Source organism: Rhinolophus sinicus, chromosome 2 (genome assembly GCF_057876585.1).
Source record: "Rhinolophus sinicus isolate RSI-liver-muscle chromosome 2, RSI-T2T, whole genome shotgun sequence".
Lineage (NCBI taxonomy): Eukaryota > Metazoa > Chordata > Mammalia > Chiroptera > Rhinolophidae > Rhinolophus > Rhinolophus sinicus.
Window position 1 is genome coordinate 87,385,480 of NC_142502.1, and position 55,932 is coordinate 87,441,411.

At 40.1% G+C, this 55,932-nt stretch overlaps 1 protein-coding gene across 1 annotated transcript; it reads left to right on the forward strand.

Annotated features, from left to right (window-relative positions):
• The first annotated feature begins 28,657 nt into the window (after positions 1 to 28,657).
• Positions 28,658 to 48,995, forward strand: GCM1 (GCM transcription factor 1). The gene is made up of 6 exons (XM_019734610.3): positions 28,658 to 28,731; positions 31,083 to 31,296; positions 42,679 to 42,931; positions 44,008 to 44,120; positions 45,124 to 45,252; positions 47,045 to 48,995. Exons 2-6 carry the CDS (start codon positions 31,222 to 31,224, stop codon positions 47,777 to 47,779), a joined length of 1,305 nt encoding a protein of 434 aa, XP_019590169.2. The 5' UTR covers positions 28,658 to 28,731; positions 31,083 to 31,221; the 3' UTR covers positions 47,780 to 48,995.
• The last annotated feature ends 6,937 nt before the right edge of the window (positions 48,996 to 55,932 follow it).

The window sequence follows — 55,932 nt, forward strand, 5'->3', positions numbered from 1 at the left end:
AAATAATTCCTACTAGAGATACCCGATATAGCTGTGCTCAGCAAACTTAGGGAATGGTGCCACTGACATTCTCCCATCTGCCTTTTCAATCTCTTTTCCTCTTGTTACAACCTCCTTACAGCACTACCTTCCCCTCCTCCCATTTTCCAATACTCACCTGTTCCAGGACACCTCTGTCCTGGGCAGTCACCTTCTAATTTAGGAATCTCCTTCTCACCATACCAGACACACCTGCCATGTCTTATATCCCAGGGACTCTAGTACCAGAGTCTCTTCCCAGTAAACACTTGGGTGAGAATAGGATCGTAGATATTTGTGAGTGGAAGGTTTATAGCCTTTTCTTTTCTTTGTCTCTTTTCCAAATTTTCTCTGAATTGGTCACATTATCTTTATAGTTTAAAATTAACTTTTAAATGTTTAGCTAAGTTATTACTAGGTCAGGGATGGCATAATTCTATGCTCAGTCGTTTGCACACAGCCTCCCAATGTTTGCCATCGAGTACCAACACTAATGATTTAATTAATAGATTTATTAAATTTATTCACTTTTTTTAAAAGTTGAATAAGTACCTTAAAAGAAAATTTCATGTGCCAGCATAATATGGAAATTGCATTTGCCACAAATATAAAGTAACTATAAAAATAAGTACAACTGAAATAAAACAATATTCTTAAATCTAATTTGATACCGTTGTCTGATGAAAGCTGGGATCCTTTGTTAAAAGGATGGTTAGTAAGTGTTAGGGATCTTCTCCTAGACTTAGTCAGAATGATTGTAGGAGCACTGAGTCATTGTTAATGAGTACATGGGTCTCATCTCTTGTTTAGGGTTCAGTTGCACTTTAAGTAATCTTGGCGACGACACCTTAGCTGAAAGGAAAGCTTTCTCTCAAAGTTGTCTTTCAGACGTAGGCTCGTAGGGGTGGAAGAGGGATGTGTGGGCACACATTAGGGTTAGGATGGGGTGAGCAGATAGCCTTTTCGTGCAGGTACTACACCCTAAGGCTCCCTAAATTGTCTGGCCTTGCACGCAGGCCCCACACGCAGGGACTGAGGTACAGAGGTGATCGATTGCTCATTCCCAGGCTAAGTCCCTGGGGTCATCTACCAGGACTTGACTACAGCACCGCAGCTACTGAGGCAGATAGTCCAGGAGGGGAAAGCACGCTGTTCTCTTCTTTCTATTGGAAACATCTATCACAGACAGGCAGAATTAAAAAATACAGCCAAACTGAGAGCAAACCAAGTGCTGCAGAAGGAGACTGACTTCCTGCAAAACTGGCTTTGCAGCTTTTTTCCCCTTTGCGTTTAGTCTTTGCTTCTTGCTACCATTATGTGGCACTAACTACAGCTGAAGATCTAAAGAGCAGATACATTTACTAACATTGTGATGTACTAGAAAGAGCTCTCGAGTTGGAAGCGGGAAACCTGACATCTGACCCTCTTTTGACACTTAGCTGTTTGATGATAATGAATGATTCATCCCATTGCCTAGCATTTCTCATCTTCCACTAAATCTTCAATTCTCTCCACCCTATGTGAATGGATTAGCGTGGGAGGGCCATAGTTAGCGCTTCTGTAAGATGAGAAGAACAATATCTTATCCCTTTGCAGAAATCTGGGTATTGGAGGAGGTAATCTCTTGTACCGCCCAATTTGGGGATCATAGCATCCTATGAATTAGAGAAAACCAGCTGTCCACTGGTGTCTCATTCCTGAGCATGAAGCAACGATGAGATATACCAATGCTGGAGCAAGTGGCAGCCTACGAGACAAACCGTTATTTATAGACAGCCACAATAAGGATGATGGAGATAAAGAATTTGTATTGAGTAGTTACTCCTCACAACATCCCCATGAGTTAGTTACTATCCCCACATTAAAAGTCTAGTAGAAACCGAGGCATGGAGAACCCAAGTCGTTTGTCCAAGGCTCACGATCAATAATAAGCCATAGAGATGATTTTGAGCAGAGGCAGCCCGACCCAGGAGCTGTGCTTTCAGCGCCCACACCATACCACTTTGGGAAATAAGGATAAGAAGATACATACACCCCGGCCTCACCCTCAAAACCTTGCACCCTAACGGGGGCAGACACAAACACAAACAACAAGCCGGGTAGAATGCAGTCAGTCAAATAAAGGTGTTAGGAGAAAGTTTCCTCTGGATGGTGGCATGCGGGTGAGAACCAAGAGCAGAGGGCCCCGGCGTGCTCCTCTGTACCCGTGATTCCCTGGGAGGGTAAGGCACATAGCGAAGTAGGACTTTCAAAACATATAAAAACAGAATGAAACGAAAAGCTAAGGAAAAGAGGGGGGGACGGAGGGAGGAAAAGAGAGAGAGAAGGAGGAGGGGAAGATGCTCTGCAGAGCAGGCTTGGAGCCTGGAGACCAACAAAATCTTGCAAACAACGATCAGTTCAAGGTCATAAGTCATCTTGAGAACCACTGCCTCCCTCGGTGTGTTTCCACAGCCTCAGGGAGAAAAGCAAAAACTAAATCCTGCTTCTCTTTTTCTTGTTCTCTCTGCTGTGCTTAGTGCAGCGGCAGTTTCCTCTGCTGTCACTCCTTCTCTTCACCTTTTTCACGCTCTTTTACAAAGACTGTCTCATCTTTTCTTGTAGACTCAGTGCTGGCTGCTGAAAGCAGGGGCCGAAACATCTGATACCACCTCACTTTAATTCGAACAGCCTGTTCTGGGGACAGAAGAAGCAATGACCCAGAAGTTTTTATTAAAGTATCTGACTGTATTCATACAAGGAAATGAAAGAATAAATAAGTATTTTAGGGCCGGCCCAGTGGCTCAGGTGGTTAGAGCTCCGTGCTCCTAACTCCAAAGGCTGCCGGTTCGATTCCCACATGGGCCAGTGGGCTCTCAACCACAAGGTTGCCGGTTCGACTCCCGCAAGGGATGGTGGGCTGTGCCCCCTGCAACTAGCAACAGCAACTGGACCTGGAGCTGAGCTGCGCCCTCCACAACTAAGACTGAAAGGACAAAAACTTGATTTGGAAAAAAGTCCTGGAAGTACACACTGTTCCCCAATAAAGTCCTGTTCCCCTTCCCCAATAAAATCTTAAAAAAAAAAAAAAAAAAAAGAATAAATAAGTATTTTTACTGCCAGTAGTCTGGCTAAGAACTGATGGGAAAACATTCAGGAAGAGTTAAATAGAAAATAATGGTGTTTACTTGCCAGCATCTTTCCCAGCTGATAATGCATTCTTTTCAGTTTTCCATTTTGGCAAATGTGTCCCATATCTCATATCTTCTCCTTTGGCCCTCTCAGGATACCTTTCAGACAAAGGAAGTTGCCTAATCAGAACCTCTTTATGTCATCCTAAGTCCTTTGCTGAGCTGTGGCTTTCATAAGATCAAAGTACATTTGTTAAAGACTTCAAGTTGATTGATTAGCAAAACAATAAACTGTCTTCTCTTCCCCTGTACATCTTCAATTTCCATAGCTAGTTGCTCATTTGTTGATGAAGTATTTCCTCTTATAACAAGAATTTCGGTGACTACCAAGAAATCAAACTATTAGTATTTTATGACTATTTTCATTTCATATCTTAAAATTTTATTTTTATTTTAAAGTTCATTTTTCAGATGTTTGAAGGGGTAATCCCACGTAGGAAAAAATTATAGTGAGGTTTCCTTCACACAGTTATCCCCATAGCCCAGCACCCCCTCCCTAAAACAAGGTGTTTTTATCTCCCCAGGGATTTTAATGCATTTATATATGGATATTACCTACCCTACCTTTTAAATGTGAACTTTCTATTAAAGTATATATGCCTGGAGAAAAAAGTGCACAAATCATAAGTGATCAGCTCAATATTTTTTTCTCAAAGCGAACATACTCATGTAATCCTAGATCAAGAAAGAAAACTTTACCAGAATCTCAAAGCCTATATCCCATCATTAACCAGCCCACTGTCTCTCTCCCCTTGGCCTCCCATCCTAGTTTCTAACACCAGAGATTAGTTTCACCTGCTTTTGAACTTTATATACTACAGTATGTATGATTTGACAATTAAGTTCGCGAACTCGTTGCACCGGTGTTGCTAAACTTTTTTGATGTCAGAGGGATTATTCATTATGAATTTGTACCAACTGGACAAACAGGTAACCAAGTTTACTATTTGGAAGTGCTGAAAAGACTGCGTGAAAAAGTTAGACAAAAACGACCTGAACTTTTCACCAACAATTCACGGCTCTTGCATCACAGCAATGCTCACACGGCACTGTCTGTGAGGGAGTTTTTAGCCAGGAAACAAATAACTGTATTGGAACACCCTCCCTACTCACTGATCTGGCCCCCAATGACTTCTTTCTTTACCTGAAGATAAAGGAAATATGGAAAGGAAGACATTTTGATGACATTCAGGACATCAAGGGTCATACGACAACAACTCTGATGACCATTCCAGAAAAATAGTTCCAACATTGTTTTGAAGAGTGGACTAAGCATTGGCATCAGTGCATAACTTCCCAACGGGAGTACTTCAAAGGTGACCATAGTGATCTTCAGCAATGAGGTATGTAGCACTTTTTCTAGGATAAGTTTGTAACTTAATTGCCAGACCATGTATTCCAATGTGCCTAGATCTTTCCCTTAGCGTTATGTTTGTGAGATTCACCCAGGTTATACGTAATAGTAGTTGGTATATTCTTGTTGCGAAATAGTATTCCATTGTGTAAATAATATACCACACTGTTTGCCTGACTTGATGTCTAGTATTAAGGCAGCTAAGCAACTATAGTATTTCGCTTTATAACCCATTAGAACTCACTCTGCCCTACAAGCTCCATGCCGTAATTTTTTAGATTAATTGCTCAAAACTAAAGCCAAGCTTTCCAGTGGTTATGACTTAATTTATTAAATATAAGTATGGTTCTTAGGAAAAGTTATATTTTACATCTAACTCTCTTCCTAACTTGAGTTAGGTTAGCAAACTTCGAATAGGTTTTAAGCAAAAATACTCTATGGATCCACTATGGATTAATGTAAGGACATTTGCTAAGATCTGATTCAATTAATATCTTCTACATCAGGTATAAAGTAGGCCAGAAACTAGTTCTTAGATTACTACCAGTTTCTTTTACTAAATGAACACTTAATTATTTTACTTAACTGTGTTTACTAGGTGGAGCAGAAGGAGACGTGGCTCTAGTCCTTAGTGACTTATATTTTTTAAAAAAACAAACAACCAGATGGGTTCTTGGTGCTTCAGTGGAGCTTCCCATTGGTCGAAGGAGTTGCACAGGCATTTCTTCCACAGATGGTTCCTGAAAAAGGACTAGCTTTGGGTGAGACATTATCAATAATAAATAGTCCCAGGCTCATTCCCCTCAGTAGGGAAACCAACCTGGGACTCAGAGTGGAAAGCACTTAAATTCTTTTTCAAAATTTCTTTACTTAACAATTCCAAGGAGCCCTTTAAATGCAATTATCTTGGGCAGGAGCGGCAGTTTAAGCTAAATGGCCCTGACTCCACACCCTCCTATTCCATTGGGTTACGTGGCTGCTTCTTGTTCTTTCTGCCTAAAACAACTAAGCTTGGGAGGAATGAGGAAGAAAGATAGGGGCTCTCCAAGCCCAGTGAAGTGTCCTTTCTATCTTTTTTTCACATTGCGTTATTAATGCAATGACGATGCTTGCTTAGTTAACTGAAGCATATGATTTTTAAAACTGCATAATAATAGTATTGTGAGATTGATACTTCTTTTATTTAATTATTAACTTATAGAGATTCCGCAGTTTTCCTACGGATTTTTACATGAGAATTAATGGTGACTTCCCTCTCCCTACAAATCTTAGGGATAACGACAGTCATACCCATAATTGGAGGCATGAGTGTACCTTGGGCAAGCTCAGTTTTTAATTTATCAGGTTCCCCAGGTGTCCCTCCCCCAAAGCTTTTGATGCAAATTTGAAGGCTTCCCAGTTGCGGAAGTGGGAGGAGCTTGAGTTTTGAGTTGAAAAGCTCAGGAATGAGAGCATAGTAACTTTTCTTCTGGTTCTGTCCTGGTTTTCTCTTCTGGGTAAAGATAATCTTGATCGGGACACTAGTACTTGGGTCTCCTGAAGGCAAAAGACAGCATGTGCTAAACAGTCTTTAGATTTTTTTTTAAAACAGAAAGATTCTCTGAGATTATCAGTCCCTATGGTCTAAGGAATATCAATCTGTCCAAATTATCTAGGTAACATTTTTCCTGTATTCTTTTTTTTTTTCCTTTTTATACATCTTCCTTCACTCTTTCCAAATTCTCCATCACTTTCCCATACCCAAAACCTCCCATCAGGCCTCACCACGCTCATCTCGATTCTCTTCAACCACAACTTCACCAAGGAAAACTTTAAACCTGATAAAAGTAAGTGATGTGTTATATGTTTACTTCTAAATGTAGTTTTAAAAGATTTCTACTGACTGAAATAATTTTAAATTGCTGTTGTTTAAATGTGTGAATTATTGAAGAACAAATGGAAACTCCTAACTTTTCCTCTGCCGTTATTTTGGGAAGTTCTGATTTGACTTACGGAGATTTGCTTTACTCATGGACACCAAGGGTGCATCTCTGGCGCCAGTGGGCTTGTCATTCCTCGGGTTCCCACGAACAGGAAATATGGAGGCAGCCATGTACAAAGCTAGAAACACTATTTGTGGTGTTAGAAAAGGACCGAGGTCCTCCATTTCAATTTTCAACGTAATAACTTGTGATTTGTGCAAGTTTCTTAGACTTTTTAAGGGTTTGTGGCCTTACAGGTTGTTAAAAGATGAACTGAGATGTATTAAAAATTTGAAGTTTATTTGCACGAACCAATTCAAATCAGGCAGCACCAACCATGACGTAGTCAGGATCTCTGCTGACAGGAATCAGGTGAAAGACATTTACAGAAGGTGCGAAGCATAGAAAGTGAATTATTTGGCTACAGTTTAAAGCCTAGTTGGGTGTTTGTGATTGGTTATCTTTAGGTTTCGATTTCTTAACCTTGAAGCATTACAAGCTTTGGTTTTGGTTTGCTCACTTGGCCACCAAAACGTTAGAGCCACTTCAGTCCAATGACCTCCTCATTCAATTAACTTAACAAAGTAAAATGTAGATAACCCATAACTCCCAAGGTTATTGAAAAACTACATTAAAAAAATGAAGGTGAATTCATATAGCAAGTAGACATTCAATTGGTTCATTCAACAAATATTTATTGCGCACTCTTTAGTTTCCAGCACTTGGAAGTTGATAATTGAAGTGAACAAAACAGACAAAACTATATTGCCTTGTGGAGTTCACATTCTAGTAAACTGCATAGCAGGTAAGTTCGCAGTACTCGTATAACAGAGGTTACTAGAACATTGTTGTACAGTTGAGCAGGGCTGAGGAATCAGGAGGTCAGGGCCGATCACAGTAAAAGGTGACATCTCAGATTTGAAGGTGACAGAGGTCAGCCAGGCAGCTATCTAGGGAAAAGCCTTCCAGGTAGAGGGAACAGCTAGTGCAAAGGCCCCAAGTGGGAACAGGCCTGTCTTGTCCCAGAAGCAACGGGCAGGTCAGTGTGAATTAGGGGGAAATGACAGGAGATGGGTCGGAGATGTAGGTGAGGGGTGGGGAGGCAGCAAGCCAGATCAGAGAGCTTTGTAGGCCAGTAATGGACTTTGGCTTTTGCTCTGACTTCTATTTAAAAGGATTTTTTCTGGCTGCTGGGTGGAGAAAAGAGTATCACACAAGGGTGGAAGCAGGGAGAACTGTTAGGAGGGTATTGCAGTAGTCTAGGTGAGAGATGACGGGGTGAGGTAAAGTCAGGTGAGAAATAGTCAGTTGCTGGATAAATTGTGCATGTAGAGCCAGCAAGTTTGCCTAACAAGTTCTAGGTGGAGTGTAGGAGAAAGAGAGTGGTCAAGAATGATTGCAAGGATTCAGGCCTGAAAGGAAGGATATGGTTGCCAGGAATGGAGGGCGGAAGACAAGTTAGGGATGGAGAGTAACTTGGATTTCAGCTTTGGACTGATGTTTGGACTGGGAGGTTGATTTTGTGAAGTCTGTTAGATGCTCATGTGACGATGCCAGGTAGGCAGCTGGACCTCAGGCGAGAGCTCTGGACTGGAATATATATTTGGGAGTCATGAGCATGAGAGATGGGCTTTCAAGCTGTGAGACTGAAGGAGAGTGCAGGAATAAAAGAGAGGAGGTCCTGGGGCCCTCCAGTGGTAAGAGGAGAAAAAGAGGAACAAGGAGAAGATACTATGAGGAAGCATTGAGTAGGTAGGAAAATCAAGGGGGTGTGGTGTCTCAGAAGCCAAGTGCAAAGATCTTTGAGACAGAGAGTGATCCTCTGTGTGTCACGTGCTGCCCACCCATCAGGTAAGGGGAGAATTGGCCCCTGGGTTTAGCTTCACAGGTGCCATTGGACGCTGATGCAAGCAATTTCTGTGGCGTGATGGGGGACGGTTAAGAGAAATTCGGGGAAGAATTGTGGCCCTCAAGTACTGATTATTCTTTGGGGATTTTTGTTACAAATGAGAGCAGTAACTGGTAGAGACAGGGGAGACGACAAAGAAGAAGTGTTTGTTTTTTAAGATTGAAAAAAATAACAGCTTTTTGGTACACTAATAGGAGTGATTTAGTAGACAGGGAAAAGCTGATGGTGCAGGATTGCGTAGAATGAGCAGGGAGGTATTCTCGAGTAAGAGTAGGAATGATTAAGTGGCTTTGGACTGGGACACAGATAGACAGGGGCCAGCCAACGTTTTCTGTAAAGGACAGACAACAAGTATTTTAGTATTTATGGGTCATGATGGTTTCTGTCACAATCATTCTTCCACTGAGGCTCTAAAGCTGCCATCGGTAATATAATACATAAATGAAATGGCTATGTTCCAATAAAAGTTCATTTAGGTTCACTGAAATTTTTCTTTTGTATAATTTTCACACATTGCAAATATATATATATATACATATATATATATGTATATATATATATTTGCATATATATTTGCAACGTGTGAAAATTATAAATGTATATATAGTATATATATTTGCAACATCTGAAAATTATAAATATATATATATTTGCAACATCTGAAAATTATATGAAAGAAAAACTTCAGTGAAAAAAAAAATATATATATATATCCTCTCTAACCATTTAAAAAATAAAAACCATCCTTAGCTGGCAGGCTGTACAGAAACAGTGGTCTGAATTGGGCCCATGGGCCCCAGTTTGCTGACCCCCAATCTGTGTAACAACAAGAAGCTAACATAGATGGGTAAATAAATTGGATATAAATGGTGAGAGGAATCCAGAGTGCTTTGATTTTCTCAGTGATGTAGGACCATGAGAATGAGGATGAAAGAGAAGGTACAGAAGATTTAAGGAGAGAAGCAAAGACATAAAATACAGAGCATGCATTGACTAGGAACCTATAAGTAGAACAATTCTCTATGTAGCATTAAGGTCCCTGTTGAGGTTTGTGGTCATGAATTTAAGTGAGATCTGCTCAGTGAGGTTGTGTTTGTCTCCAGCCACAATCAGCTTGTACGGATAAGGATACAGAGTTGTCAGAAAGTTGGGCTTTAACCCGCTGTGGTTTTGCCAAGAGTTTCAAGTAGGAGGCCAAAGAAGTTGAGAGTTTATATAAGAGAATGATTATAAATGCGTGCAGGGCTGTGAGATCTAGCAAATAAAAATACAGGATGCCCAGTTTAATTTGAACTTCAAATAAACAACATGAGTTTTTAGAATAAGCATGTCCCACTCTTATTAGGGACGAGGAAGGAGAGAATATAAATTAGTCGAGGGAGCGTTTCAAATTTGAGCATCCATGGGTGTGTTGGCGAGGGCTACTGGAAAGGGTGAGATAGAATCGAGTCCTTGACATTGAGGTTATGAGCAGTTAACAGCTACTGGTCATGACCAGGTTGAGGGTTCAACCGTTGTGATGAGTGAGTGGCACTGAGTGGCCTTTCCAAGACCAGTGGAGGTAAGGAATTCAAGGCACTGACTGTTCAGAGGCATCAAATATATTAATAGTATATTGATAATGCCATAAGATGACTGAAATAATTGCGTGATTGCACTGTGTCCCGCACTGTGTAGCGACATGAAATAAAAGTTAATCAGCGGCCAGCCTGGTGGCTCAGGCGGTTAGAGCTCCATGCTGCTAACTCCCAAGGCTGCTGGTTCGATTCCCACATGGGCCAGTGGGCTCTCAACCACAAGGTTGCCGGTTCAACTCCTCGAGTCCCACAAGGGATGGTGGGCAGCGCCCCCTGCAACTAGCAATGGCAACTGGATCTGGAGCTGAGCTGAGCCCTCCACAACTAAGATTGAAAGGACAACAACTTGACTTGGAAAAAAGTCCTGGAAGTGCACACTGTTCTCTAAAAAGAAAAAAAAAAAAAAAAATCCTGTTCCCCTTCCCCAATCAAATCTTTAAAAAAAAAAAAAAAAGTAAGTTAATCAGATTGTTCCAGTGTAGAGTGACATCAGGGAGGCCCTTGGATGTTATGTTAAGAAATTTAGCACCACTAGTTTAATATCCCTCCCCTTCTCTTTGAAGTAAAAGTAGCAAAATCAATTAAATCAGTACACCTCGTCCCATTTGACCTACCTGAACATGAAAGTGTTTTAAATACTTGAAATGCATTATGTTATATCATATAAACTGGAGTTGGGTAAATTGCAAGGTTTTGTTTCTTTTTTCTTTTAAGCTTTCATAGTCTTCTGGTTACTTTTTAAATAAAAGTGGTTTAGAAAATACTTGATGGTTGCCTGGAACAAGTGAATAAAATCAGACTGAAGAAAAGGAGGAAGGTAGAGCCCTAAAATAAGCACTGGAAGCCTGTGGTTGGCTTTGGGAGGTGGCTGGCGTTAGGGAGGAGCCAGCAAGAGCGGTGACTTGTGTGGAGGTAAAGTTCAGATCTTTCAGAGGAGGGAGGGAGCAAGCAAATGTTTGCTCATGAGACAAATGCTGTTTGTCTCTGTACCACTTCAGTATTAACACACTACTGCCCTTCCCATCATATACACAGGTTGCAATTGCGATTTATGTATACAAATTGGAAGGCAAAAGAGACATAAGGGGGCTTTAGAGTTGTCAGGTTTTCAAATTACAGTCCACTCTGCAAGATGCTGGCTACGACATGTGGCTACTTCTTAAGAAAAAGTAAGCTCCATCTTGTTATCCAATCAGAAATGGAAAATGACTAGGTCATTTGCATAACTATGGTATAATACGTTCAGGGAAATACTGCAGAATTGGTAGAGAAGCAGCAAACCTACAGCATCTACAGAGATCCTTACTGGGGCCTGGAGGGGAAAGCAAAGCTTTAGTGAAAGGGAGTAGGTGATGGTTACACACCCTCTAACCTAACTCTATAGACTAAGTTCACAGAGAGCAGAGAAGGAGTTTATGCAAGGTGTCACCCCCAATTTCTAGCAGAACTCCTGGCACAGACAGGGCATCAATACACATTTGATGAATGAATAAATGAGTACAGAACAATGAAAGAAAACCTTTGGAATTGCCACTTAACTAGATGTGTGGCTTGGGGCAAGATGATTAGCATTTCTGAGCCTCAGTTTACTCATTTGAATAAGACTAATTTTGAGCAACACCTCCACACCTTTTGCAAAGATAAAACGAGATAACACACACTAACATTAAAAAGCAGTGGTTGTTACTGATAGGAAAAGAGATGGAGAGTACTCATTGAGTGGTAGGGGCATATTTTTAGAAACAGCTTGAGAATTTTTTAAAAGTCAGGGACACTTTTAAAAATTTTGGAAATCCTAGAACCTTGGAAAAACTTTTCCAAGAAAAGTTAAAAAAAAAATTATTTACTTTCTGTCATATGTCAACTCACATGGAAGACAGTTTTATATACGCCATCTGGAAAAATCCTTGGAGATAGGCAATATTCTGAAAAAATATAACAAATATGCAAAAGGCTAAAGAGCAGCAGGTAAACAGTGGAATAGGACTTCAAACCCAGGCTGTCTGATATCAAAATCCATATTATTTCTACAGCATCAACATTTAGAACGTATCATAGAACGTTAAAGGTAACTAGAAGTTTGGTCCTACGTCCCACATACAGAGTCTAAATCTTCTCAGCAATAGTGATTTCTAGATTTGGGGGAATAGTTGGAACTCTAAAGACAGTCCAATTCATTTCGAATGGTGCTGATTATTCATAGGTTCTTCTTTCCAAAAAAATTGAAATTAGTCTTTGACACTTCCTCCCCTTTGGCACTGGCTCTAGCCTTGAGCTGCCCAGGGGAAATGCAGGCCTGCCTGAAGGACAAAAAGGCATGTCCTTATGTTCATTATGGTGCCGTTCCCCACAGCTGTGTGGGCACTCAGAACACGCTGGCTGCGTTGAACATAACTTGCCTTTTCTTCAATGATTGCTAACAGACGAAATAGCTCCCATTTCAATCCCTTCAAGATCGCTCCTGCTGTTACACTGGGCGAGATGCTGGCTCCAAGCCCTCACCTGAAAACCCTTTATGTTCTCGTTAGATTTATGTTCTCACGAATTCATCTAGTCAAGAAGCATTTATTGATTGAGTACCTACCTTGTACCAGGCAGTGTGGTAAGTGCTGGGAACACATCACTGACCAGAACAGGCATCTGCCCTTATGGAGCGTCTCTTCTCCTGTGAGAAGACAGTGAATGCATACAAAATGAATATATGATCTTTTAGAAGGTGATAAGTACTGAAGGGAAAAAAACTGAAGCCGGTAAGAGGAATTGGGAGTGTCAGAATGGGAAGTGCGGTGGTTTCAATTTAAGTGGGATGGCCATGTATGCGAAGATGAGATGAAAAAGCTGTCTATGAGGTTATCGGTGGGGAAAGAGCAGGGAGCCGAGGGAACAGGCAGTGCAAAGGTCCTGAGGTGCAAGCCCGCCCAGTTGGCTGGAGCAGGGAAGAGGTGGAAGAGAGCAGGAGGCCAGTCAGAGAGATTCTCAAGTTGCACTCAAGTCCAGCCCAGTAGCCTCAAGCAGTGCTTGGCTATCAAGCTCTTGACGTGGCTAGTCCAAATTAAAATGTGCTATATGACTAAATGACACATATATTGAAGACTTTGAATGAAAGCAAGAATGTAAAATGTCTCAATTTTTATATGGATTCCCCATTGGAATGATAGTATTTTAGCTACTGTGTTAAATAAAATATACTGTTAAAATTCATTTCGCCTTTTTCTTTTCCCTTTTTTATGATGACTACCAGGAAACTTAAAATGCCATACATGGCTCCTATTATATTTCTGTTGGACAGTGCAGGTCTAGAGTCTTGTACACTTTTCTAAGGACTTTGGCTTTTATTCTGATTGAAATGGGGAGTGCTTGGAGAGTTTAGAGCTGAGGAATAACCCGATCTGGCGTTTCAAAAAAGGATCACTCTGGCTACTGTATTGAGAGTAAATTGTGGGAGCTCACGTGTACGAGCAGGGAGACTGGAAAGGAGGTAATTGCAATAATTCAAGGTAGAGATGATGGTGGCTTAACCCCGGGGGTTATACTGGTAGATGTGCTGACATGGGGTTGAAATCCGAATATGTTTGAAGGTAGAGTCTACAGGATTTCCTGCACGATTAGACATGAGATGTGAGAGAAAAGAAGGACTCACAAATGACTGCAATGATTTTTGCTGAAGAAACGACCAGTAGAAGAATAAGGCTGCCCCTGACTGAGGTAGGAAGATTGTATGCAGAGCAGTGGAATATCAGGATATCATTTTGGGTGTCAATTAAGCGGTCATGGGCAGATGTTGAGAAGGCATGTTAGAGTATGGTATTCAGGGGAGAAGTCTGAGCTAGAGGTATATATTTGGGAATTATAATATCTACGCGAAACTTAAAGTTAGGAGACTAGAGGAGCTCACCCAGGGAGTAAGATTATGTTCAGAAAAGAAATCCAAGGACTGAGTTTAAGAATAAGAGACCGGGGAGAGAAGGGGGAATTAGCAAAGAACTAAGAAGGGAGGAGAAGCCAGGTTATGGTGACTTGGGAGCCAATGAATGTGTTTCCAGGCGAAGCAATAATCAAATGTGCCAAGAGCTTTGGATGGATAAAGTTAAGATGAGGACAAAGAGTTGACCCTTGGCTTTGGGGTTTCTTTGGAATGGTCTGAACAAACCTGATAGCAGTGGATTTAACCGAGAATGACTTTGCAGACAGCGAGTATTGGCAAGCATGGAAAACTCCGGAATTTTACTGGAAAATGAAGGAGACAGATGAGGCCACAGCTGATAGGTAATTGGGGCCAAGGAGGGGTTATCAGAATGATAGAATAGATCATAGCAGGTTTATGTGCAAATGAGAATAACACAGTAGAGAGGGGAAAATTAATGATGTGGGAGGGAAAAAAGGTAGAAAATTAATTGCTGGAGTCATGTTGCCATGGAGATGAGAGGAAAGGCACAGGCAGGGTTGCCCTTAGGAGCCAGGACAGTTCACCTACAGTTACCAAGCAGGAAAGACAACCATGAGGGTATGTGGGGCTGTTGGGAGGGCATCAAGAAAGTTCTCTTCTAGCTGCTTCATTTTCTCAGTGAAGTGGGGGAAGCAAGCCCATTAGCACGTGAGTCGTTGGAGCTGTGCAGAGTGAGTTAAAAGTGTAAAATCGTTGTCGAGGAGAGAGGGTGAGAGCGAAAGCAGTAGGGAAATACAGGATGATTAAGGCCCGTGCGATATTCGTGGACATGGTTTTAAAGTGAGAGCAGTCAGCATGATGGTGTGTTTTCTCCCTTTTCGCAGAGTGGCTGTGGTACCTGCAGAGGTGTTGAGGGTGTAGTCAAGGAAGTGATCTTAACGACTGGTCATAGAGTTGACTTGTTCAAACATTTGCTGAATGCTCAGTCTAATCACAGCAGCAACATAAAAAAACTGCTTTTGCAGCTCAGAGTTGCCAAACCTCTCAGGTGAAACTGCTTGATCTTGTACTGCATGCCCCACCTCCCCCCTTAGCCCTGGAAGGAATCAGGCACCAGGTAAGACAGGGCTGCCACCTCCCGGCCAGTTGCTGCTACTGAAAATACTCCAGGCCCACATCATCTGCAACTAGTTTCTCGCTGTCCTCTGGGTTGGTAAAAACAATGAATGACCTGGCCAAAAGCTAGTCTGCTGGGGCCACCACTTACTGCATTTCCCCAGCCCTCAATTTTCCATCCTCATTCTCGGTAGCAAGTAAAGTAATCCTTACTAAGAAACACTCCTTTCCTGGGAAGGTTTCCTTCTTAGCAGATAACTTTACATATCAAAAAGCCAAGGAAGTGAAATAATCATTGTATTTCAAGCATCTGTGTTAAACTAATGCAGGAAATATTTTAGATGCAAGGGTCTGCGCTGTGTCCCTGTTTGCCTCACCCCCCATAGTACTCCATAGATGGGACACTATCCTCAGAGCAATCCTGAGCACGTGTTTTGTGCTTTTTCTCACAATTCATGTGAAATGTTTACCAAGACGCCATGATGCCAAATAATGTACTCATCACCCGGTGAGTTGTTTTAAGAAAACTTGAATATTCCCCACTCTTCACACATATTTCCTGTCTTGATTAAATTGTTTACAAGTAGTCCCTTCAGCATAATAGTATTGAAACCCTTTAAAAATTAAATAAATTATCTGATAGGTTTAGACAACACATCAGGCTTTATTTTATTAATACATCAGGTTAGTTATCTGACAGTGAGGCCCAGATGCGATAGAGATAAAAGTGGGCAAATATTTTTCAGTTAATTTTAATTTTTTTAATTAAATTTATTGGGGTGACAATTGTTAGTAAAATTACATAGATTTCAGGTGTACAATTCTGTATTACATCATCTATAAATCCCATTGTGTGTTCATCACCCAGAGTCAGTTCTCCTTCCATCACCATATATTTGCTCCCCCTTACCTTCATCTCCCACCCCCCACCCCCCAGTTAATTTTAATATTGATCAAAGTAATACCTGAATGTAAATTCAAATAGTAAAAAAAGTTCATAATGAAAAACTGCAAACAGTGGATATGTCTTTTTCTACCTCCACCCCTGTACCCATGGAAAATTACCCTTATATTTTTTGGCAATTTCTCTCAGCATTTATCTCAATGTTTCTGAATAATATGTTTATATTGTATTTTTCATTTATTGATGTTAGATATTACTGATTCATTTCCCTCTCTTCTGATAATTATATAAAAATTTGGGGCTCGTCAATGGTAAGCATTGGCATTACTTTGACAAACAAATTCCATTCATTGCTGAGGTACAACCCTTTTTCCTGGAGTTAATAATTGCTGCATTTTTTCATTGGTCTGGTTTTCCATGTACCCATCATTAATTTGTTACTGAATCTTTACCACACACTGATCAATAGTACTTTCTATACTCACAAAAGTATTGCTTCCTATTTTTTCCTGTAGACCTCTGTATTAGTCTTCGCCAGAGAAACAACTAATAAGATGTATACATATATACATAGAGATTTAGTTGTAAGAAATTGGCTCACATGATTGTGGAGACTGACAAATCCAAAATCTGCAAGATAGACTGGCAGACTGGAGACCCAGGAGATGATATTGCCGCTCAAGTATGAAGGCGGTCTGAATACAGAACTCCCCCTTCCTCAGGGCATATCAGTCTTTTATCTTTAAAGCCTCCAACTGATTAGATGAGGTCCATTATATTATGGAGGGTAATCTGCTTTACTCAAGTCCACTGATTTAAATATTAACCTCACATAAAAAATACCTTCACAGCAACATCTGGACTGGTATTTGAACAAATATCTGGATCTTGGCCTAGCCAAGGTGACACATAAATTTAACCATCACACAGACACAAAAATTTAGCTATCATGATCTCTCTCCGAGAATCTGCTGTTCATGAATATGGCCTTAGACATAGCTGCCCTGCAGGAATTTCCACGTACCATCACCCTGAGCTTTTCGTCATTGCTTTCCTGGAACCCTTTCTCTTCATTCAATTACCCTATTATGGTGGAGCATATCTTTCAGTAGCTTCCAGTGTACAGAACGTCAACGTAAAAGACCTTGGATGTTTTAAACTATTTTTATTCTTACGTTACATGTAACTAATGAGGCTCAGCTAGAATTCTGGTCTGGAGATGAGTTTCTCTTGAAATTTTGGAGACATTACTCCATCTTCTGTTTTTTCAGGAGTTGGTGCTTTTGAACAATTCAGTAAAATTCTGATTTACCATCTTTTGTATGTAACCAGCTGTTTCTCTCTAGAAGTTTAAGAATTATTTCTTTTGACTCCCAGTGTCCTGAACTTTTATTGATGTGTCAGGGCAGGTCTCTTTTCATTTACCATGTTGAGCATTCAGTAGAACTTTCAGTCTAGAGTCGAATGTCCTTCAATTCTGGGAAAATTTCATGTATCATTTTGTTATTTTCCTCTTTTCCACTTTCAATGATTTCTTTTTGTGGCAGCATTTAATTTTACTTGGGTGGACTTTCTAGTCTGATCCTGGAAGTTTATTTCCTATTTTTGTCCTCTTTGAATTCTGGTTTAACTTTCTGGTTAGTAGGTTTTCCTGATTTCAATTTCCTACTTTTTATGAATTTTTCATTTTAACTGTTATCTTTATGATTTCCCAGAGAGCTTTTTTGATTTTTGATTTTTTCTTTTCTTCTTTCTGTAGCATCTTGGTTGTTCCATTGTCAGAAACTTTAATGGTACAGTTGGAGCATCTGCCTACATTCTTCTTCTCCAAGGCTTGGTTAGTTACATAGTTGTTTGGTTTTAAAATCACTCTCTTTCATGTTGGGGGCTTTCCCAAATGTGTAGTCATCCTTGACTATTTGTTCATATTTAAGAGTGAGAACACTTTTTAAAAAGCTGATTTGGAGCTCCACATGTGTAGGTTATACTTGTTGGCAGGTGGGTTCTGTTTTAGGGGATTGGTTGTTGCGCTGTCCTTTTTATCATGGAATTCTAAACTATTTGTACTTCTTTTTTCTAAGGCTGTTCAATTTCTTCAGAAAAGAATGGTCATCCACTTCTGATAGCCAGAGCAGTGTTCAAGCATAGGTCTCGTTGCTGATCTTTTGAGGACAGGGTGGGGAAAGGGTTGAGGTCCCCACAGTTAATTTGTAGACTTTCGTTTAATCGTGCCCATTTCAGCCTCTCGCACGTCCCACCTTTCCCTGGTTCTTTATGTCCCCAGATTCCAAACTTCTCCAAATACAAACTTTGGTTATTTGGTTTCCCAAGAGAACAAATGTCATCTGTCCTGTCCATTGGGAGGGATTGTTGTCTAATGAGTGGATGGGGGAAAGTGACCCAATGGCTCGTTGGTTAAATGTACTAAGACATTTAACCAATGTTTTTGCCTCACTTAAGTCTGGCCTTTTCTGGTCTGTGGGGTCTCCAGGCACTAAACCTGTGAGCTAGTTGGCTTTTTTCCCCCCTTTAATGTGCACCTCCACTTAGGTTGGAACATTCTGCCTTTCATAAGTTGGTTCCCCTGATGTCTATTATGTCTTCTAAAAGTTCATTGAAACCTCTCTTCTCTGTCCTCTGTGCCTTCCCCCCCACCTTAACACCATTTTAATCTCCTTTACAGTTAATCTGGTGGGTTTGAGTAAAAAGAGGAAATAGATGTCTGTGGGCAATTTGCCATTTTTAACCAGAAGTTTTTGTTTGTTTGTTTTAACATTTTTTATTAGTTTCAGGCCCACAAAGCAATGTAATAGTTAGACATTTATCATTTATAACCCTCACACAGTGATAACCCCCCTCCCCCATCCACTAACCCTCTGACATCACACATAGCCATTACATTTCCACTGTCTCTATTCCTAATGCTGTACTCCGCTTCTTGTAAATATATGTATATATGTATATATATGTATATGTATATATATATATATATAAAATTGTAGTTGACATTCATTATTGTTCAGCTTCAGCTTCAGGTGTACAATGCAGTGATCAGGCATCTACATCATCCCTGAGGTGGTCTCCCTAATGAGACAAGTGTCCATCGGATATCTTACAAAATCTTTACAACATTATTGATTACATTCCCCAAATTGACTTTCGTATCCCTGTGGCAATCTGAAGTTTTAAATGGACAAGTTTTGATGAGGAGATAGGAAAAAGTGCAGAGAATGGGGCATCATCTGGAAAGGGCACTCAGATAGTGCAGGGTAGGGTTGGGCATACAGGGCAACTTGAATGTACTGGGCCCCTGGGCTGAGTGAGCTGAGAAAGTTACAGTCCAAGGGCACGGAGACAGGATACCCAAGGAGGCCAGAGAACTCACGGGACAGTTAATTTGACCATTTCATAACTTTGCTGCTTGAGCCAACCATCATCCATTTACTCAACTTTATTCCTACTTTTTCTAAACTAAGCATGAGAATCAAAGAGCAAAGCTCTTGGTACCCAACCTGTACAACCCTACTTTCCCCGTCACTTGCTGATTTCCTCTCACTCTTTCAGGGTCTCTAACTAAACTTGGAATTTCACTATTATATAAATGTATGCTAGCAGGCCTGATCTCATATAGACACACCTTCATATTTAGAAATAATAATTCACTGTCATGGAAAACTGTCACATAATATCATAAGACTAGAAGGACCTTGATATTGTCTGGCTTATACTTTTGTGCTTCACAGTGAAATTGTACTTTGGAAGTGACTTCAATTGCTCATTCACAACTACTGACAGATGGTGTGGACAGAGGAACAATGCTGAAGTTGGAGTTATAAGACCTCTGGTGGGGTCCCCAATTGTATATGTCCTGGTAATGAGCTAATGGCTGAGATTCTCAGCTTCTTCATCTATAAAACTGCACAAACATTTGCTCTGTCCATTTCGTAAGACTGTTGTAAAATCAAATGCTGTAAAGATATATGCACCCCTATGTTCATTGCAGCCTTATTTACAGTAGCCAAGATATGGAAGCATTCTAGGTATCCATCAATAGATGAATGGATAAAGAAGATGTGCTACCTGTATACAATGGAATATTACTCAGCCATAAAAAAGAATGAAATCTTACCATCTGAGAAAACATGGATGGATCTAGAGGTTATTATGCTAAGTGAAGTAAGTCAGACAGAGAAAGATAAATACTGTGCAATTTCACTTATATGTGGAATCTGATAAAAATAAAACAAGCAAACAAAACAAAAACAGTCTCACAGACACAGACCAAAGGAATGTGTTGCCAAAAGGGAAGGGCTGGGGAATGGGTGAAAAAGGGAAGGGGAATATAGTCAATAATATTGTGACAAGTTTACACGGTGACAGAAGATTATTAGGATTAGTGGGGCCTGAAACTAATATAACCAATATAAGATTGTATACCAACTATACTTAAATAAAAATTCAGATAAAAATATTTCATTAATTGTACACTATGCTGGTGTATTCAAAGATAAGTTAATGGAATTTTCCAAGAATTTTGCTTACTTGTTATGTGGAATGTGAAGTTAAATGCACTACATTCCCTGACCTTATGAAACTTATAATTTAGAAATATCTGGCTTTTTTTAAACACTGGAATTTTCTTCTCAAATTTGAAGTAATTTACATACTTCTCTGATCTATGTTTACTGCCATTAGCTCTATTTCACTTTTTTCTTTGCCTATGTAGAGTTTCTCTAACCTTTAAATAAAGGCTTAAAAAGCTTAAGTGCAGTGGAAACAACCCAAATGTCCATCAGAAGATGAATGGATAAATAAAATGTGGAATATACATACAGTGGAATATTATTCAGCCTTAATAAGAAAGGAAATTCTGACACAGGCTATAACATGGATGAACCTTGAGGATATTATGCTAAGTGGAATAAGCCAATCACAAAAAAACAAAACAAAAAACAAATACTGCATGATTCCACTTATACGAGGCACTTAGAGTAGTCAAATTCATAGAGACAGAAAGTAGAATAGTGGTTGTCGGGGCCTAGAGGGAAAAGGAGTTACTGTTTAATGGGATAGAGTTTCAGTTTTGCAAGATCAAAAGAGTTTTGGAGATGGATGGTGGTGATGGTTGCACAACACTGTGAATGTACTTCATGCCACGGAACTGTATGCTTAAAGATGGTTAAAATGGTAAATTTTATGTTATGTATATTGTACCACGATTTTTTTAATGGGGGAAATAAAGCAGTTTAAGTGCCTTATACATGTGTAAATCCAGTAGCATGCTCAGAAATAAATATTAAGTGCATGCTTCTCTAGAGTCTTTCATGTCTGCCACACAACAGTAGGCATTTTATACATTTGTGAGGCTCGTTGAATTGCGTTGGATTTCTACATACCCTGTTTCCCCAAAAGTAAGACCTAGCCAGACAATCAGCTCTAATGCGTCTTTTGGAGCAAAAATCAATACAAGACCTGGTATTATATATTATATTATATTATATTATATTATATTATATTATATTATATTATATTATATTATATTATATCAGGTCTTATATTATAGTAAAATAAGACCTGGTCTTATATTGATTTTTGCTCTAAAAGATGCATTAGAACTGATTGTCTGGTCAGGTCTTATTTTAGGGGGAAACACGCTATCAAGTTTTCAAGTGATTTCAATGAATTGTTCTCAAAGCTAAGTTTTCTGGGAAAAAGGTGAAGGAGTATAAGAAAGACGACTGAAATAGCTGTCAATAAATACTAAGTTCCAAATATTACGTTAGAGAAAGAGAAGGATTATGGGGGCTATAGTTTCAAAAGGAAAGTCCATTTCAGCTGAATTGTAGTCCTAGCCTTCTAAATGACTAGGATTTCTGGTAAATGACCTTCCACTAGCAGGAACCTTGGGCAATCATCTGGTCCAACCCATACCTTCAGGCAGGTGAGATATCATCCCATTTTTGAGGCATTCCTGGTGCCCAGAGAGGTAAAGAAAATTGTCTCAAGTTACACAATAACTAGAAGAGTGGCGTCTGGAACTTGGGGCTCCTGCCTCCCAATACCTGTGCTTATTTCTGCTATGCCATGCTCTGTTTTATGTAACTTCTCTGGGTCTCCATTTTTCTATGAAATTCTAGAGTTAAAATATTAGCCATTGGAATTGTGTAAAAATTCTTTGAGTTTCCCAGGCTGTTGCTTATCTAGGAAAAGGTAGGTGGTTCAAAAGCTTTTACAGACTTGATGTGGTGGTTATCTGGAATTGAGTTCTGGATTCAGAAGCTAAAGGCAGGAATCTGAGCATGTGATCTTCGGCGAATTGGTTAACCTCTCTGCGTCTCAGATTCCTCATCTGTTTAAAAACATGCCCAATTCAAGTGTTTTTGTGAGAGAGTCAAATGAGATTTATTTGTAAATGTATTTTGTATAATGTAAAGAAAATGGTTTTCAAAGTGTGGTCCAGGGAGTTTTGTGGGTCCCCCAGACCCTTTCAGGAGGTTTACGAGATCAAAACTATTTTCATGATAATACGAAGACATTATTTGCCTTTCTACATTGCAAATCTCTCACAGTGTATGGTGGACTCACATGACATATAATATTGTAACAGATTGAATGCAGAAGCAGGTATGAGATGTTCAGCTATCTTCTATTAGGTTAGATATTAAAGAGATTTACAAAACTTTTAAACAATTTGTCTCATTAATTTTTGTTTTGAAGATACAGTTATTTTTCTTTAAAATATTATTTATGTCAAAATGCAATGGGTTATTACTATATTTTAGCTTAATTAATAATTTATTTTTTTCAATTTTAATATTTAATATGGTAAATATTGACAAACCACATAAACAAAAGCTCTTTGAGATTCTCATTATTTCTAAGAGTGTAAAAACTCATCCTGAGACCAAAAGTTTGAGAACTGCTACTATAAAGTACTGTACAAATAGTAGATATTTTTACTTTGTATCATTGACCTTTTTTAAAAAAATGAAATATGACATGATAAAAAAGGATGCATGCTTCTTATGGAAAATTTAGAAAATTATAGATAACATAAAAAAGAAAATAAACGTTATCAATGATCCCATAATACAAAGAACAACTGTTACCATTTTTGTTGCAATATTTTTCTTAATAGTCTTTAATTGTCAATATCTGTGATTTCCCCTGGCTTCAGAGTTTAAACTGGAGTGACATGCGGAGTTTTAGGCTGTCATTTGCTGGCCCTTGGACCCACCAGGACCTCAGCCTGCCCCTAATTATCTCTGGTTGTGTCTTCTTCAGGAGGTATCTCGTGTGTGCTCATCACTGAGTCTTGTCTGTTATCACAGATGTCACCCTTTCTTCCTCTCCTGCTCTGTCCTCTTTCGTGACGGATAGCTGCTAAGGTGTCCACAGCCTGCTGCAGAGGATACCTCAGTTGTCCCAGTCCACACCTCTGAAAGGGCTCTGCTGGGTGCCTCTAGCTTTGCTGGGTGGCCTCCACTAGTGCTGAGCTGGAGCTCTCCAGCTGCTGCCGTTGTGGGTGCTGGATCAGCAGGAATCAGTCCTGGTGCCAAAAAGCCTTGCTGAGGGCAGGGCCTCCCTCCTCAAATGGTCTTTTGTCCTGTAGACATTGATGATGGGCAGTTTTACTTGAAGTAGCTTTTTCCTAATCATCTTACCCCCCCTTCAATTCCTGCCAGCTTTCTAGTCCTGACATAGGAGCCCTGAAGCTCTGGAGATGGGGCAGCTAATCCTCTGAGCGCTAGATATGACCAGACACGGCCCTCGCCCTGGTGACCAAGGTTCAGTGCTTTAGACTTAGGGCTTATACCAGCACTTCTCAAACTCTTGGGTCTTAGGACCAGTTTCCACTCTCAAAATTAGTGACAACCTCAAACAGCTTTTATTTATGTGGTGATATCTATCAGTATTTGCCATAATAGAAATTAGAACTGAAAAAATTTTGAAATATTTATTAATTCATCTAAAATAATAGTAACAACTCATTATATTTTAACATTTTAATGAAAAATAGCCATAAAACCATATTTTTAATTAAAATAATCATAACAATTTTATTTTTTTGTGAAAAAAAATATGGGTACCTTACTCCATGGAAATAGTAGGATCGTATTCCTGCTTTACTTGATCTGTAGTTCTTAAATTTTAAAAAGTAGGTGTTGATTTCCTAACTTGCAAAATTACTTCAGACACAATAGTTTTCTCAATTCTGACTTCACCCGCATTGTTTCAACCTGCAGAACATCTCTCGCCTTCCCTTTTAGCACAAAAAGACAGCAAAACATTTATAGGAAATTAGAAACAATCCACCGCTATGAATATGAGTGTTTGTTTGTTGTTTTTTCCTTTTTTAGGGGGTTGACACTTGGGTTCATGGTTGTGATTCTGATATTATATATACATATGTTAGCCATAATTTCTATTGGTAAAACAGAATTCAAGTCTCATATGTAATGTAAATATTTTTAAATTTCACCATGTTTTCCCACCAATTAGGAACCTCAACAGCTAAACGTGTTTGTCTTGTCTGCCCAGAGATTTAGAAAGAGAACAGTGCTAAGTCAGCGTCTTTAGTTCTCAGAGCAGATGCAACTCAGAGTTCAACTGAAGATGATACAGGTTGGTCTTTAGGACTGAAGTACATTATACAGGACTTGGAGACTCTCCTCTTGAGAGCCACAAATGGCTTAAATTTGGAGAAACCCTAAAGGAAAAAAACTAAAGTTCAGTTTTATACAACACAGAAAGGTGACCTCTTGAAAGCAGTCTCTTGATTCCCTGCCTTAAGATCTGTGTGTGCCAGGTACGTGTCTAATTGGGCGGATGGTTGCTATTCTGTGTCCTGCACATTGACTTGGCTAAAACATTACGAAGCATTTTCTGATTTTAAGGGGTGTCAGACGAATCCCTTTTGGATGCCCATCTTTCGAAGCATAAGTAAAAAGGAGTGGTTTATTTCGAAGCCTAGGCTAAATTCAGGCTTACCTAGATGGTCGATGTGTTAGGAGATCTCTAATGGTGCAGGCTGAAGACACTCAATTCAACTTAGTGAAAGTGTGAATTATTTATGGATGACATTATTGGAAAGGAGAAGATTGGAGCCAGCCTCAGGCTTGTCTGTACCTAGGTCTCTCTCCTTCCTCTCCCTGTGTCCATCTCTTTCCTCTGAATTTTGCTCCTTGGCTGGGTTCATCTCTCAATTTCTGTCATGTAGCAGCAGAGGCCATAGCAACTCGGAGGTCAGGCTTAAAATTTGACATCTAAATGAAAGAACAATTTCTCCGCCTCTGTTTGGAAAATTCCAGGGGAGGACTGTGTCGATCAGACTGGGCCCCATATCAGAATGGACAGAAAATTCTGATGGACAGCCTTGTGTGTGGAGGGGGAAAAGGGGAGTGGACACAATTGCTTAAAAAATGGTGAGGAAAGGAGGCAGGGAAATGTTGTTACCAGAAGGGGCCCATGTATCAGACAGACTTACTCTATCGTGAAAGGAATGCCTTACATCATTCTTTAGTTGATATTTCTCCTTTGAACAAGGTCAATTTGCTGATGTCAAGAGACTGATTACTTCATGATCTTGTAAAGATCAAGTTACTTAACTTCTCTGCCTCACTTTCCTCATAATAATATAGCTGACTAGTACTGTATTTCATGACGCACTTGTGAGGAATAAATGTTTGGAACGATGCCTGACACACAGTAAGTGTTAAATAAATGGCTTAGTTCATAATAGAAGGACCAGGAAAATGGATGGAGTATCCATCTAGAATATCCACTGGGATAAAGTAGACACTGGAAGGATAGACAGGGTTGTAGATGCTGAAAAAGTCCATCCATCTGGCGGAGCAAGGTGAATGCTGGCTATAAATTGGAAACCACAGGTGGAAGTCTAGGCAAACCCCTCAGCACTCAGGGTCTGGCATCGCTGTCCTGAACCAGACACATGACAATGCCCGTCTCTCTCTGGCCCTCTCTGAACATTTGGAAATATGGGAGTAGAAGGTTATGGTTGACATTATATTTTGGATATGTTGTTGGCATTTAGTGTCTGGGGATGCAGTGCTTGGAACAGTCCTCCACAAAGAAGAATTATTCTTCTTAAAATGCCTAAAGCACCACCACAGATGAAAGAAACCAGAATGATCTCAATAGGCAGGTCCCAGAGTGACAGGGAATGTAAGAGCAGAGACATTGAGCAATCCATGCCTCAGTGGTTGAGGTCAGGCACCAAGCAATAAGGCCTCTAGCTACCTGGCTTTTAGGGTAGGATTCCTGTCTTCAGGGAGGAAGCAGAGAATAGAAAAAGCAATGCAGAGCTCCAAGTACACAGGAGCAGAGACAAAAGCTGCAGACATTGAGTAGTATCGGGCAGTTTATGCAGGACCATGGCCAACAGGCTAATCTCTGAATTTTACCCCAGCTATGCCACCTAAATGCTGGAAGATAGTATTTCCCTGAGGCTTGATTTCCTCTTCTGGAAAGGGAGTATAAGAAGAATAGCATCTACCTCGTAAGGATGCTATAAGGATCAGGGGTTTATCATGGCACGTGGCACATTGTACATGTCAGTCTAGAAAAGCTTCTGTGATTATTGTTGTTGTTATTGATGACAATACCAGAGATCTAATTCAAAGAAAATGCATAAGAAGTTAGGACCGTAGCCTTAAGAAAGCAGAAGCACTGTTATCAGTCTGGGACATCTGCTCTGTCTGGTCACAGCTGAATCAGAATATGGAGACAGAGGTCCTCAATCCCCTGCTATGTCAGAGTAGGGTTGCTTCTTGGGACAAGGACAGATCTGATGCTGCCACAGGGATTCCAACATGTCCTTCTGTGGGGAGCCAGGACTGACATTTATGAACAGTTAAAAGCAATAGCATGTACAGTAGTATTACAGTTATGTAAAGTGTATAATACCTATGTTTGGTGATGTATGGAGGGAAAAACAAAAGTCTTGAAAGGACATGACCAAAATGTTAACAGGAATTTCTGGGGAGACTATGACGTTTTAAAAAAGACCATAGGGGGTAGCTGGTTAGCTCAGTTGGTTAGAGTGTGGTGCTAATAACACCAAGGTTGCCAGTTCAATCCCCGCATGGGCCACGGTGAGCTGTGCCCTCCTTAAGAAATAAATAAATAAATAAATAAATAAATAAATAAATAAATAACCATAAATCTATTTTATAATTAGAAAAAAAGTTTGTTCTAACTGATATAAGACAGCATGTCAATCAGAGTTAAGAGTTCTGGAAAAACAGAGAAGTGAGAAATCAGTGTGGGAAGTTCTAAGGAGGTGGCATTTTGGGAGTTCCTGAAGGATGAATAGGATTCAGACATATGGATGGGAGAAGACCTCAGCCAGTAGGTAATCATGACAAATGTGCCCGTTATCCATTTATTGCCTCTCAGCTCTAAAATCCACTCTTTGCCCAGCTTTGTGATTCTGGAGCTGGACACTGTAGATATTCCCGTCTACAATGCCAGTTCGCACGACGTTAGGCTTTGTTGTGCCACAGCGTGTTTGGGGGATGGAGAAAGAACCTCCTGACCAAGGGAGGGACTGCAAAGAGCACACCAAGATCAGTCAGATAAAGCACAAGAAAATCATGTGCAGACTTAAACTCTAGGCGGAAGAGGAGTTCATTTATGTACTGGAAGCCTCGTGAGAAATCTCCTCCACATTCCCGAAGGTCTCTCAGGGCCTGCCCAACACAGCCAGCGAGGCCTCCCAAGCATTTTGCCTTCTGGCCTGCTCATTCCTTCCTGCGCAGCCTGTCTCTGATGGTCTGCACCTTCCTGACAGGTACCGACCGACTCCTCGTAACGCAGAGGACACCACATCATACTTTTCATACCACTTTACCTTTGCCCACGATATTGCCAGTACCTGGAACACCCTCTTCTATTCCTTGATGGCTTGGTGAATATCTCTTTGTCCTTCAAAAATCTGATCGGGCATCATTTTTTGTGAAAGAAGTTTCCTGATTCTCTTCCCTCCAGATTAATAACCCCCTTCTACATTTCTTCTTGGCTGCCTCTAGTCCATGCATCAAGTTATCCTGGGCTTATTTAGAGTCTTTTTTCATCTTTTCTCCTGGACTAAACTTCTTAATGGCTTTAATTCTTTCTTGTATCTTCAGAGCCTAGCAGACTGCCTGGAACATAACAGGTGAACTAAACTGACTGGGGCTGTGCCCAGAATGCTAAGGGCATCTCTAGAAGGGACAATTGTGTTTGGGGGGTGAGGAGGGAGTTGGAACACACAGAATTAGTGGGGCATGATTGTTAGGGGTAGGATAACATTTTGGTGTTTCTGGTTTAGGAGCTGTTGGCTATCCAATATCTATTCCAGTAAATTCCATCAATGCAATGTCTGTCAGTCCTCTCTCTGTTGCACACAGTCAGGGGTAAATGGTGGAAGAATTAGAATCTACAGTTAATGTCTGCATTGGGCCCAACCTATGAAATTATGAGAAGGAAAGTATCTGTACTAACTCAAGAGATTCTCCATGTTCATTTCAGTTAAAATGCCCTCTTAACATAAAGGAGGGGAAAGTTCAGAGGCACACCGTGGAATATTCATCACATTGCTGGCATTCTGCGGAGAATTGGGCTGGTTAAGTGGCTCCCTGGCTTGCTCGCTCTTACCTATCCTGAGCTGGGAGCATCTAGATTTTGATTGGACTATTGCCAGAGCTCATTAGCATAATGTACCTTGACCTGGATTAGGGAACAGTAGCTTCTGCGTAGAAAATGACCAGAGCCTGCTAGGACCTGAACCAGAGATACATCACAATATTGCCTGCATCTCCATAAGAAGTCAGAAGGTAAGGAAGCCAGAATTCCTGAGAAGAGGCAAATAGAAGGGATGCGGTAATGGCCTCCCCATTCTTCCAGGGTTCCATTTGTTCTAGTTGGTTTTCTGTAGAAACGATGAAAATTGAATACACTTTGGCCTGAGTTGCTTTTGGAAAAAAAAGGAAGTCTTGACAAATTTAGATTTTTTTAATCCTGGAGGGAAGCTGAGTTTGTTTATGTCCTAAGAGCTGCAAACGGTCTTTTCTTCTTTTCTATGTTTTGCTCTTAACCTGCAGGGAAATATTAATGTTCACTTATTTGGCAAAAAATGTCAGAAAAAATTAAAAAGCAATTGTAATTCTTCTGCACCAAGATATTTGATTCCCCTCTCCTTAATTTAAAAACAAAAGAATTACGTCTATGTTAACTAGGCTTAAAACAATGTTTTTCATTTTGGGAAATGTCAATCTTGTTATTCAATTTTTTTTTTAAAGATCAATCTATTCCAATTAGCTATAACAAATTTTAGGCCAATTGAGTCACTGTTGTTAATAATCAAAGGAGTAAGTACATAAGACTGTTGATATCACATTTTCACTTGATATTTGTGTCTGATATACTTGTCACTTACATCTTCTAAATTAAGGTCTGTGGCATTGTTTCTTCAGTAACTCAATGGTTTTTTTCCAAACATAGAATTTGATATAAAACTCATGTGGATTTAATGTCAGTGTTTGAAATGGGAGCAGGGACTTCATGTGTGAACACTAGGTGACAGGTGAGTGTGGGTAGGTGGGAGAGGGAGGGAAGAGACTCCGTTTAGCTTGTTATTTAATGGCCAGGAACTTCATTTATACGTTCAGGTCAATAGTCGTCTATATCCATACACTTTCCCTCAGTATATTTCAGTGATTGGCAAGTATATTAGGGTTACATAAAATCAAAAAGGAAGTCATGGGACTTCCTAAGGTTTAGATTATTAATCTAACTTGTAGTTTGAGTTTAGTATTGAACAGACCTATGTGACATCATTATGTCCCTTGCTTTTACAAGAGCACAAGTAAATGGTAATAATATAGTATTTTCGATCCACAGCTGGGAACACGTGTATGCAGAGGGCTGACTTGAGTTATACTCAGATTTTCAACTGTGAAGAGGGGTGTTGGCTCCCCTAACCCCCCTTCTCCCCCCGCCCCTGCATTGTTCAAGGGTCAATTGTACATGTAAACATGTTTCACTTCATATTCTACTAACAGGCACATTTCAACTGCAAAATGACTAGTTTCTATTCTCTGTAGAACACTTCAAACAAGTTTTTCTTTCTTTCTTTCTTCTTTCTTTCTTTCTTTCTTTCTTTCTTTCTTTCTTTCTTTCTTTCTTTCTTTCTTTTCTTTCTTGATTCATAAATCTCCTTTAACTAACTATACTTAGAAACTACAGCAGTATTTCTCATGGGGGAAGAAATGCAATTTGCACAAAATTTTTTGAATTTTTATTGTTTACATACTACAATTTAATCAAAGTAAAGTGAGACAGAATTTTCTTTTGGGGTGCAGGAAAGAGTAAGATCGCTAAAGATAAAGTCAGAAAGTGTTGAAGAGTGCTTGGAGTTAAACGATAAGAAACACTACTTTAGAGCAGTAGTTCTCCTGCAATTTTTCCCCCAGGGGACATTTAACATTGTCTGGAAACATTTTTGGTTGTCATAACAAAGAAGGGTGGTTTACTACTAGCATCTAATGGACAGAGACCAAAGATACTGCTAAACATCCTACAATTTACATGATAATCCCTCACAATAAAGAACTATCACGTCCAAAATGTCAATAATGCCAAGATTTTAGAGGAATCTCATATGAGCATATCATTTGGTAATATTTGAAGATATAAAGTACACACTGGATTTATTGAGCAGATCAAAATTAATTTCTATGGCAATTTAGATTAAAAAAAATACTTCTAGACACATCTGGTTGTGATGTTCCCCTCTTATAACTTCCACCATGATAGCTAATTTATGAAGGCATTTCCGTGGAAACAACTCCAAGCCAGTTCTCCCTCCCAAACACAGGTATATGTGGAGGAAAATGTCCTACCCATTGGCTACAGGTGACAGTGGTTCCTACTAAGGTCTTCACAACCTGGGTCTAGCAATGAGAAAGGAAGCCCAAACCCAGGGGTTAAAGCAGTGATCACCGTGCTTCTGATTCCCAATGGTCAAGCTTTATTTCAGCAAGATCCCTAATAGCTTCTGCATTTTGTTTCTCTTTGTATGTTGGTGCTTGCAAAAATGTCAATAAAATCGGTTTTTCTGTCGGACAAGTACTGATTTTTATCTCTTTAACAGTCCGCATTATTGTCATTTATTTTTTATCATCAGAAAACAGTCTCCTAGTCTAAGCTTCTTGCGTGGACCGGCTTCTTGAGTGGACTGACCCAAGAGGCTGTGAGAGCAAAATTCTCAAGCACTTCTGAGGGGAGTTGAATAGGCGGAAACTGGTGGGTGACCTGACTTTATCATGGAACCTGAGGACTTTGAGTCTGAGGAGAAAGAGATATTAAGCTGGGACATTAATGATATGAAACTGCCACAGGTATGTACTTGCTATGATGATCTGCCTTTAACATTTGGCTATGAAACCTTGACTATGAACTTGTTAAGACTTTGAAGAACGTTGGTGGGGGTCCCCACTGAGTAAACTCCTTCCTCTCCGTTAGAGCTTCAGCTGGATATCAGGCTGAAGAATTTTAAGAGGATATGCCAAGACCTATGATGTGCGTAGGTCTTTGATTTTGCAGTGTCACATCCTAGAGCAGGAGTTTTAATGGGGTTTGAGAATCCCCTAAAATGATGGGCAACATTGTGCACTAACATGCATTTTTTTCTGGGACAGAAGATCCATATCACTCATAAGATCTGTAGACAAAAGAAAAAAAGAACTACTTCCCTGGAGGGAGTCTCAGGGCTTATCAAATTTCATGTCCCAACATGAATTTTCAAAACAAAAGCATTCTCAGCTCCCCAAGACATTAAACTGCAAAATTTATGACAAAAATACACATTCAATTTTGGAAATGTATCATTTATAGTTCATAGAAAATTTTGATTTCTCACGGAAATAGTGAAATGCCCTTCGATTTGGTTAATATGCTAGGGAAATTATGAAAAGTGCAAATGTCTCTTAAAATTTTCTGAGCAGAGACAACACCATTCTCAGCTGGGTGGATGCTGGCTCTGGAATCGTATCAAGAACCAGTTAAGGTGAAACATAAAATGTCTTGGAAGAATTTCCAAGCATATTTGATTTTATGTTTTGTGAGCTTATCTCGGGGCAGAGTGAAAGGACTTAGAGACAAAGTCCTGACTTTGAATTCCAGTTCTATCTTCTTTTATTTGCAAATTCTCAGGGAGTTATTTACCTTTTCCGATACTCCCCTTCCTCTTCTAAAAATGAGGTGGTTACACTACAGCGTCTCTCATGTACCCATTTAGTTCTAATCATCTAGGATTCTGTGACCTGAGATTTGGAAGGTGACCTGCATTCTAGAACTGTGGGCCAGTGCCTATCACCATGCCTGGCATGGATTAAAGCAACGACAGACAATTAGGGAATTTATGAATGAATGGCTTCACTGCTTATAATTTGTGTGACTCAAAACAGATCAATTTTCTTAAGTCTTAGTTTCCTCCTCGGTTATGAAAATAGTAAATCCTATACACCCTGCCTAAATCTCTTAATAGTTTAGAGCAATGTTTCCCAATATGTGTTCTGTGAGTATAAGTTACAAGGAGTTTTAATGGGTGCTGTGAAGAAAGAAAAAGAAAAGTACTAGGCTTAACGAAGTTAAACAGATTTCTTTACTGCAGACGTGGAGGCTTTGTAACTGGCCTGGGCATTGGTATCTCTCCCAAGAGGAGGCTGTGTTAGGCAGGATAGCCCTAACTTATTTTTGACCATGGAGCCCTTTCTTCACGGAGCCCCTCAGGTAATTTAACGTTCCTTAGACCACCTGTTTGGGCATTTAAAAAATGTTGTTTAATGGGTCAAATGGCATAGCTTGTTATCACTATAAATTTCCCCAATTTCATTCTCTGTCGCACCCATACAAAGAATTTATAGTTTATTTTTTGTAATTCTGTATTCTTGCCAGAATCGTTACTTCTGCAATACATGGGCAAATTCCTACAACTTGTAAACAAATTCCTCACCTGTTAACCCACTCACATGCTTCAAGTTTTAAGATGGTCACCTGAATGTTAATTGTGTCTTCTGGTCCTAGAAACTCCGTATCTCTTTACATGTCTCAGATAGGACAAGATTTATGGGTTAACGTTTGACAACCGTGAATGGTGATGTCCTTATCAGGACATCAAACATTTTTGAGTGACTAGAAGGTGCCAGACACTATAGCAGGCTTGGGAATACACGGGCCACTGAGCGGTGTTGACGTCCATGAAAAGTACCTATGATCTTCTGAGCTAATAGAACAAGATTAGTGCCCAAATAGAGAATCAATGCTGTGTAGAAAAATGCTAGAGGTGCTTAAAAGAGGACGTTCGTAATTCAACATGACTTGGGCATGGAAAGCAAGGCAGAGCTTCTGGCAAAGGGCTTTCTCTAGAGAAGTGCATTCATTCTAAAATGTGGGAGGATTAGGGCGAGTGAAGAAAGTAATCAAGACAATTAAGGCAGAGTAGGACGCTAAAGTCTGAAAGCTATTCCAAGTCAACTTTGGAGGGAGCTTGTGCACAGCTGTGCAGCAAGATGTGGGAGGCTGCAGACTGGCAGGGTGTTTTGGAAGCTGGCTATCCTAAGGATTTGGTTATTTTATAGGCAGTGGGAGGCTTATTGGGCTGGAAAACATGATCAGATCTAGGGCTTGGAAAGGCTCCTTTCCCTTAGTAAATCATCCGTCCCCAGTTTGTTTCAGGTATGTTTCCTCTTCCTTTCAGCTGCGAATATGTCTTTACAAACCTTCATTTCACTTGTTTCTGGTCACTCCTCTGACTTGTAGTTATTTTGATACCATATCTCCTTAATCCAGCAGGGAGCCAGCCCAGAACTGTTGGAATTTAAATTACTCAAAACCATCATTGATAAAAGTCTGTTTATTCCAGGCTAATACAATACACCAATTTTGCATTTGTAAAGTTCAGATATAATAGCTTTAGGGTTTTCTTGGTGCAAGCAGCAAATGTTTGTTGTTGGTTTAGTTTTACCTTCATTAAAAATGTTTATTACGTGATCCCAGGACATGTCACACTTTCATGAATACTGATTGTGATATTTGAGAGCCTTGAATCCCTAAGAAATTTCTTTATTTCTCTTTCTCTCTCTCTCTCTCTCTCTCTCTCTCTCTCTCTCTCTCTCTCTCTCTCGTTCCTTCCTTCCTTCCTTCCTTCCTTCCCTCCTTCCCTCCTTCCCTCCTTCCCTCCTTCCCTCCTTCCCTCCTTCCCTCCTTCCCTCCTTCCCTCCCTTCTTTCGGTTGAAAATTGAGAAGAGAATCAATTCCTTTTTCTCCTAAATGTACCTGTTTCAGCGGGGAGATGAGACCACCCACTCCATTCTTAATGCTAGCCAGTTTCTCTAAGCAAAAGTACAGGGTGTTCCAACAGCACAACAGCAGAAAAACACCCGGAATTATTTTGTTCCTAAGCATGAGCAATTTTCAGGTTAAACCCATAGTCAAAGCCACACCAAGCCATAAACTCACAAAATCCAAGGCTTAAGTACATATTTTGTAGAGGAAAAAAGAAAGCTATACATAGGCTAAATATAAATGCAGACCAACCTAAAACCTCGTGACTCAACTACAAAGAGGTCACATCTCCAATTAATTAATTCCTGGACCATGATTTTAGCCAGCAAAATTTCCTTTGCCTTTGCAGGGGATGATGAGCCCAAAATTGTGAGCAAAGGGGACTTTTTGAGCTCTTTCTGTGAATTCATGTGGCTACATGTAATTCAAATGAGCCAATTGCAGTCATCTTTCTTTGTGTCTTGGTGCTAGGGAGGTAACAGGTAAACTGGATTCTGTATTTCTTGTCAATTATTATCTGGCTGCATAATCAGGTCACGTTGTCACAAAGTTACCCATGACTTTGTCGACTTTGTCCCATTTTCTTGATTTTGAAATTCCAATGGCAGTACCTATATGGGCTCCTATGGTCAGTGGGTCTCCCGCGATTGGGGCCAGGATTTTGTTATCCTGTATGTCTGGTGTGATGGGGACGGGAACCTCACTGCATCTGGGGGTAGCAGAGCTCTCTTCTGGGTGCCTGTCAGGCGGTTCCTTACTGAGTGGAGTGAATTGGGAAAGGAAAGGGAGAAGAAAAAAGAGAGGTAGGTGACAGAGAGAGTTTGGAAGCTGGGGTACTCTGGCATTGTCTGAGCAAAATAGGAACTTGTTGTTCTGAGTCTTGATCCCTTAACAAAGGGAGGAAATGGCAGGTTTAGCCTAAGCAGTAATTCTTGACTTAACTCAAAAGCATTTTGTTGAATTGAATTTCTCTTTGATAACACTTGGAGTTTGGTTTCTAGTTGGCTCAGAAGAGGTAAGTTCTTGAAAAGTTGTATGTAAATCAAAATGTTGGTTGAATTTTTTTTTTCTGTGTTCTATAAGTAATATCTAAAAATTTCCCCCCTATCTGATTTGCTTAAAGATGTATCAGCTTGCTATCCCTGTTTTATGTGAAAACATTTATTTATAAGGAATTAATAAGCTATTTTTATAGTTAAAGAACTGGCAGATAATTGCTTTATATGAGAATAGACTATCTTCCAAATGAAATTCAATTTAATATAACATTATAATGTAGATATTTTTGATAACTAATTTTAATAGAATTTTAATTTATTAGCTGTATATAATAATGTATATTTAATTCTTGAGGTAGCCTATTAAAACTTCAAGTAGTTAAGTACATTAGAATGAGGGGAAGATGAAGGGTGATTTATGATTGATTGCATAGAATTTCAAAGATTTTGAATGAGTTAGAGGATTAAGTCTCTTAGTAGAAAATTACACACAGAAGTCATAGAAACATTAATTAAACTCCCAATGATATTACTGATGAGATTATAAAATATAAATTAGATAGATTTACATCTTGGACACCTTAGGAATATTCCCTTTAAATTATAAACGTCTTAACCAAGAGGAAAATCAAAGAGTTACTCATGAAAAGTTAGGAATTAAAGTAAACAAAAGATCTGAAAAAGGAAAATATTTTGTGAGGATTTGCTAAACAAGATTAAGAAATTATTATCCTGTCTTTTTAAATTTTCCTCTCTGGTGCCTTAAATTTAAAAAGCTTTAGGAAATCTCTATCATTCATTTGACACCTGGTTTCCTTTGCATTATTGTGATCTGGGTTTTCTCTTAATTTTAATGTCAAATGATGTCAAAGGACTGGGTATAAATAAATAGCCAAGAGAATAGCATGATGTGAACACATTTACTCCTAGCAATATTCTCAAGTCTATACGTCATCAAAATTATTACTGCACTATTAATGGAACTGGAAAACTAGACTGCCAGTGCTGTTGAAAGAAAGAAAAAAGCTTAAACAGCAACCAAGGCACAACTACAACATTAGGGCACCCACACAAGGGAGACACCTGGAGCATGTGGCTCAGTTGACCAGGGAGACTGCACCACTGGGCCCCACAGCACACCTACTACATAAGGCCACTCTTCCAAGACCAGGAGAAGTAGCAGTTCTACTTAGTACATAGAAACAAACACAGGGAGGCAGCCAAAATGGGGAGACAAATAAACATGTCCTAAATGAAAGAACAGAACAAACCTCTAGAAAAAGAGCTAAACAAAATGGAGGCAAGCAATCTACCAGATGCAGAGTTCAAAACACTAGTTATAAGGATGCTCAATGATCTCAGGGAGAACTTCAACAAAGAGACAGGAAACATAAATAAGAACCAGTCAGATATGAAGAATCCAATAACTGAAATGAAAAATAAATTAGAAGGAATCAACAGTAGATTACATGAAGCAGAGAATTAAAGTGGCGATTTGGAATATAAGGTAGCACAAAATACCCAATTAGAACATCAAAAAGGAAAAAGAATCCAAACAAATACAAATAGTTTAAGGGGCCTCTGGGACAACACCAAGCGTACCAACATTTTTCTCATAGGGGTATGAGAAGGAGAAGGGAGAGAGCAAGGAATTGAAAACCTATTTGAAGAAATAATGACAGAAAACTTCCCTGACCTGGTGAAGGAACTAGACACACAAGCCCAGGAAGCGCAGAGAGTCCCAAACAAGACAAACCCAAACAGGCCCACACCAAGACACATTGTAATTAAAATGCCAAAGGTTAAAGATAGAGAATCTTAAAAGCAGCCAGAGAAAAGCAGCTAGTTACCTACAGGGAGCTTCCATAAAACTATCAGCTGATTTCTCAACAGAAACTTTGCAGGCCAGAAGAGATTGGCACAAAATATTCAAAGTGATGAAAAGCAAGGACCTACAAACAAGATTGCTCCACCCAGCAAAGCTATCGTTTAGAATCAAAGGACAGATAAAGAGCTTCCCAGACAAGGAAAAGCTAAAGGAGTTCATCACCACGAAACCGGTATTATAAGAAAAGTTAAATGGACTTCTTTAAGAAAAAGAAGAAAATATAAAAAATGAATAATAAAATGGCAATACCTATATCTCTATCAACAACTACTTTCAATGTAAATAGATTAAATGCTCCAATCAAAAGAAATAGGGTGGAATCTTTTCATCTTTACAATAAGCCTTCCTCATAGGTATCACTGTTATTGTAAATAGGATTGTAAATAAAATGGGAGAATCAAGCCAAAGAAGACAAAGCGTGATTGCCTCCTATGCTTCATGTCTTTCTGAAACCTAGTCTGGCCACTGAGGCCCTTGTAACCTTCTACTTCATCTATATAATTCATAAGACCCCCGTTATATTGATTTATTTTGTGCTGCTCATTAAGACTATGTGATTTGGGTATCTTTTCTTCTCCACTGCGTAATGTCTTCAACCTCTCCCATTTTCTTTGGCCTCTTCCTCCCAGCCTACAAACATGAAAGTCTTTTCAGATAACAAACCAACACATCGAACAAAATCATTTCCTTAACTTTTCTTCTACTTTCTTTATCTCCTTAGCTGGCTGAGTTTCCTGCTTCCTAAAAGAGCAGGTAATACTCTTTGGCACTACTTGGCACTCTGTTCTCTTGACCTTGAGGGCACCCCTCTCTCTTGCTTCTATTCAATGTTCTCCTGCTTCTGCTCAAACTCTCCGATCATATGTTTTGAGGCTCCTCCATTGGCTCGTCTCTCGTTGTCTTCTTACTTATTGGTATTCCCTAGGGCTCATCTATTCTTAACATGCATTCCCTGTATTCTTCACTTGCTCCAATATCGTAAGTACGCTAACAGTTCTTAAATGCATAGACTTCTTTCTGAAGTCTAGAATCACGTTTCTGATTGCTTATCGTGTACCTTGAAGGCAACATATCAACAACAGAATTTATTTTTTCTCCAAAACAGTTTCTTTTATTCACCCTCTTCCTTAGGGAAACTACGTGAATTATTCTTAATTCCTTCCTCTCTCTCTCTCCTTTACTTCTATGGCATGGTTGATTGTACTCCTAACTATCTCTTGAATTCATCTAATTATTTCCATTCCATTTCTTGTGGCTTTATTATTGTTCTCACCACCTTTCCCCTGAGTTACCAGAACCTTCTTGATAATGTTGCTTGCCTTCATTTTCACCTACCTCCAATGTAATTCTTGCCTAGACTTCAAGTGAAAAAAAAAAAAAAGAAAGAAAAGAAAGACATAGGGTGGCTGAAAGGATAAGAAAGCAAGGTCCCTATATATGCTGCCTATGAGAGACTCACTTGGGATCAAAAGATACACAGAGACTAAAGTAAAGGGATGGAAAAAGATATTTCATGAAAAAGGAAACAAAACAAAAAGATCTGGGCTAGCAATACTTATACCAGACAAAATAGACTTTAAAACAAAGGCTGTAACGAGACAAAGAAAGATCCAGCAATTCTACTTCTGGGTATATATCTGAAGAAACCCAAAATGCTAATTTGAAAAGGCATATGTATCCACATATTCATTGCAGCATTCTTTATAATAGCCAAGATATAGAAGCAACCTAAGTGTTCATCAATAGATGCATGGATAAAGAAATAGTATGTAAATACAATGGAATATTACTCGGCCATAAAAAAGAATGAAATCTTACCATCTGCAACAACATGGATAGACCTAGAAGGCATTATGCTAAGTGAAATAAGTCAGACAGAGAAAGACAAATACCATATGATTTCACTTATATGTGGAATCTGAAAAACAAAATAAACAAACAAAAAACAGAAACTTATAGACACAGAAAACATTTTGATGGTTGCCAGATGGGAAGGGGTTTGGGGTGGATGGGTGAAAAAGGGGAAGGGATTAGAACCTACAAGTTGGTAGCTGCTAAATAGTCATGGCATAGGGAATATAGTCAATAATATTGTAATAACTTTGTGTGGTGTCAGATGGGTACTAGATTTATTGGAGTGATTACTTCTTAAGTTTTATAACTGTCTAATCACTATGTTGTACACCTGAAACTAATATAATATTGTATGTCAACTGTAACTGAAAAATTAAAAAATATTTTTTAAAAAATGAAAAAGCTTAAAAAACAATGGAATAGAGAACATATTGTGGGTCCTAACACAAACCTCTACAATGTTAGGTTAATTGAAAACACAGAGTATGTTATCCAACTACAATGGAATCAAATTAGAAATAAATAGCAAAAGGCAATAGGAAAATCTGTAAACACAGATTTTGTATGAAACAGTGTATCTGAAACAGTATATTTCTGAATAATCCATGGGTCAAAGAGGAAGCCTCAAAGGGAGATCAAAATATACATTAAATTGAGAGAAAATGGGGGGGAAATATATATATATATATATATTGGGAAGGTCATATATATATATATATATATATATATATATATATATATATATATATATATATATATAGAGAGAGAGAGAGAGAGAGAGAGAGAGAGAGAGAGAGAGAGAGAGAAGATGGAGATCATTTCTTCCTCCACAGGTAGGGAGTCTTTGCTTTAACCAAAATATCTGAGATGCTCTCACATATATCTTCTCCTAGTTCATGGGATTTATGACACTGATCAGCTTAAACGGGCCACTCACTTTTACAACATGAAAATCTTAGCTTTTTCCAAGTCCACCTTGCCTGTGTCTCTGCTACCCTGACAACTGTGCTTTATATTTGAATAATTCAAATCCACCGGTAGAGTTTTACAGTCAAAATTGTTAGAGGAAGGTGTATATTTTAACCTGCATGTTTATTATTTCAGAGGATAAAATTTTGCTTCCTATGGCATTTCTTTGACAGAGAACAAGAGAGCATTGTTTGGAGCTTAGGTCAGAGGAAGAGAAGAGATGGTGGGATGGAGAAAATAGGAGGTGAGGCCACCTGAGCTGTCTCACCCTGGGGCATTGAATTGTATCCATCTCAGAATTACCAAGGAATTGAGGGAGAGAGAGAAAGATCTGGAAAAAGCAGGCAGTCCATTCAGCATCTTGGCCTGGCTGTGCTTTCTTCCTGGAAGCTCTAATGGAGCTGCCTGGTGGACCAGAGGTGACTTCTGCAGATGCCACACTCCTGTGATTTATGCCCTTGTGCCCTTCTCCTCTGGGGCAACTTCCCCTTTCTGTAGCACAGCAGTTACAGTGTAGCACTCAGAGGACCAGCCATTGTCATTGCCCTGAGAAGGAAGGTCATGGAACCAGAGTTGCACCAATTAAGCATTTGTTTTGTAGGGACTTGGACTTCTGTCTTGCATTTGGCTTGGCAAGGTTTAAAGCAGGGTGTCCAAACTGCAGCCCATGGGCTAACTGCGGCCCACAATCCATTTTTAATTGGCCTGCAGCAAATTCCAAACATATATTTCGTTTACTTAAATAAATCAGGTGAGGCAATACGTACTTCACCTCAAGTGAGTGGCCCGGCTGTTTGTGTATTTTACCGCATATGACCCTTGGTAAAAAACATTGAAAAAAGTTTGGACACCCCTGGTTTAAAGCATGAAATGACCTCTCTATGGGCCTTTTCTCCCCTGAAGGCTGGTGGTTCTTTCAATCACATTGGCTGGTTGTGTATGGCCCTAGTAGACTTAGTAGAGTAACAGCTACGGCTGATGTGGAACTTGCTATGGGCCAGGCACTGTTTTACATGTTTTGCACATATTAACTGATTTAATCCTCCTGAAATCCCTGTGAAGTGAGTAGTCCTGTTACCTCCATTTTACAGAGCAGGAAACAGAGGTACTGAGAGGGCAAGGAACTTCGTTAAGACTCACATCCAGGCCATCTGCCTCCATGGGCCATGCTCTTAGCCAGGAATCAGCAAATTTTCTATAAAGGGCCAGGTAGTAAATGTTTTAGACTTTGTTGGCCATACATTTTCTGCTATAACTACTCAACTCTGCAGTGGTGGTGTAAAAGTATTCATTTAAATGAATAAACATGGTTGTATTCCAATAAAACTTTATTTATCAAAACACAGTGGGCTGGATTTGGCCTATGGGCCTTAGTTTGCAGACCCGAGCTCTTAACTGCTAATCTCTCATGCACATAAAACCTCTAATATTTCCTCAGACCCACCTCAGGTCCCATGACATTCCATTCAAACAACAACTATCATTACGTAAGACTTACAGATCTGCTCTTTACAGTACTTTTTGAGGTGTGTGTCATCAGTGTCCCCATTTTAAAGAAGAATAAAGTGAGGCTTCAGAGACCAAATCATTTGTCCAGAGTCTCATGTTACAAAGTCCTTTAGCATGGTCTAAACTTGAAATCTAACTCAATAAACATCAGTACCCTGATAACTCCTTCTGGACCTTCTAGAATCTTCTAGTCTGATCTTCTAGAATCTTCTTAATGACAAATGTTCTTATACCCTGCCAGGTTTCTCGAAGTTGTGGGGATGGATACAGCCCGAGTTTCACTACTTAGACAACTTATCGATTCTCACTCTAAGAACTAGGTGGGATCTGTCAAAGGGAGCATTTGTGTACCAAAGCAGGGCCTAAGGACCCATGAGGCACACATCAGTGACTAACATTTATGTAGCGCTCCCTCCGTGCTAGGTGCTGTGCTAAGTATTTTTTATATATTATCATATTTAATCCTCAGAACTACTCAAGGTAGACAGGTCTTGTTATCCCTCTTACACAGATGAAGAAACAGATGGACAGAAAGCCAAACAACTTACGCTATAATGATTGAGCGTCTTAGTTTAATTAGATGTTCACGCACAGGGAATTGTGCCAGTCCTGGGCAAGAAGGCAGAAGCTTCCGGTCAAAGGAAACCCTTATTCCTCTCCCTGTTTGAGGCACATGAGTATGGGAAGAGAGAAAAAGGAAGAACACCTCCACAGGGGAGGAAGCAGCTCTCGGAACCCTCCTGCGCCAGGGTTCTCCCGCCTTCCCACTGCTGGTGACTTTGCATAAACCCTTAACATTCTTACTAAGGTAGCTACACTATGGTATGAGGCATTATGTCACTATCCTGCCACAATGTATTCCACATAGTTGGGTCAGAGCACAGTAGTATTACTTCACCCTCAAAAATTCTTAGTGAGATACGGTCATAACTCTTCTCACCAAGGGCTAGAGAAACAGCAATCAGGGGGAACTCAGAGGGACCAAAGTACAACTTATTGTGGTCCAGGGAGCAAATGTGCAGTACACAGCAGTCCTGTCGCCACTGCGGTGCTGCCCTCTCAGCTCCCACTGTCAGAACTAAACCCAGGTTGGTCTTTGCCAGAGGTTTCTCACCCAGATCCCGGGTGCCAAACCAGCCTTCATGTCTATTGACTCCTCAGGGATGGATAGTTGTGTTTTCTAGCATAACATAGTATCATCTTCATGTTTCTATCAGAATGTGAAAAAGACTGACTGGTTCCAAGAATGGCCGGATTCCTACGAGAAGTACATCTACAGCTCGGAGGACAGGAATGCTCAGCGACACCTGAGCAGCTGGGCCATGCGCAACACCAACAATCACAACTCCCGCATCCTCAAGAAGTCCTGCCTGGGCGTGGTGGTGTGCAGCCTGGACTGCTCCGCCAAGGAGGGCCGCAAGATTTACTTGAGACCTGCGATCTGTGACAAAGCCCGGCAGAAGCAGCAGAGTGAGTGGGGCTTTGCTGGCCATCCATTTTCTGCTATAACTACTCAACTCGGCAGTGGTGGTGTAAAAGGATTCATTTAAATGAATGAATTTATTTCTCTCCTGGCATTGGAGAGAAAGCTGGCATCCATTCAAATCCTCCTGCCAGATGGGCCACTATATCCCAGCACATCCCAACAGCCCAACCTTTACATTGGAGTGTGGTGGAGACCAAGGCTCCTTACTGTGTAGAACGTAGTAAGGAGAGCCAACCAGCCCCTCCTCCCCCATGGGGAACATGGCCCACCATTAAAACTGCTCTTTGGGTGAAGGCAAAGATGCCCCACTTACGGGACTAACAGTAATTCATCAGTGCGCCCACATGAAGATTAGGAGAAAGATGTTTATTAAACTCACCCCCTGACGCCTTGGGGAATGGGTCCCTAAATGATCTCAAAGAGGACTTTGATGTGGAGTGGCAGCACTGGGACTACATTTGAGATTAGATTCACTTCCATGGCATTTAGGTTCATGCCATAATCACATGCCGAAATATGTGCTCAGTTTGTTTTTTTATCATATTCATCGGGTTGTGAAATAGATGCATTCAGCCTGCCCTGTGCCTTGTCCACTTCAGGCCTCAAGTTGCTTCATGTTCTTTCCTTGTCATTTGTCTTCAAGACCTGCTTTCAGGGTAGGATCTGGTATCAGTCATTTATACTCAAGTGAAAATGTAGTAGCTGTGTTCTCTCTCCCATATGGCTTTGCCCCCTGCCTCTTAGTTCTAATCATGAAGTCAAAGAATGTTTTCTGCTTTTCTACAAAGCATTCCAAATATCAGTAAACAAGTAGGGCAGGATTTTCTTCTCAGAAGATCTCTCCCCTGACCTGTGAAATATCCCATTCTGTAGGCAGCTGCTTTTCCCCACCCATGTGTGAGACTGATCTGGACCATTATTGTGGCCAGGCCTGCTAGAGCCAGGGGTAATGCCCAGTGGCCAGGTGTATTCTCTGCCATCTTGGCATCCAGGCTAACTCCATCAGAGTCAGCTGGCATGGTTCAGCCAGCTGTAGTCACCTTCCTCTGCTCTTTTGTAGGGAAACGCTGTCCCAACTGCGATGGGCCACTGAAGCTAATTCCTTGCCGAGGCCATGGGGGCTTCCCTGTCACCAATTTCTGGAGGCATGACGGACGCTTCATATTTTTCCAGGTTGGATTTGCGTTAGAGTGATAAGATGCCATTTCTCTTTAATTCGAGAAACGTTTACAGAGCACAAGGAGTTTTACTCAAGAGACGCACAGGTGGATGAGAGCCAACCCCAAGCCTGAGGCGCACTTTGGGCCAGCAATGTGTGTAGCCCACACCTCAATAGAGGCACCAAGCGCCTGGCCCTGGGAGCCCAAGGAGGGGAGCTGGCCGCTTCTGCCTCGGGTTTCTGAGGGCTTAGTAATGAGATCACGCTTAGGCTAACACTGCTGCAGCAGTAGCCGTCAGTGAACCCCAGAATGAATACCAGCCCTGACTTCTAAGTAGCTCTATAAACGTAAACATGTTACTTTATTCCCCTAAGCCCCAGCTTTCTGTACTGACGGTGGGGACCAGGGATACACAGGGGTGAAGAGTGGCCAATGACAGTAGACTGCCTGGGTTTGAATCAGTGGAGAACTGATAATCCTGCCCTCCGAAAAGAAAATGTTCTGATCTGTAGGGTTTGCCGATTTCTGTGATATAACTTTTCCTACTATGGCTGATGTCAACCTACCAGCCGTGTTTAACAACTAGCTCGCAGAATTCCTGAATGTTTAGCAATTGGCTTTCAGCTTGGCCAGCTCCAACACGCTTTGAATCCCAGCTCCCCCACTTACCAGGGGAAGCGACCCAGCTGGCATGCCTTAATTTCCCATTCTGTAAACTGGGGCTGGTAATGATGGTATGTACGTCAGAGGGTTGTGCTGAAGGTTGGATGAGATCGTATGTAATAAGCTTTACTTATTATCACTATGGATATGACTTTGCCAGCCACGTGGGTGACAAACACCATGAAAAGAAGGAGCGTCGTAAGCACAGTGCGCTTGGGAGGTATTAAAAGGTTTAGGCAATCTTGTTGCAATAGTCAACCGTAGCAACACTCAGAGGGCAGGGCAAAGGGTTAAATTTTACACACCACGAAGTACCTTCCAGTTATTTATTTTAGCTCCTTGTCTCCTTTAAGTCAAAGGGAGAACATGATCATCCAAAACCAGAAACCAAATTGGAAGCTGAGGCAAGAAGAGCAATGAAGAAAGTGCACACGACATCTTCCTCTGTCTCCTTGAAGCTGAACAGGGGCCCAGAGGCAAAGGTAACCTTTCCCCATGTGTGTTCACAACATAAGCAACCCACCACCCCTATGGGAAGGCAGTAGATTTCCCGTCTCTTACCTACAAATGAAAGCCAGAAATCATATACTGTCAGGCTCATCTATAAGCAAGCATCTGCCACAGAAACTGAACCTGAGTTTGCCTTTTAATTTCTACCATCTCTGTAGCATGCTCTCAACTATAAATTCCATATAATTTTAGAATCATCTTCCCTCCTACAATGAAAAAGAGTCTGGAATTAGTACTTAACCTATATTTGGCACTTTGAACTTTGGTTCTGATAGAACCCAGATTAACTGAAATCATCTCCCACAAACATTAGCCTCATGCTTTTTCCCCCCAAATTTTTAGTTTTCCCTAAAACAGATTATAGTTGACCCTTCAACAATGCAGGGCTTAGGGGTGCCCTCACCCAGCAGACAAAATCTGTGTATCACTTTTGACTCCCCTAAAACTTAAGTTGTCCCTCAGTATCCATGGGGGACTTGTTCTAGAACCCCCTCAGATACCAAAATCCACAGATACTCAAGTCTGCTATATAAAATGGCGTAGAGCAATGCAGACAGTCGGCCCTCTACATCTGCCAACTCCCAACCATCAAAAACACTACAAGTATTTATTGAAAAAAATGCACATATAAGTGGAGCCATGCAGTTCAAACCCATGTTGTTCAAGGATCAACTGTATTCCTTGGCACACTTTACCAAGATGAAATCACCAGGCAGTTTCTGAAAACAATGGTCATCAGGGGTGGGGGTTGGGGGGGATGTGAAGTGAAGTCCATGCCTTTATGGGGGTTACACTATAGGTTTGTGGTTTGTCTGTGTAACAGTGATAGAAAGTCCTATACTTTTTCTACTGTTCAGTGCTTTACAAGTTTTTTCAGGAGAACAGAAATGGAGCCAGTCCATGCCCGGAGGCTCTAAATATACCTTACATTTCTCAAAAAATGTAACTTGTGTCTCTTTTCAGGAAACGTGAGCTCTGAATCCAAATAACTGGTCCCTCATCCCTTCTCCCAGCCTTGGGACACGCTGAAGGGCATTTCTTCCCACTCACTCCGCTTGGTCACAGTCTCTCCACCCCTGTCCTCTTATTAGTCGATAGTTTTACATAAATAAGAGGATAACTTAATTCTCAACCAGATTCTTTTCCTATGATTAACTGGAGGACAATATACTGCCTTCATTTATAAAAATAAGTTTACAACTTCATATTCTAGGAGTCTTATTTATGATTCAACAAAATGAGTTCAGAGAAAAGTCTCTTAAGAAAAAAAAAAAATAAAACCCTAGTCTCTCAGACTCCAAACAGCACCAAGAAATAGAAAAGTCAACGAGGGAAATGATGATGATGGTGATGATGATGATGGAGAGAGAGAGAGAGAGAGAGAGCCTGAGAGTTGTACTGAGTATAAGATAATCTCTGAAGTTTAGTCTGACTTTTCTTAAACAGCCTCTTACAAGTGTCTCACAGAGGCATTTAGGATATCAGATTTGCCCGTGAGGGTGAAACATTTTAAACACACTCACGTCAGAGTGAAGGGAAACTCAGTTCTTACTGGTTAGTAAGATTTAAAATGGTAATGGAAGCAGTGTTTACTTCTTTCAGGTCTTGAGTGGTTTTGATGAAGCTGCTCTGTGCCTTTGTGCTTCAAGTATGTGAGGAACGAGGAAACTCTGACAGAGCACTTATTTGTAACCAGTGGGAGCCTGGGGTAGTTGTGTCAATTTGCTTAACTTATTAACATGAGCTTTTCACTTTTCTTTCCAGTCTCTTACAGGTGAAACACAAAGTTGGGGAAGTTTACCTTTAACTTGGTCTTTCCAGGAAGGCATCCAATTGCCTGGTAGTGACAGTGGACATTTAATAGCTAACGCTCCCCAGCAGAAGTCACCGAATGATTGCTTATTCAAGAGTTATGGTTTAGGGGGAACCACGGATCTGGCAGAGCCCACTTCCACCTTGGGCCCCACTGAGCTCTATGAGAAATACAAAGGGTCCAGTAGTCGGATCTACAGTAGTGGAGATCTGCTTCAGCCTCCTGTCTCTGGAGTCCTCGCTGATTACGATGACCTGCAAACATGGAACAAAAATGCTGCTTTGGGGAGAAATCCTCTTAATGACAACAGTTGTCCCAATTACCCTTTTCCTCAGACCAGCTGGCCTTACGACTTCTCCCCTTCCCAGAACTCTTCAGAACCCCTTTCCCAGCAGGTTCTAGTGGAACCACCTGCAGCCAAAAGTAGCTGTCACCCATTATGGCCAAATCCAGGGGTTGATCTTTATGAAGAGAAGGTACATGTGGATTTTAACAGCTATTACCCTTCCACTACGTGCCATTCACCTCAGGAAGACCCCTTTCTCTTTACCTATACCGCTCATCCTTACCATCAATATTCATTGCCAAGCAAGAGCAGTAAATGGAATTTTGATGAAGAAATGAGGTACATGGGTTTGGATCACTGCAAGAATGAAATGCTTCTAAACCTTTGTCATTTAAGATGATCCAAATCTGAGTCCTTGTGCACTGTTAGTGGGAATGTAATTGGGTGCAGCCACTGTGGAAAATAGTATGGAGGTTCCTCAAAAAATAAAAGTGGAACTGCCAGATGATCCAGCAATCCCACTGCTGGGTATATAGCCAAAGGAAACAGAATTTCTATCCTGAAGTGATAACCTGCACCCCCATGTTCATTGCATCATTGTTTATAATAGCCAAGACATGGAAATCACCTAAGTATCCATTGATGGATGATTCGATAAAGTTGTAAGATATATACCGGGGGTGCCAAAAAATATATATACAAGTGGACACTGGTCAATGTTGCCCAAGCAGTAGTTCGCCATAATCAGAAGTGTCTGGACACTTTGAGCACCTCTTGTAACTGCAGAAGTCAAACATGACTTGTATTCATCTTTTGTTATCTGTATATATTCAGTATTACCATTTTAATACAGTTTTCCTTTCTGAAAATGTGTATACATTTTTTTGGCACCCTCTGTATATACAATGGAACTCTATTCAGTCATAAAAAGAAGGAAATCCTGCCATGTGTGACAAGATGGATGGACCTTGAGGGCATTATGCTAAGTGAAATAAGTCAGACACAGAAAGACAAATACTGTATAATCTCACTTATATGACAAATCTTAAAAAAAACAAAAAAATCCAAATTCTAGAAACGGATCATATTTGTAATTGTCAGAGGTGGAGGGTGATGTGTAGAAGAACTGGGTGAATGTAAATTTATCTTCTAGATGAAAGTCTGTAATCAGATAATATGTTTTGTAAATATTTTTCCCAGTTATTATATTGTATTTAATCCATTGTCAAAAATGTTCTCCTGTGTTTTCTTCTAGAAGTTTTATATTTTCAACTCTTACATTTAGGTCAGTGATTCATTTCTAATTAATTTTTGTGTGTGGTATTAGGTAATCAGGGCTGAGCTTCATTTTATTTTGCATATGGATATTAAATTGATTCAGCACTATTGAATTAAAATTTTATCATAATTTTTTGTTAAATGAATATCCAGAATTGCTGTTTTTATAATTGCTCACAGCTAGGGAATTTGGTATACTATAATTATATTTCCTTTCTTAGACAACAGTTTGTTTCTCCTGGAGTTGATAATAGTCTCATCTCATTGTTTAATTTTCTATATAACCAACAATAGTTTATCCTTAAACACTGTCTAAGCAATAAAAGTAATTTTCTTCATAGTAACTCATAATTTTCTTAAGGACAGTCCTTCTAGAACCTTCCATCTCCCCTCAAATGTGGACAGACTGCTCTCTAATCCTGGTGGTTCTGCTGTCATCATGTTGTTTCTCTTCATCATCTTTGGATGTTCTTTCCTCTCCTTTCTCTGGGAATCCATATTTTTCTCTCCTTGTTATATTCCCTAGTTTTGATGGAGCACATGCTATACTAGTTCCCTAAGGAAAGATGCATGGAAGATACATTTTTTGAGCCCATGCATGCTTGAAAATGTCTTAGTTCTATTCTCACACTTGAGTGAGATTTAGCTGAACATGGAAGTCTAGGTTGAAAATAATTGTCATTCAAAAATTTGAAGTTACTACTGCTCCATGGTCTTCTAGCCTCCAGCATTACTGTTGAGAACTCTGGATGTCATTCTGATTTCTGGTTCTATGAATGTGGCTTCCTCTTCCATTTTATGGCTTTTAGAATATTTTTGTTATTTCTGGTTAACTGAAATTTCATGATAATGAGCATTGGTCTTTTTATTTTTTATTCATTGTACAAGGCCCTTGAAACTTTTAATCTGATCATTTATCTTTCAGTTGTGAGACATGTTCTTGTACACTTAAAAAATAATTGCCTTTTCTTTCTTTTTCTGGTTCTCCTTTTGAAATTTCTTTTAGTTGGGTACTGTACCCAACAAATTGTCATTGAGTACCTACTAATACACTCACCCTGGGCTCTAAGCTCATGCTGGCGCTGTGCCAAGGAAATTGCATCAACTATGTTCAACTAAGTTAAACTATATATCAACTAAGCATTGACTGATTCCAAGAATCACTTGGGCCTACAGAAAGTTACAAGACATAATACATGACTGAAGGGATACAAATCTATTAAGGGTCAAGATAAAATACAAATTGAAGACTATAGAAGTCAATGAAAATGGAAACATGGATATTACTAATTATGATAGCACTAAAATGTATTATTTTTTATGTTTTCATGATCCATATGTGTAATCCATACATCTCCCGTTTTGTACTTGGCTGAGTGCAAGGCTCCTAGAAATGCTTAGTGTATACAACTAACTCAGAATGATTCAAATGTAAGGAAATATCAAAGGCCAATCAAAGTCAACAATGGGGACAATTATTCTGACTTTAATGAACATATAATAAGAATAAAATGTCCAAAATAGGAACTAGTTCTATTACCTTTGTTTTGCATAGAAAACATTAAGGTCATTTATCATGTAGTTCAAGGTGGCAGACCATATTTATACTTTTGTCACCAGTTCTTGAGACCTTCAATGTCAATAATGAAGTACAAAAAATATAACGAACTCATGAGCCAAGAGAACATAAGGGAGATAAAGTGAATAAGAAATGCAAACACATTTCTGGGAAATGGGAAGTGGACGGAGCGCATATTGACCTATATTGAGGCACAAAGAGGTGACATGGAGGAGCCAGGACCCTGGAGAGGCTATGGGCTTGATGTCACCTTCCTAGGGGTAGGAATGAGAAGGACAGGGGATACTGAAAATAGTGCCAACACTTCAAAGTCCTACAGATCAACTACTACCAATCAGGCCTTCTCCCACCAGGCATTCATCCAAACACAACCTAGGGAATAAAAAAATAAAACAATAAACACAAAGCCAAGACTTGTCTCAAAAGAAATGAAATTAACTATTCTAGGAAAACTAAGGCTTCCATTAGGGTTCTTGTTCCCCATAATAAAACCCTTCTTCTCATCCTTGCTTTTTGGGGGTCAAGGTCTAAAGGCACTCAAGGGAAAACGGTTTAGCATTTGGTCTCGGCGCTAGAAATGGAAACCCACAGATAAGGAAAAATAACTTGCCCAATACGTGGCCCTGCAGAGCTATTTATAGAGACACAATAATGTTGGTTTCCAGCTTTTAAAATGAACCGCACTCCAATTACAGAGGACCTATAAAAGTTACAGCACAGAACATAACTGTTGTGACAGTGTAGTTGACAGGTTAAAGGGGCAGAGCAGTGGAGGAGAATTTGCGTAGGGTCGTGTATATCTTTATGAGGACAGGAATCCAAAGATGCTGACTGACGTGGATGGAATAACAGATAGTGGTTCAATAGGTTATTTCAAGTTTCAAAGATACCTGCTAGAAGCATGGAGAATAGTGATATAAACATATTACTGAGAAAAATCAAGAAGAAGAAGGTGGAGGGGAGGGAAAGGAGTGACAGTTCAAGTGAGGTAAAACCTGATATTTCATTCTGGGGAATTGCTAGATATCCAAATTTGATAAACTAAGAAATAGAGTAAGAATATAATTTATAATTATTAGGTTAACCTCAGAAAAACCCAAAACCTAGTTTAAAGTGGTTTCCCCAAGAGGCAACCCTGGGGGCAGGGGGGCAGTCCTTCCTAATTTAAATCCTTTCTGTGCACTACTACATATATATTACATATACAAATGTTATTTTGATTGAAAAATCAACAAATCAAAAAGCACTAAATGAACTCTTAATGTAAGTTTGTCACAAGTACTTTTTATTGGCTTCTATTGTTCATCATATATGATTAATAACACTTGTGTTTATTACATTAGTCGTAACAGCTGTGCTCTGTATGTGTTTCTACTACTGACATATGAGCTGGTCCCGAAGGTGCTGAGTGGTCCTCCCTTTGGGGAAGTGCTTTCTTATTCGTTGACAGATAAGGTTTAACCAGGAAATGGGTGAATGGAGAAGAGTGAGTTCAGAGAGGCGTGACAACATATCCCTGGCCAGGTCAGCGGAGCAGAACGGACAGTGAGGGCAGTGGGTTTAGGTATTGCCAGCCTGTAAGTGGCTTTGACTCCAGATGGTGCCTTAATCGTCATTGCTTTCTTCTGTGAACCAGCCCAGACTAGTTGAGGTCAAAGTGAAACTGGACCTGGACACCAGGCCTTGGTTGGAAGGTGGACATGAGGGTCTTGGTGGCCAACAGGTCTCCCCAAGCTCATGGGGTGAGAGAGAGAGAGAGGGAGACCATTCACAAATGGGGTACGGGGCAGGTTGGGCAAGATGGAGTGGAAGGTAAATAATTGGATGTGGTGATTGAGGTACAAAGGATTGGATGAACTTTAAAAGCAGAACCAATTCCCAAGCTTTCATCCTGATGTTTAAAACAGAAAGAATAATTGTCCAGTTTCTGACTAGAATCCCTCCCTCAAATGTAGAGCGTTGTCCTCTAAGAAGAGAAAGTCTCTGGCGCTGAATGATTTCAGTGGTTTATTCTCTCATCATGCCAATATTTACACAGCGGCCACCTCCAGAATAGTTTTTCCTGGACCAGAAGAGAAGAAACATGTCCCACGTGTTTCTTTTTCTAGCTACTTTTTGCCCTAAGGAGAAAAACAAAAAGGATTTTGGAAATCTAAGCATCCTCGCTAAGCCTTAGAGATTTAAAAAAAAAATCTGTCGTAGAGAACTTGTGTTTCTTTTGGTACGAAATAAAATACAATAACTGGACAGTAACCTGGAGACATGGTGCTTTGGGCTGACGCAGAGGGAGATGTTAAGGCCTGGGGGTACTTGCTCCTCCATGCTGCTTTTGGGTGACCTCATGCCAGCCCACAATGTTCTTCCTGTGCACACAGTAGGATCCGATCCCTGTCCGCTTCTCTGAGAGACTGAACCCCTTTTATTTAGTTCTGTCAGCTGAGGCTCTTCACACACCCTCAGCAGCCTTTTTAAGGACTGTTCTTTCCCCACCTCTTGGATCCCACTTGGTTTTGCTCTGGTTGTAAGGAAGAGGGAGAACATTCCTTTGAAGTCCAAGAGCTGTTTCTGAGACGCTGAGAATTTTTCACGCAGGCTGGGAGACAAGGTAAAATACTCTGACGCTTTTTATTGAGAGCACAGAACGTGCCAGACATCGTGCTGGATGCTTTCTACATATTACCTTATCTAATCCTCAAAACGATAATGTAGGAAGTGGTATTGTTTTCATTTCACAAACAAGGAAACTGAGCTCTAAGATACTGAGTAACTTACAAGGACACCCAGGAGACGGTACCACGTAAGGGCTAATTAAGGGTGTGAGACTTCGTGGGGTCTGGGGGCATTGGGGAGATGCTGGGCAAGGGTCTAAAATGAGCAGTTAGAAGGTGAACAAGTTCTGGGGATCTAATGTACAGCATTGTCATGATAATAGTACTGTGTTATATGCTTGAATGTGGCTAAGGCACCGGATCTTAAATATTCTCACCACAAAAAAGAAAATGATAATTATGTGACGTGATGAAAGTGTTAGCTAATGTTATGGCAGTAATTGTATTGCCGTATTTAGGAGAATGAAATCAATGCGTTGTAAGGTACATAACCTTTAAGGTTAAATGTATATAATGTTATATGTCAGTTACATTTCAAAAACAAAACAATAAAACCATTACTCAATACTGCTGTGTGTGTGTGTGTGTGTGTGTGTGTGTGTGTGTGTGTGGTGTGTCTCCTGATACCTTCTTTGTCAATTTTAGTGAAAATCTTTGCTCAAAGGGAAAACTGTAAGGCATTTACTGTAAGTAATTGTGTTCAGGGCCAGCTCAGAATAAATTTGTGAATCACAGAAGTTTATCTTTGATTTATTCCACATCCTACTTCAGGATCCCTTTCAAGATCTTTTTAGGATGTTCACCCTTATTCATAATAAGAGAACCGCAAGGTAAAACCACACAAAGACAAGGCTGCACCTGCCAGATTAGCGACCATCCAAAATTTTGCCCACGTAGTCCAGGCACTCGGAAGTGGTGATGGTGGCAACATTATTTGGTATAATTATGGGAAGGGAAATTTGGCAATATCTATCAAAATCACAAATGAATTTACTTTTTGTTCTAACAATGTCACTTACGAGGCTTGTACAGATACACTGGCATGTGTGTGAAATGATGAGTACACAAGTTTATCCATTGCAGCACTCTGAATAGCAAAAGATAGAAAACAACCTGAATGTCCATTAATAGGGACTGCGTAAGTCAATTATGATATAGCCATTCAATGTAATAGCCTACAGCTGTGGAAAAGAATGAGCAAGCGCTCCTTGCACTTTTATTGAAAAATCTCCAAAACATATTGTTAAGCAAAATAAGCAAGATAAAAAATAGTACACATTATATACTACATTGTGTGTGTAAAAAATGACAAAGAATTTACATTACATTCATATTTGCTTGACTATGCAAGAATGCATAAAGACACTGGAAGGATGCATATGGAACTAGGAAACTAGGTGGTATCTGTGTGTGTGTGTGTGTGTGCGTGCGAGAGAGAGAGAGAGAGAGAGAGAGAGAGAGAGAGAGAGAGACAGAGAGAGAGAGACAGACAGAGACAGAGACAGAGACAGAGACGGAGAGACAGAGAGACAGAAGAGGAAGAGAGATTATTGGGGAGAACTGGGCATATAGGGACAAGAATGGGAGGTAGCCTTTTTACTGTAAACCTTTATACCTTTGGTTGGTTGGTTTGTTTTATAAGCCATGTGAATGTGTTTCCCCTCAAAATTCTTTTCAAAGTCACTTTTCCATGAGCACCAAACTTTCATTCAGTCCTTTGGATCCACACTTGCTGTGTCTTCTCTCTAGTATTTGGGAGTCTTCTCACAAGACATCACTTTGCATGAAAACTATCCTCTCTGTTCAGTTTTCTTCTACGATGGCTGACTAAGTTACCCTCACAAGACTTAATGTCTGCATTCTCGCAGGGGCCTCTATGAGATAATAATTTGGCCCAAGAGTGACTTGAATGGTTGGAAATCTATCTGGGCAGGACGATGGGGAAATATTCTAGGACTGGTGTGTGTTTTATGGGTACTCCTCAACTTGTACTCCATTAAGTTGGCCCTGCTGGTTTTCTAGCTAGTGGTTCACATTTATTGAGCACCTACTATGTGCTAGATTCTATTTTAAGGGCCATTTGTTCATTTACCCATTTAAGACTCACAGCAACATTATATAGTGGATACTATTATTGTCTCTCTCATTTTACAAGTGATGAAACTGTGGCTCAGAGAGAGGCAGCTTTCCCAGGGGCTTTATTTATTACATAGCTTATGACTTGGCAGAGCCAGGATTTGAACCCAGGTAGTTCTGATACAGAGCATGTGCTCACGAGCACAATAGCATTTTCCCTGGTGTCTCAGAGTTCAATGATGCCCCAAACCTTGGGAAGCAGGGGAAACTGCTAGTGGGGTAAAGAAGAGGGGCCACTCCCAATAATTGCCACTAAAAAGGCTTAGAGGGAAAGGCTCAAGAAGGGAAAACAAATCCTTCCTCATCAGTCAGAAAACATCAGAAAAGGGAAAGTCAAAACACTCAGCAATCCCTACATAACTCATTTGAAATAGAAACAAAATAAGCCAACCTAATTCTGACCCCCCAAAATGTTTAAATATAAATTAAGGGATGAATGTTTACTTCCTTGAAGAGTTTTTCTTTTTAATTCCGAAAAGAATATGCCAGGTAATGCGTTTAAATAACAAGCTAAAATTCACTACATATAATACAATAAATACAATTTAAATGCAATTTTTCTAAGAAAAGAGAGACCTGTGGGTAATATTCCTATAGTTTCCCAATATTTCTGAATTGGAAAGTTCAGTCTTGGGGAAGCAAGGACTGCACATAGCAGGTGGGGCAGACTTTAGGACAAACTGCTAAAGTGACCCACCACATCTGACATCCAAACAGGTAAGCCCAAGGCACACTTGGGTTATACTTGTCACACAGTGTTTAGGGACGTACGGGCTGTGGCTAAGGTACTCATGACATCCCGTGACATTTATCAAGGCTCTATCATTAGAGCCTGGCAAAGGGCCCTCTGTAATATTCCATGGTGTACCCAAAGTTACACACACACACACACACACACACACACACACACACACACACGCCTTTGCATGTCAGTTGTCATTCTGTCTCCAT

Bases quoted from the DNA above. Each gene is read 5' to 3' on its own strand.
- GCM1 (XM_019734610.3), top strand. From the start codon at position 31,222: ATGGAACCTGAGGACTTTGAGTCTGAGGAGAAAGAGATATTAAGCTGG. The intron at 42,932-44,007 runs GTGAGTGGGGCT...GCTCTTTTGTAG, and splicing joins AGCCCGGCAGAAGCAGCAGA to GGAAACGCTGTCCCAACTGC. The intron at 44,121-45,123 runs GTTGGATTTGCG...GTCTCCTTTAAG, and splicing joins GACGCTTCATATTTTTCCAG to TCAAAGGGAGAACATGATCA.